Consider the following 71,799-nt stretch of genomic DNA (forward strand, 5'->3'; position numbering starts at 1 on the left):
TGATTTTTTTCTTTACTTCTCTTGAGTGTGAGTGTAGTCAGATAATTGGCTAGACAGGTTATCTATGTGATTGTAAGAATTTGTCATATATTAAATTTTTCTCTATAGATCATTGGGCAGGTTGTTGGGGATCTTTGAGACCATTTTTCCCAACACTAATAACATGTAGATTGATGCATGGTAACTTTTAGTGTAACTATATATAAGAGAAGCCAACCATCTTTAGTTTCCGAAGCTCCTTCTTAGCAACTCTTCCCCTCCATCGGGTCTGTGTGACAATTGCTGCCCGCATCAGTCTCTTATAGTATTTAAAGTCTCTATGACGATGCCAGTTAGCCTGCAGTCATTGGTTCGTTAGAGTAAAAAGAAAAAAAAAATTGAATTTAAAACGCAACATGTAAATATCCAGGTAGGTACTGTACTGACTTGTACAAGGAGTGCTGCTTTAGTTGTCTTTTTGTATCTAAATGCCTTATGAGCAGCCATGGCCCGCAACCCTGTCTGGAGGACTACACTTGAGTGCTTAAGTCTGTCGTATGACATCCAAAATAAGTGTCGCCTATAATTTTTCTGTATTTTAAGTGAAGCAGCCTGCCTTTTCATGTGATCAAATAATTTAGCAGCAAGCTTTCCTAGTAAAAACAAAAGAGAGGGTGAGCGAAATCATTTACAGATCATACATGCAAAAAAAAGGGTGAGTGTTATTTATGTGGAAAGACAAACCTCTGCAGAGAGATTGCAATGAAATGGAAGCTTTCCTCAAAGAAAGAAAACGGTTCCTAGTGATATGAGTTCTTATTTTTCTTTGAATTTTTTTGGCTGCAGTGTTGAGTTTTTGTGCTCTCCTTCCATCTAGTTCAGCCATCTGACCAGCCCTAAGGAAAACTTTTGTTTTGCCTATCTGGCAAACCATTTATACATGGAAATTTAGTAAAAATTAAGAATGCTAATCTAAGCAACATCTTATATTTACCTGAGACCCTTGGAGCCCCATCTTGTCAAGAATCTTTTTACATGCATCCTTTGCATCAAGACTGATAATATAAGCAACAAACTCGGTGTAAGAACCAATATGTTCCTCAATTTTCAGCATTGTTTGAATTAGATAAAAGAAAAGAACTTTTACTTACTTCCCTCCCAAAACCTCAGGGGCCAGAAGACTGAATCGGTTAAGGAAATCAAAAAAACTCTTGCGAGTTGGGTATCCAGCCATGCTTATACGGATCGCCTCTAGAACCCCCTTCATGATTAGTAAAAAAATCATATTATATGAGATTAAGTATTACAAAATTGAGTTAGAATATTGGTATTTATTTCAAATACACTCACCCCACAACGTAACTGTTGCATGATGTTGGCATTCTCAAAGATAGAAGGTTTAAGAAGATTATTTGGCTTCACACATCTAATATAATGGGGTTCTGTGGAATTTAGAGTCTCCATTAAAGATTGAAGTTGTAGCTGCATTAATCAAGAAAGATATTAGATCTATTTTCCCAACATCTATATTTTCTTTTATTCCTTTTGGAGGGAGGCAAATTACTGCCATGACTTATGAGTATTCCCCAGTTGGAGGCTTAAAATCAGGGTAGGCCCTATTGTCATTTTCCCTGTTTGTGATTTTCGTAGTCTCTCTACCAATGCGTGGAGGAACAACTACATACATATAACCTCCCCTTATCGTATTTCATTATGGGATTTTTGGTTTTAATATTGTTGTTTTCTTTTTAGGACTGATTTCTTTCTCTCTGTTGTGGGATTTTTTTTTAGAGAAAACTTGCCTTGAAGCGAGAACCTATTGATGAAAACTTAGCAGATTTGCTTGAAGATTTGTTTGACTCCTCAGGGAGTGGAGGGAAAAGTCCTGCTACGAAAGAGCATTTGGAAGCCATCAATAAATCTTGATGTTCAGGAACAACATAATCTTTGTTTTTGTCTAGAAATAGTTCCGATTGATAATTAACCTGAATATAAATATAAAGCAAATAGCTACTTCAGGTCTGGATAAACATTAGCAGCTCCTTAGTACATGATAGATTATAAAAAATTTCATATACCTCTCCTGCATAATGAGAAATGGTGAAATCGCTGCGAGCCAATTTGGGTTTGATAAATCTTGGGTGCTTAGTAAATGTTTGGTAAAGCTTCTGTGCAAATGTTTCATGAGTTGACTTGGGAAACATACTGTAAAACATAATAAGTGGCATAAGCTAACAAAAATCTGAGTCACCATGGTAAACTGTAAACAGACATATTATCAAACATTTTCTTCATAGTTCATACCATGCTTCATCAAGCAGAGCAATAATTCCACCAGGTTTCTGCAAAAGTAGCACAACCATTAAAACGTGATTTTCAAAGTTATTATTTGGATTTCAAGTTACACAAACCTTTTCAATAAGTTCTAGGACATCTTTATTATCTACAAACTCTATGTAGCTCCAGTCAATTTGCTCTTTGGTATATTCCTCTTGCTCCATCTTGAAAACATGCTGTAGGAAATAAAATAAAAAACAATAAACATCTATGATAAGTTCAAAAAAGGGATATGTGACCCTTTATGTCAAATCTCACCTGATTGAAATGTTGTTGCAGCTTCTCATTGGTGAAATTAATACAAAATTGTTCAAAACTGCACAAGGAAAACTCTTGGTGATCATCACGAATCACGATCAAGTCAAGAAGAAGCACTAAAACTAATGATTATTTCACAAGATCAAATTTACCTATTTTGCTTGAAGCTCTCAAAACCATAAATGTCAAGAACACCAATCAGATATTTTGAATTTGGATCTTGCCCAATAGACATATTAATTTTATCAACTAACCTGCAGATTTGAATGATCATGCAACTTTAGAACCAGTGTAGTAATTCAACTTATTTTAATTAAAAAAAGGGACAGAGAACAACATACCAATCAAATAAACGGGAATATAATGTCTTGGCCAAACCATCTCTGCTAATGGTTGCAGCATCAGGATTAAGACTTCTTTTAATTACTTCTTCAGGGGTAACCATCACACGTTTTAATAATGCGTCCTCCAGTGCAGCACGATCACACCTGCAAATCATATGAACATCAAATCAGAAAGGATAAATCCATACACACACATATATTGTTTACATAACAACCAGGAAATTCGTTTTTGATGTGGAAGATCAGACACAACTGCAACCACAGAGATACTACAAACCTCTATAATCAACACACAAAGTAACTGAGGGGCAATGTTGCAATCACATAGCATACTACAAACCACTACAAAACAAGACCTCCCTCAAACTTGGAGTTTTGATACCACTTGTTGGGAAAATGGTCTCAAAGATTTTCAAAACACACACACACATATATATACAATCAAAGATTTGATACCACTTATTGTGTGGACAGTGCTATTATGTGAGAATAACTGAGAGAATAGGTTGTTTGGCAATGTGAATACGTTCAACCTCACATAACTATTGCAATTATCACGCATTCTCACTAATTAAATTGTGTATAAGGGTAGTATGGACTTTTTTTATGATTCTCATTATGTCAGAATGTGTTCTTGATAATCGTATTTTGTAAGAATGAGAACGAATGAATAACGATACGTTTGAACAAGAATGAATGAGCATTAGTGAGAATGCATGATAATGACAATAGTTATGTGAGGTTAAACGTATGTATATATAATGATACAAGAAAGAAAGCGATGTATAAGTTGTAAACACACATGAGTAGCTCTGCACACGTCTTCAGATGAAATTTGGATTTGTCATCTTTCAGGAGCGATGAATCAACCTCTTTTCCTTTGATAAATTGAACATTACCAAGATGGAGAATTGCAGCCACAAGTCTAAAAATTGCTTCCTGGAAAATAGGAGAATATGTGATATTGTTATTGCAGTTTCATTTGAATTTACAATAAATTATGAAAATAATGAGGTTCATGTAACCTGGTCCTTGTCAGTTATTCCAACAACATCCATAGCTCTCCTAGTTGCTAGATACTCATGAGCATCACTTATACCAACAAGTTGGAAGCAACTTGATTGATTGAGATAGTGAAACGATTTAGGGTCTCCCAATTTATATTTCTCAACTTCCTGAGAAGAACTCAAAACAGCTATTATTTCATAAAATAGCTAGAATCTTAGTTACAGAATGTGCATTGCGTGTGATTCTACCTCCGGAGGTGCTGCACATAGAAGATAGAAACAGTGATAGTTACGTTCAGGATCTGAAATCTGACAAACACGAGATCTTTCTAGAAGGTATGTCCGGATGGCTGCTCCAGATATTCTATCATGTTTATCAAACTGAATCTCAACAAATTTTCCAAAACGACTGCAGCAAGATGGATAAAAAAACATCAGAAATTCACACTGAAAATGGTTTTGTAATATAATTTTACAATTACTGCACCTTGAATTATTATTCCTGACAGTTTTTGCATTTCCAAATGCTTCCAGAACTGGATTTGACTGAATTTATGACATTTAATCGAAAGAGTCGGATAAGTTACTTTATAAAAAATAGATATTTTCATTGAGAAATATAGAAGATTTTGTCAACTTACTTCTAGAACTTGTTGTTCAACTGTTCTTCCTTCAGTGCCTTTACGACCACCCAAATAGGCAAGATATCGCATAAGCATTTTAGTAGTCTCCGTCTTACCGGCCCCACTTTCACCACTAACCAAGATTGAGTTGCTTTTTCCTTCAGTAATCATTGCCCTGATTCATCTCAAGTGACAATGTTTACATAATTATATTAATATAGATATCTAGATATATAGATGTATAGATATATGTTAAGTTTTCACATTGCAATAAGAAAGGCAAATTACCTAAAAGCAACATCTGCAATTGCAAAAACGTGAGGACTGAGTTCCCCAAATGGTGCTCCTTTGTATTGTTCCATCATATGAGTCTCATACAAGTGAGACAATCTTTGAAATGGATTAATGGCAATGAGGATATTTCCGGTATAAGTCTGCCATTATATAGTCCATAGCTATAATCAACAATAATAAATAGATAAATGAATTAGACTTGAAGATCTCCTTACATAAATTTCATTTAGTTGAAATCTTGTGGATAAATTCTGCAAAACTCCTGGTTCGTGCAAATAAGAAAGCTTGGTCATGTCATCAACTCCACCAGCTGGAGCATCCACATCTTTGGGATATATTTTTGATAATTTTGCAGTAATCTGTCAACAGTTATGGAGAAAGTTCCCAAAGTGAAGAAAGTATGGAGCTAGAAACTAAATTAAAGTTCTTTACTTTTTGCCTTTAATCTTGATAACTGTGTATTTTTTTTCCACATAAACTGTGATTTCAAAAGATTAAAACCAAACTGATGCTCAGTTGAAAGAGTATAAGATCAACTTACTTTCTTTCCATCAGTTGTTTCGACCTCAACTTCCTGTTTATTAATCTTTGTAACTTGTCCATCAATCCAGCATATATTTGGGTCTTCTACCCATACATGGGTGCCTAGGATGATATTAACTGCTTCAGCCTGCATTATGATTAGATGCCAGATGTTTAGGGGAGAATATACAAACATGCAGCTCTCATAGGAGATATGGAGCATTTAATCACTTGTATGCATTTCTAATCATGTCGTGTAATTATATGCACCATTGTTCATAAACACAAAAAATACTCTTCAAATTGCAACTTTATTGCACACTATTATGTTTGTTCCTTAATGTTCCAATAAGATAGTAACTAAAGCTTTACATTCAGGGATAAACGTGTCAGATCTCGAATCAAAATTTTCAGTCAGAAGTGCAACAATTCATTCATATTTCAATAACATATACCAAATCCTTAATAACATCATGTAATAAGTTCAACTACTGTCGTAAATAAACATAAAATCACGCTTTGATATCGAATGAGAAGCAAACATACCATCTCAACACTGAAATCAGAGTTTGATTACTTCCACTCCCTTCATCTCTCGTGTCCTTCACATCATAAATCAAAATCGACCGCGCAATGCGATCGTATAGTGCCAAACGAAAACTGAGTCGGAGTGTGGAAATGAGGTTACCGTCTCCGGCGAAGTAGATACAGCACGGCGATAATGAAGAGTGAGAAATTGAAAATTCGAGAGAGTATTGGATTGGTGTGATTTGGAAAACATTGCTGTTAGAAAACCCTAGGGAATCGGAGGCGTTTGAATTCATGTAGAAATTCGCTGATTTCTGGGAGCTTCTTGTGGTTGTGGCTCTCTTCATGGTATTTTGGCGGGGGAGATACGAGTTTTGCTTCGACCATAAACACTCTGATCCTACAAAGTTGGAACAGGTCTAATCATTCTTTGTTAATTGTTTTTATAAAGACAAATCAATTCTTTTCCGTAAAAATTAAAACAAATATGACAAATTTTATTCGGAGTTTAGCTTTTGTTTTTAGAAGATATAGTTAGAGGTGTGGCTAGGCTAAAGTTTATATATATATATATATATATATATATATATATATATATATATATATATATATATATATATATATATATATTTGTTGGTGATAAAAACATGTTTAGGATTTTTGAGGAAGTTTAAATTGTGGCTTCATGAAATTTAAACTAATATGTTTATTGTTGGGAAAATGATTTAAGAGCGTAATGAAATATCGTTTTTGTTCACATTTAGTCATTTTTTTTTTTTTGTATTTCATTTACCATTGAACTTATTGTATGTGTTCAAAAAATACCCTTATTACCGGTTATTGAAGGTTTCCGGCAACTTTGTCATCTCCGGCGACTCTCCGATCATCTTCTCCGACAAGTCACCGGCGAACATTACTTTTCCGGCGATTTTAAATCTTTTCCTAAATCATTTAAACCAAAAAACACATATCATAAATCAACTAACACATCCTGAACATGTTTCTTCCATGGATAACCTTCAAACCATTTCAAAAATAAAAACGCTGCCATGTCATGGATGAACCTTCAAACACAGATTTAAAAACCCATAAGCGAAATCAAAAGCTTGGAGTGTAACGCTCGGTTCCAAGGTATTTATTATTTCGACCCTTATTAATAAATTAATTCGCAAATTTGGTCCCAAGGGGGTGAAAGTGAAACTTTTGGGAAAAAAGGAGTACGTTGGGTGTGCGTTGTCCAGGGGAAAACCCTAATTTTTAGGGTTTGGACCATGGAGCTTGAGGTTGCCCCCTCATCAGCCTCCTTACCCTAGAAGATAACCCACGAAACCCTAGCCCTCTTTTGAGTGCTCTTGAGCTTTGAAGTGATCTTGTAGCACTTTTAGGTGGTTCTTGGTGAAGAAGAAGTGGTGCATTCAAGCTTTGGATTCAGATTCTACACCTTGTTGTGCATGTTTAGAAGGTATCGAGCTCACACCTTGGAGTTCTATGTTCTAGATCTCATATTGTTCATGTTTATGCACTTTTTGTCCCAAAACCATGGTCTTATAGAGTATGGACTACTCCAGACCATTTGAGTTGTCCTTTTGGGCATTTAGGAAATCAAAGAGTCATAAAAATCGAATCTTGGAAGTGAAAGTTCATTCATGTTTGAGTTGTTGGCATTTGTGTGAAGTTTTGGACCTAGGGTTTGGTATTGGGTCCTTTTTAGCCATGCAAGTTAGTAAAGCTGTCGACTTTATGGTTTAAGACCTTATTTAGTAGTAGATCAGAGGTTTGGACGTTAAGGTCTTAAGGGATTAAGACCCTAGGTTAGCTTTTGGGACTCTGGCCAGTACATCGGGCGTACTCCTTAGTACGCTGCATGTATTAGGCCAACAACCCGCTTTTGGGTCAACGAGTGTACGCCATGTTGTGGGCCTCCCTCGATTGTGGGCCACTTTTGGGCTAGTTCCGCCATTGTGGGGTTTTGGGATTTCATATTTAGGCCTAGTAAGGGAATGGTAAAGTTGTCTTTTATCCTAAGAGTCGGGATTTAAGACTTAGACTGTAACGCTCAATATTCTCCAAGGTATTATTTATTTATATATTGGGGTAATTAATTGAATTGGTTTGGGCTTGGACCCATTTGGTCCTTATGATTAGGTTGAGGAGTGTCGTACGCGGGGCGTACCACTCTAAGTACGCGCATAGTACTCACAAGTTATGGACGCGGATGCCATGCGCGTACGCGCAGCGTACGCATGCAAACCCCAAAACCCTAAAATTTAGGGATGATCCCTGTATAAATAACATTATTCCCTAAAGTCCAGCCACCCTCTCATCCTTAAGCTACTCCTACGAAACCCTAATCCATATTTTGTGTGTTCTTGTTCTTGGAAGGCCTTTTGAGAGCATTTTGGTGTTTTGGATCCATTCTCCAAGGAAGTGAAGAGCAAAGCAAGGTGGTGGTTTAAAGGAGAAGTTGTAGATCTGGGATTGTTGCTTCATTTCAGACCTTTTCAAGGTATAAAGTCTTGAACTTGATCCTTAAGTGCTTAGATCTCTTATGTTGAGTTTTTGGACATTTTTGGTCCCAAGAATGGAGCTTTATGATTCCAAACCCGTTTCTAGGCTTAGGGTTGCCACCCTTGGTGCTATTTGAGTCCCTAAGACAGAAAGTTGCCATCTTGAGGGTCTTAATGGGTTCATGCAAGAGTTATGGCCATTTTCATGGAAGTAGATTGCTATACTTTGAGTTTGGGTTCATGTGGGTCGTATAAAGTCACCAAGTCAGTGACTTTATGGATTAAGACGTTGAAGAGGACTTGGATCTGTGATTTTAGCCTTTGGAATAGAGTATTAAGTGCTTAATGGTATAAGTGGCTTAACAGAGCAGTACGATGGGCGTACAAGCATGTACGTGCAACGTACATGCCATGCAGCCTGTACGCTTAGCGTATAGTGGAGTACGCCCCGCATACTCACTGGATTTGGGCTTTACGTTATTTGAGCCTCGGTTTGGGCCATTCCTTGGACTTTGCTATTTTGGGCCATAGTGGGCCATCAGAAATCAATTAGTTTGGGCTAAGAATATGTTGGGCTTAATAGAAAGCCTATTTGAGGAGTTGGGCCCAATTTAGAAAATTGGGCCATTGGTGGGTCACTAGTGGGCTTGGGAAGGCTATCTAGATTTGGGCCTTTCATGTTATGGTTTTGGGCCTTAGACATTGACCAAATTAGATCAGGGGTAAAATGGTCATTTTACCCTAAGAAGGATTATGGAATTTTGACTAAGTGTTATTGTGGTAATGATAGCTCGGGGAGTCGTCAGAGCAGCCGTTAGAGATTCCTTACCGTGAGATTCTGCATTCAGCTTTGCGAGGTGAGTTTCCTCCTGTAGGAACGGGTCACCAATGTCGGCCCGTATGTATGATTGTATGTTTCAGATTTCGATCCGATGTCGGGCGGTGCCCGATGAATGTTTATATGCGTTCCGAACTACGGTTCGATGTCGGGCGATGCCCGAGGAATGTTTGTATGCTTGATGTCTTCGTGATTATTCCAAGTGTTTGTATTTGTATGTTTCTGGATTACGGTCTGATGCCGGGCAATGCCCGAGGAATGTTAGTATGCTTCCGGATTTCGGTCCGATGTCGGGCGGGGCCCGAGGAATGTTTATATGTTTATGTTATGTGAATATTTTATGTGTATTTGTTGATATGTTATTATGTATACCGAGCTTTGCTCAATGCTGGGCGGGGCCCGATGCCAGATTTCGGACCGATGTCGGGCGGGGACCGATGTCGGACATTGTTCGATGTCGGGCGGGGCCCGATGAAGGGGTGGGGCCCACGATATGTTTATATGTAATTATGTGCTTATGTATATGGTATGTGGTAGTTTGGGGCGACTCACTATGCTTCGTGCTTACAGTTTTTAGTTTTGGTTTCAGGTACTTTTGGCAGCAAAGGGAAGAGCTCAGGATGACTGCATTGCACACACCATTATGTTTTAGCCTGGGAGGTTACTCTGATATATATATATATATATATATATATATCACAGATGTTTATGATGTTTTGAGATACTATGACTTATGATTTGATGAGATGATTTTGATAACTATGGTTTTATTAATAAATAAAAACGAAATTTTTTGTCATGATTTTTGGGATGTTACAAGTTGGTATCAGAGCCTTGGTTTGAGGGATTCGGGCACACTCTCGGGTGTGTCTGGACTCAAACTGAGGACTTGGTATAAATTTTTTTTAAAAGAAAACCATTTTTATAAAAAGGATTTTGAAAAGAGAAAAGGGTGTGATGCATGCAATCAGTCGAGCTCAAGTAAGTTCTCCTAAATTACCCATACATGTTTGTTATGATATGATATGATTATGAGAACTGCATGCTAGATTAGGGCTAATGATCTAGGAAGGATGCCTTGTATGCATGCTATATGACGTTCAGAACACATGAACTAAACGATTGTATGCGCAACATCAAGATGGCCCTTCGTTTTGAGGACAAGGAGCATGTCCTCGAGAGATCATTGGATGAGATGGACGAAGAGAAGGCCACTCCTGAAGAAATGGTTGCCTACAAGAAACACTATAATGATGCCACAAAAGTTGTGTGCATCATGGTGGCGACAATGAATCCAGAATTGCAAAGGCACTATGAGGATTACTGGCCGTACGAGGTGAACAAGGACCTTATAGAGAAATACCATAAGCACGCTCATCAAGAAAAGTACAAAGTGGTAAAGTCCCTCATTGCTAGAAAGATGAAGGAGGGTGAGTTTGTTAGTAGCCATGTCCAGAGAATGCAACGATATGTGGATAGGTTGATCAAGCTCAACGTGAATTTTGATTAAGAGTTGGCAATCGACATAGTGTTGAACTCTCTTCCAAGTTGTTATGATCAGTTCATATTGACCTATCATTTGAACAACAACGAAACTACTTTGTCTCAATTGCACGACCTCCTGCGAGCAGCTGAAGCAAGAATAAAGGGAAAATGTATTGCCTCTACTCCTGCTAGTGCAATTGTTCTGACCATAGGTCAAGGAAAAGGGAAGAATAGGAAAGGTCCTCCAAAGAAAAACTGGAAGGGAAAGTCCCAAGTTGGGTCGTCGAGTACAAGACCCAAAGGAAAATCTAGTTCTAATGCTCCCCCTGTTTTTGATCCCAAGGAGGCCACTTGTTTCTATTGCAATGACAAGGGGCATTGGAAACGAAGCTGCCCAAAATACTTTAATGATATCAAGGATGGCAAGGTGAAGCCAACATCGGCAGGTATTTACACTATCTTATCTAATAACTCATCATATTCTCGTTCTTGGGTCCTTGATATAGGATGTGGGTTTCACATTTGTTCTGGTTTGAAGGGGATAAAAAGAAGTGAGGATGTGAAGCATGGAAGGATGAATTTGATCATGGGGAATAGGCGATCTTCACCTATCACCAAGGTTGGAGTTTATAGCTTAGTGCTTAGTGGTGGGTTAGGGTTAGAATTAATAAATTGTTGCTACTCGTCAGAGATGACACGAAACATCATTTTATTTCATGCTTTATTTAAACAAGGTTTTAGATATACTTTTAATGAAGAAAATGGTTCTATTTCTGCTTTTAAAAATGGTTTTTTTTATTTTGAAGCTTTACCTTGTGATGGTGGGTATGAAACTGTGATGATTGTAGACAATTTAGGATAGTGTTTTTCAAATTGATTCGTCTAATGGTATAGACAAAGCGTGCTTGTTGCATTGTCATCTTGGACACGTTAATAAGAAACGTATGACCAAACTCCAAAAGGATGGAGTGTTGGAATCATTTGACCTAAGGTCAGATGATACATGTGAGTCTTGTTTATTGGGTAAGATGACAAAATCACCTTTCACTAGTTCTTGTGAAAGAGGTGAAGGATTGTTGGATCTCATACACACAGATGTGTGTGGGCCCTTCAGATCCACCACAAGGGATGCAAATCGATTCTATGTGAATTTTACTGATGATTATAACAGATATGGCTATATCTACTTAATCAATCATAAGTCAAAAACATTTGAAAAGTTAAAAGAGTTTAAACATGAAGTCGAGAATCAATTGGGTAGGAAGATAAAGATGCTTAGATCTGATAGAAGCGGTGAGTATCTTAGTATCGAGTTCCACGACTACCTCAAGGAATGTGGAATAGTTTCACAATTGACACCTCCTAGGACACCACAAATTAATGGTGTGTCCGAGAGGCGTAATCGGACCTTGTTAGACATGGTTCATTCCATGATGAGTCGAGCTTCACTTCCAATCTCATTCTGGGGCTATGCCTTAGAGACTTCCGCCCACATTCTTAATCTTGTCCTAACAAAGAAAGTTGTCAAAACACCTCACGAGATATGGACAGGGAAGGTTCCCTCGTTAGCACATATAAACGTTTGGGGTTGTGAAGCTTTCTTTAGATGAGAGACTCACGACAAGCTTGAACCTCGAAGTGAGAGATGTATTTTCATCGGCTACCTACATAAGTCCTTTGGATATTTATTCTACAGACCTAGTGAGAACATGGTCTTCGTAGCACGAAGGGGATTCTTGAGAGAGAGAGAGAGAGAGAGAGAGAGAGAGAGCTTATATGCAAAGAGGACAGTGGGAGTACCATTGATCTTGAAGATATTCAAGAGTCAAACGATGAAGGAACTTCTAAAAATGCTAGGGCTCAACCCGAGGAAGAAATTCAAGTTGAACCAATTGACGAGTCATTACCTCTTAGACGTTCCAGTAGAGTTAGAATGCCACCTGAGTTTTATGGTTTCCACATTACTACGGATGGTGATACATTTATCAGTGATAGTACACTGGTAAATTTGGATGAACCAGCTAACTATAAGGAAGCCATGGAAGGCCATGAGTCGGCTAAGTGGAAAGAGGCAATGGATAGCGAGATCAAGTCCATGTATGACAATCATGTTTGGAATTTGGTTGATAATGCACCAGGTTGCAAGACAATTGGGTGCAAATGGATCTTCAAAAAGAAGACCGACATTGATGGAAAGGTACACACCTTCAAGGCTCGACTGGTTGCGAAGGGCTTTACTCAAAACCCAGGGGTTGACTATGATGAGACCTTCTCACCAGTAGCTAAGATAAAATCTATCAGGGTAGTGCTAGCCGTAGCTGCGTTTCATGACTATGAAATTTGGCATATGGATGTCAAAACCGCTTTCCTTAATGGGAAGTTGGCTGAGGATGTTTACATGAGCCAGCCAGAGGGTTTTGTGGATGCAAAGTATCCAAATAAAGTGTGTAAGCTTGAGAAATCAATCTATGGATTAAAACAAGCTTCTTGCAGATGGAATCTTTGTTTTGACGAGAAGGTCAAAGAGTTTTGTTTCTCTATAAGTGAAGATGCATCTTGTGTATATGTCAAAGCTAGTGGGAGCATAGTAACCTTCCTAGTTTTGTATGTTGATGACATACTTCTTATAGGAAACGACATTCCAACTTTGCAAGAGGTTAAGTTTTGGCTTGGAAAGTGTTTCGCTGTGAAGGATTTAGGAGAGGATGCTTATATTCTGGGGATAAGGATTTTAAGAGACATGAGTAAAACGCTAATTGGACTTAGTCAAAGCACATACTTGGAAAAGGTACTAAAGCATTTAGTATGGAGAATTCCAAGAAAGGAGAACTGCCCATACAGAGTAATACCAAACTGAGCAAGACTCAGAGCATGAGTACTGATGCAAAGATAACAAAAATGAGTAGAGTTTTATATGCTTCTGCTGTTGGATCTATCATGTATGCTATGAAATGTACTCACCCTGATGTGGCTTTTGCTTTGAGCATGGTCAGTCGTTATCAGGGAAATCCAAGTATAGCTCACTGGATAGCAGTTAAGAATATTCTCAAGTATCTGCGAAGAATCAAGGACTGGGTCCTTGTGTTTAGTGGCAGTGATAACTTAAGAGTATCTGGGTATAGTGACGCCAACTTTCAGACAGACAAAGAGAACTTCCGTTCTCAATCTGGTTGGGTGTTTACCCTTAATGGAGGATCAGTAACATGGAAAAGTTCCAAACAGGAGACGGTGGCTGATTCTACTTGTGAGTTAGAGTACATAGAGGCAAGTGAAGCATCAAAGGAGGCTATTTGGTTGAATAACTTCATCGGAGACCTTGGAGTTGTTTCAGCCATCAAGGAGCCAATGGAGATTTTCTAGGATAATGAAGGGGCGGTTGCCTTAACAAAGGAACCAATAAATCGTGGTAGATCAAGACACATCGACAGAAAATACCATTTCATCATACATAGAGTAGAAGAAGGTCACCTCGTCGTGAAGAGGGTATCGTCAGAAGAGAATCCTGCAGATCCCTTCACAAAGGGTCTGAGTAGGTTCAAGCACATTCAACATGCCAGGAGAATTGGTCTGAAGGATGATATTAGATTTAGTAGTTAGATAGTTAGTTTTGAAATTTGTAACGAAATAAATGTAATTGACTTTTGGTGATTAAATAATGGAGATTTATTTATGAGTTGGATTACTACCTTATGTTTATTATTTATTTTGTGTTTCATTTTGTATGTTTTACTTCCCGAATAAATTAGATTGTTCGAACATCCACAGTCGATCATACTTTTGGAAGTAAGTAGTGAATCAAGAGTGTCATGAATTAGATTGTAGATTGTCTAAAGAGTTTTAGACATGGAAATAGTGTTGCTGCAATATTTATGAGTACTTTGAAATGGAGATTTAAATATTGGATTAACCCACGCTCAGAGAATTACTTCATGGAATTTATCATGAGTAATTCTGAAAAGATAATATCTTATAATCTTTAAACAGAGATATATGAGTTGTTGTTTACAAGTTGGTTGTGCATTAACGTATCAGTAACTTGATGTTATAAAATGTATTCTTGTGCATTATTTGATGAGTAAATAGTGCAAGAATATAAGTCAAAGTTTATATGTTCCTTTTTTTACCCTTAGGGGGGAAAAGCGATATCTTTGGTCCCCTCGATGATTTGGTGTTGACTTATAGTGTCGGACCCGACCATGACTAAATTGATGTGTTCGATTAGTAGTTCTTCGTCATTACAAATCAGAAATCGGGAAACAAAGTATTGGACAATGAGATTGATTATGTTCCATGTCTTATGTCTAAATGATATATTGCAGAACGAAGGATTACATGATCACTTATCTTAGGACACGTAGCTGACTAGGTCATAGTTCGACAACAACTTTTGAGAGCTACAATTTGTTGATCAATTTTAGAAGAATATACTGTCAATTATAGTTATTAGAATTATCCAAGTGGGAGACTGTTGGATTAGGTGTCTAAGCCCATAACTATAATTGGTATATACTTGATGTAACGCCTTGTTTCGAATTGTTCCCATGTTGGGGATGGTGATCAGGGATTGGGTATTAGCAGGCTTCGGATCCTTGAGGAATTGAGTTTTGGACCCAGTTGGAATTAGATAATGTAATTTGGATTTTTTGGGTATTCGGTTTGTGTTTGGAATCAAAGGGCATTTCGGTAATTTGTCAGTTAAGGCTTTTATGGAAAGTGGATGTCCGTCCGGAATATCTTATGTCTGGTATGAGTTGATAATAGTGCAGATCGTCTCGATACCTTTTTATGGATATATAGATGGTCGAAATCGGAGTTGTATCGAGAGAGTTATGGCCTTCGGAAGAATTAGGGTTTGGGAAAAAACCTAGTACACGGGGCGTACTGATGCGAAGCCGGTTATGCAAGGCGTAGTGTAGAGTACGCGTAGCGTAGTGCAATGATGGTTCGGGTGTGAGACCTCGTACGCGGGGCGTATGAGGAGGTATGCTGAGCGTACGAGGGGCAGATGGAAACCCTAATATTTAGGGATGTACCCTATATAAACACATTAAGTCTTCTTGGCTGGCCTCTATACCAGCCCCCAAGTCCCCAAAACCCTACAAATCATCCTTTAGCCTTCATGGTGGCATTTTGAGCTCATGGTGTCCATTTTTGGTGTGTTTGGTTCATTTCCAAGAAGATGGAGTTTGGTGCAAGGATGGGAATCAAGGAAGAGCTTATGGATCTTGCTTATGCGTCTCATTTCCAGCTTTTTGGAGGTATAAAGCTTTGAACTTGATCATTGATGTCTTAGATCTATCATTTATGAGTTTTGGTTCATTTTGGTCCCAAAAATGAGATCTAGTGGTCTTGATTCCACTCCAGGAACTTTGAGTTGCCCCTCTTAGTGTTTCTGAGGTTCAAGTTCCATAAAGTTGGCACCTTTAGAGTTTAAAACCATCCATGTTTGAGTTTGGGTCCTTTTCATGAAAGTAGAATGCTACACTTTGAGACTGGGTCTTCTTGGGGCATGCAAAGTCACCAAGTCAGTGACTTTATGGTTCTAGACGTTCATTTAGAAATGGATTTGTGGTTTGGACTTAAGGGATCAAGCATTAAGAGCTTAATGAAGGTTTTGGCTCAATGGAGGAGTACGTTGGACGTATAAGTCTATACGCGCAGTGTACAAGCCAAACAGCCTGTACGCTTAGCGTACAAGCCAAACAGCCTGTACGCTTAGCGTACAACTGAGTACGCCCTGCGTACTCAGTCAGGGGAAGTTTCACTGTTGGGCTTTGGTGTGGGCCATCTGTTGGGATTATGTGTCTTTGGGCCTGTTGGTCCATCAGGTTTTGGTCTGATTGTGAATTTGAGAAAGCCCACGAAGGGCATTGGGCCCAATTTGGAAAATTGGGCCATGATTTAGGCCACGAGTGGTTTTTTGTATTTTGGGCTTGAGTGTTTAACTTGTTAATGGGCCATCGGAATACAAAGTCTTTTAGACTAGAATGAATGGTTGGGCCTTAAGGTAAGGCCCATGTAAGGGGTTTGGGCCTAATTTGGAAAATTAGGCCATTGGTTGATTAATTGGCCTTTGGGCCTTTCAGATTGTAAGCTTGGGTCTTAGTTTGGACAAGGCTAGGTTAAGGGGTAAAATGGTCTTTTTACCCCAGGTATGAAGTAGTGGTTATGGATTGGAACCCAATTATTAATTAGGTGTTGTTTTGCTATTGATAGTTCGTGGATCTGCCAGCCAGCAACCAAGAGTGTTTCTGTATGATTCAGCAGTGCGAGGTGAGTCTTCTCACTACATCCATGGGTCGAAGGCACTAGTGCCGACCCATTACTTGTTATGTGATATGCTAGTTGTCTATGTGATGCTTGCATGGAAGACCCCGGGGGAGCCCATGGCATTCCATACAAAGACCATGGGGGAGCCCATGGCATTTCCGATAAAGACCATGGGGGGAGCCCATGGAAACTATTTGTATGTTGCATGATAACCTGTGGTTGTATGTTGTATGGTATTTTGGGTAACTCACTAAGCTTTGTGCTTACGGTTTTCAGTTTATGTTTCAGGTACTCCGATTTTCAATTGGAAGGGCTCGGGATGATTGTAGAGCATACACCACATGTTTCCGCTTTCTGTGAATTACTCTGATTTGTTGATGTTTTGCTAAAACTTAATTACTTTGGCTTTATAGGAAAGACATGTATTAACGATTTATTAATCTAAAAAAAATTATGTCATTATTTTTGGGGCGTTACACTTAAATTGATAGTAACACAGTCATTTTGGGTTGCCTCAAGACTAGCAACTAGACAGGATGATTTTTGGAGAGAGAAGTTAATTTATTATTTGATTAATAAATTGAAATAACTAATTTGTTAATATATTATGAGAATATTATATTAATTAGAAATAGTAATATTTAATTAATATTTAATCAAAAATTAATTGGAATTAATTTTGGGATTAAATAAATTAATTAAAAGTGCAGGGACTGAAGTGCAATTGTTCAATAGTTGAGCAGAAGGCAAACTAGAACCCTCCATAAGGCTTGGATGGTTTCTTAGAGCCTAAGAGATTCTAGAATAATCCTTGGTAGATAAACATGAAGGTAAATAATTACCCGGTTTAAGATAATCTTAGATTTGAGCTTATCTAGGGTTTCTTGACTGCGCTATAAATACAACCCCAACCCTAAGAATTTCGGCCACTCTTTCTTTTGAAGAGATAGCCAAAATTTCTAGCATCCCTCCTCTCTCTCAATCATTTTCCTTTGCTAGTGTTGGGTGTGAACCACTAGAGGCGTGACATTTGTGACGCTTGCTCTCAAGGCTTCAACAACACAAGGATTTTCATTGTTATTACTAAATAGCAATCAAGATATGATTCACCTAACCCTATTTGTATTTTCGAAAATATGCTAGTTGTTCTAGGGTTTCTATTTTGTTGTTCAAAGTTGTATGTTTAATTAGAGAAAACATAGATCAAGTATCAAGGTTGCATGCACACATAGGAATTATATGTGTTGCACATAACCCATTGAAAGTTTCCAACTTTATGGTCTTGCATGGCCAATAAGTGCTTAATATCAAAAACCTTAACCACTTAGCCCATTAAGTCCTTGTAGCACATGCATGGAAGGGAAGAAATGATCAAGACCACATTTTTATGCTTCTAAACACCACAAAATGCATGAAAGTACAACTTAAATGGATTGGAGTAGCTCGTACTCAAAATACCCAACTAATGGGACCACAAGGACACAAACTTCATGACTAACTTAGATCTATGAATAGAATCATTAAGATCAAAGCTTTTTACCTCAAAGTAATGACAAATGGTGATAAGATGCTGGATCCAAAGAGTCCTAGTCCTTCAAGATGATATTATCTTCTTCCTATCTCCTTCAAGATGACCAAAACACACACACAAAGCTCAATAGTGCTCAAAAGTGGATTAGGGTTTGCAAAAATCATATGAAGATGTTGGAGGCTGATTAGAGATGAGGTTGGAGACCATAAAGATGCTTAAATAGGGTCCAAACCCTAAATTTTAGGGTTTGAAACCCTCGCACGTACGCCCTACGTGTACGATGTACGCCGAACATACTAGCCCCGCTCATGTACGCCCAACGTACAGAACGTACGCCCAGCGTACAGAACGTACGCCCAACGTACTAACCTTCGGCCCAAAATTACAAAAATGCCACTATGGGTCATTTTGCAACCTTTCTCATGCACAAGGGCCAAAATGCAATATTTCTTCATATAAAGGATTAAAATTGAAAATACCTCATCATTGGGATGTTATAGATCTTAACTCTATTCTCTGTCCTGTTTGTTTAGAAAAACTTGAAGAGTAGGTTGTTGATATATGGTGGACGGTTTTTAAATGGGTTGACATCACCATGCCATATCGTGACTATTTGCATGACGTGTATAAATGGCTTGATAACTTGCGTTTATAGAAAATAAGAAAATTGGCCTTGGAAGCTATCATGGGAGTGGTCCTCCGGTTTATTTGGAGGTTTCATAACGATGTGGTGTTTGGAGATAAAAATCCCTTGTCGTGATGTCCTTTTTCAAAGTATAGTTGACTTTTCTATTTTATGGTTCGCCAATAGAAACAAAAATGGTCTTATTCTTTGGAGTAACTGGCTCTAAAATCCCCTAATGGCTTTATCTTTGTAATTGTTTTTTTTTTCTTTCTTGTTAATTCTAATATATTTTAGTTGCTAAAAAAAAAGCCTATAGGAGGGGTGTTTCATAATATGTTTATATAATACTCGAATAAAGTAGTAGATGGCGATTTCATGAATGTTATGTGAATTTTTTAAATTTAGGTCCATACGAAATGTACAACTATTCGGTTCGAAATGTACCTTACTATACATGTCATATTTGGTCTACCTTTATGTCAAGTCATAACAAATTTGTATAATTCGAAATGCAAAGCAGACTTTGGAGTGTCCTATTACGGACTTAGATGTCATTTTCCTAATACCCTAAAGAGTTAGTCTCTTGAGAAAACATTTGATTCATGTGATATTTTGTCAAATATCTATTAAATATATGTGCTTTTAATATGATGTTTTTGATTTTTGGTTAGAGTTTAAAAAAAACATTTGAGGTTAAAAGAACACCATTTTATTGTTTTTTGTGTCATAGTTAGAGAGTCTCCCTTAGTAAACTCAAACAAATAATATTTCATGTTAATTTTATTTAATATTTACATGTTAAATATTTATTATATTATGACTAGTTAATCTAATTATTAAATATAATAAAAGTAAATATATTTTATAGAAAATTATATTATGAATGTAAAGTAATATCCATAAAATTTATAGGACATGTTTGACATAAAGATTTTGAGAAGTTTTAGCTTTTAGATTCTAAGAAAAAACTCGAAAAGAGAAAAATTTTGTTTGACCGGATAAACTTTTAATTTTTTTTTTTAATTTTAATAAAAAATATGCGACTCAAAAAGTTACTTCAAATAGCTTGTGTGAGCTTTTAACTGATTTTACTAATTTAAAAAGATAAAAACTATTTTAATAAAATATTGAAAAAACTGCAACTTTCCACTTTCAATTAGTAGTTTTTGGATACAAGCTTCTAATTAGTTTTGTCATGTACATAATATACATTTTAAATGATCTTAATTATATGAAGATAGATAAGTGGCTTTTATAGATATAGATTTTTAAGATAGACAAGAATACTTTGTTAAAGAAAATTGAAAAAAAAAACCTTAAAAGAATTAATTATTTAGAATAGTTATAATAGGATTTTATAAAATCAAAAAGTGAAGATAAGATATAGTGAAGTTATGATCTCAATTCTCAGAGACATAAGCGGCGTCAACTTGGGAAGTTGTTGCTGATCGCGACATAACGACCTCGCCGGACGTCTTCTGAACTTTGATTTCTTTGCCGGCAAAAAGAATTCGACTTTCCAAAGCTTCACCGGAGAATTAATGTGTTTTGATTTTTAATTCTCTCACTGAAGAAGGAAACAGGGAGTATCTCAAAATCAAGGCGTCCCTCTTCCATTAATTCGAACTGAGAGTCGTCTTCAAAATTCAAAATCGTACTCCTTCCAAAGCCGACTTCTTGCGCTTTCGAAAATGAAAATCTCCCCGGACTTTGATTCTAAAAGGGGTTTCTTCCCCGACTTACAAAAAGCGTATCAACCCCAGGTATTTAGTTTTGATACACTCAGTCTGCCATAGTGCCGTACGTAATACCTATTAGATATTACCATTAACTTGGACTGTATATATTATTGTTCTATTAAATATACTCAATCGATATGTTTGAATCCTGAAAAAATGAGAATGGATGATCATGCAGACTGATTTGGAAGAAGCAAAAAGACATGAGATTCTGAATTTACACAACTCCCTGCAAGCAATACAGGCAAAAGTTGATGAAACAAATGCATTGCTTACCAAGGAACGTGAAACTGCACATATGCATTGTTTTGCTCATCTTCAACAGATACAGACTGCAAGGGAAAAGGGTGCACTCCAAGAAGCAAAGGATAAGCTTCAAGCGCAAGTGGAAGACCTCACTTTGGATTTACAGTTACAAAAGCGCTTGAAGGTAACGTGAACTAAACTTAATTTGAGTGATTAAATATCTGTGGTGTTAAATATTAGTATGATGAATATGAGAAGGGATAATGATGCAGACTGAGTTGGAAGAAGCAAAAGGACAGGAAATTCTGGAACTACAAAACTCCCTGCAAGCCATGCAGGCTAAAGTTAATGTAACAAATGCATTGCTTACCATGGATCGAGAATCTTCACAGGAAAAGATTGACAAATTAAGTGAAACAGTGGAAGAATTGAAGGTAATGTTGACAATGCACCCAACTCTATAAAAGTTAAATGGAATTCCATTGAACTAAAAGTATATATATCGTTTTTTTGTTAATCATTTTCCCATTCAACAGTTCAATGTGGTTTGGTTTAATCCACTTAACATTTAACAATGACAACTATATAGGCATTCCACGTCATTCAACCATGCATTGTGGATGCTCTTAGTTCTTGTCTCACATCTGAATTGAATCTACTAATTAATAAGCCTCACCTTACATAATTGTTGGCTTGTAGAGTTTGTTAGAATCAGAGAGAAACCTAAAAGAAGAAAAATCAAGTGAAAGTAAGCAGCAGAAGTTGGAAGAAACTGAAAAAAGGGCGAATCAACTTCAGGAATCTATGAATAGGTATGTTACAGCTAATTTCATCATAATGAGATTACTTTTTATTTGTCTTTCTTTGAATGCACAACAAGTCTAAAAGCAAATCAAGTCTTATTACTTAAATTTGATGTATCCTTGTCCTTATGCTTGCTAGGCTCGAGGAGAAGCTCACCAACATAGAATCGGAAAATAAGGTTCTTCGTCAACAGGCCTTATTAATGGCAGCACAGTTGAAGTCAATTTTGGTACTCATAAAGATGCTCCATTTTCATCTTAACTACTAAAAAAATGGAACAATGACAGAAGACCAAAAGTACAAAAACTCCTATGAGAAGTCCAAGTTTTTCAAAAATTCGATTAGGGTTTACGGTTTACTCATAATTTCAAAATTATATAGTGCTATATACATGAATTTGTAGTTGACAAAGAATGGAAGTAAATAAAACACGAAGTGTTTAAATTCACAAGGAAGAAAGTTTAGTGTAATTTCAAGATATATTATATACCTCAAAGACATATACCCATTTATTTTTATAAGGGGATCAAATTATGCCCATTTATGAATAAAAGACTGCTAAGTTCTCGATATGCTCTGCATCGATGATATTTTGAATTGAGTTAACTCATGTTCTTATGTCTCTTTTAAAATGTTACAGGATCTTCATAGCCCTTCAATGCAGTTGAAGGTCGCTGATATGGAGGAAAGACCACAGAAGTCACTTTATGAGAAACAACAGGAATATCAAGATTTACTCATCCGATGCATCACCCAACACCTTGGATTCTCAAAAGGGCGTCCAGTCACTGCTTGCATCATATACAAATGTTTGAGGCAGTGGCAATCTTTTGAAGTAGAAAAAACCAGCTTTTTTGATCGTATAATTCATACCATAGGCCAAGCAATCGAGGTATGAATTGTTAAAAAATCTATATATATTAATGAGGTACACCTACATCTCATTATTATATTTTTAACATTTGCTTCCTTTTTATTGAAGATACAAGGTAACAACAACCATGTCCTAGCCTATTGGTTATCCAATGTATCAACATTGCTCTTGTTGTTCACGTTGGAGCAAGCTGAAGCCAATTGCCCAGCTTTCCTGTTCAAGCAGAAGTTAACAGCATATGTTGAAAAACTATATGGGATGATACGTGACAACTTACAGAAAGAGATTTCCCCCTAGCTTAAAATGTGCATTCAGGTACTTTACTTTACTTTACTTACTGTCTATATAAATTAATTTTCTTTTCTGTTTTAAATTAAATCCCTTTGAAACTTCTTAACATGTTATTTGCGAATGTTCCAGGCACCAAGAGATTTTGAAACAGAGTTCCTAAATGAAACAAATGATTCTCAGGATATTCTCATTGATCACTGGCAAGGGATCCAAAACAACCTTGATAGCTTCCTAAACATATTGAAATCTTACTATGTAAGTGCACTATTCCTCACATCTTGTTTCTCATTTATCATGTTTTCTATAGTATTAGATATCCATTCAACATATAGAAGCTATATATAAGCGCATTCATTTCAATTAGGGTCAAATGCAAGAAGCTGAGAAGCAGCAAAATATTTTCATTGAATTGATTATTATAGCACACTATTTAATTCCTTTGTGTTACTTTTAAGCATTGAATTTAAAAGCATCTATATAGCATCATACTTTGAGAAAAAATTACCCAATTATAGCAATGTCTTCCAAATAGAAAGCTAATTTTGATGCTATAATCAGGTAGATTTTTCAAAGTGTAATGTCCCAATAAGAAAAAGATTGAAAGTGGAATGCTATAATTAAGTATATTTTTCAAAGTACTAAGCCTTAATAAGATTCTTTTTTGAAAGTACCATTCTTTAATAGAAATAAATAAAAGTACGTTCCTATAATACACAAATAAATGAAAATAGGTTTTGCTGTTTCTTGTATTTAGCCTTTACTATTATGCCATGAACCTGTGCCACTGTCACAACCATATTACCTTGTTAGGTCCCAATTGAAGCTATAAGAAAGTGAGAGTATTCTTCTTAGGGATATTCATGGCTTGCTTTTTTATTGATAGTAACTCAGTTTAAAATTTAAATACTGAAGAAAAGAAACAAATATTCCAAATTCTTATCCCACATTCTTCAGAAGTATCATAATAACAACTACTGCCTACTCCTAAGCAAGAAGCATGCATGCTGGTGAGTGACATTTGCACACTGGTCTTGCAAGGTTTGAACATGACAACCCCCTAACTGAAATATTTAAGATTCTATTTGGACATTCTTTGAGATGTTCATGGCTTGTCAGCACCCCCTCATTTGACTGCTCAAGATTAGTCTTGATGAACTTGTCGTGCATTTCTTGAGCGTTTTTCCATGTAGCATCATTTGATGGAAGTCTTTAACATTCAGTTAAACTTTCTTTGACAATTTCAATGAGTGTCTAATACTGTCTTTGATTCCATGGCCATATCATCATTTTCAATTAACGAATGTAACTTTGTACAAGCAACCAACTGTTTCACCTAATTTCTTCTTTAGAAGGGACTCATGAGAGACTTAGTAGATGAGAGAGCCTCGGAAGATTCAGCATGTGGGAAACTTTCCAATTTTATCCTCATCTAAAATGGCCCATTGAACTTGCTTCGCTTTTGACAAGCTCTTTTAAAAACAAATTATGTTTTACTGACTAGCTGAAAAGTTAGTCGATAAAAATGACGTTTGGTAAAAACCAGCTCATAAGCTAGTGGGAAATGTAAATGACATAAAACGGCATGTAGAGACATGATTCAATATTATAAGACAAATACGTAATACATTTCATTAAATTAAAGTGAGTACTAAATAACTTTTCTCCCGATTGTTTATGTTTAAGTGAAAGTTCTTGCATCTGATATCATATCTGTTACATTGTCATGAATTTCTCGCATCTCATGAAGTGACCCTCAATGTTATCATAACTCGATATATCTTTATGCAAAAATAAAATTTAAACAAGCATAAAAGGAATGGACACCATTTTAAAATAATGACTTTAAAATAGTTAGTTTTTTTACTACAAAGTTGTAAAATTAGTTAATGTGCCAAAGTTACGGAAAAATAGCAATAAATAAAAATCCATTATGGGTGAGGTGAGGCCGAGAGCCAAGAAATTGATAAAAAAATTACTAGATTAAAATTCCCTGTTGTTTACTGATTTATTGCTAATAACTATTATTTATTAACAAATGGTATATTTGGGAGAATTTTTTAAAAATTTCATAAGCTTGTTAGAACGCTAGTCTAAGTAGAGTTTTAGAAAGCTAGCTTATAAGTTGTTTAACACTTTGAGCATATTTTTCTTTGAGCTTTTCATTAGCTTATTTTGCTATAATATTGGTTATATATGATTTTGCTAAATTAATTGATTTACAACTTAGGTAATTCGATTGATCAACCTAGCGCTAGTCCCTAGTGGACCATCTCACTAACGACTTTTGCAACATTTATATATAAAGAAACCAAACCGAACTTTAAAAAATTCTTTTTTTTAAACGAAAACCAAATTGTCAGTTTTTTAAAACAGTTTTTTGTTATGATTTCGGTTATTTTGCACACCTCTACGTTGTTTGACCCTTAATTGTTCAACATTTAGAAACGGTTTCAATTCTTGCAAGCCAAATGCCCTTTTTTTTGAGTAATTTGATTAAAAAAAAGACATTGCCTTAATATTTCAAAAGTTTTTTTTGAAGATGATCCAATTGAGGTTATTATTCAAATTTCACCTAGCACAAATTTACAAAGGTATGAGCAAAATATCGGATTCAAATTGGCTTAGAAGGTAGAGGGAGCATTAGACTAAAGCACATAACTTAATACTCATAATGACTATTATTAGTCCAAAAAGCAGTTTTATGAATATCTCTAGGGCGTATTCATATATACTTGGTGGTATGTCGCTCGTAATTCAATTTTGATAAAAGTAAGTAGCTCCATGGAGCTCATCAAGCATATTGTTGAGATTATGACACATTAGCAATCACACGTCAACATTGTAAATAGAAACTTACTTACAGTTTGTTACAAGTAGTTAGAAATTAGCTGTTAGTTGTAATGTTATAGCAACGTACTTTGTAACTATATATGATGAGTTAGTTGGGAATAAACAGATTAAGAGATCTTATTACAACAACCTCTCTCTCTCTATCAATTCTCTCTACATTTATTAGTCTGTTCATGTGTTGTTCATGTGTTTGAATGGTATTCTATCTTAATCATTTCCGCATTTCTACTTGATTTCTTCTACAATATGAATACAAATCCTATTATCGATCGTAATTCCAATTCTTCTAGTAATTCTTTGCCCAAAAACATTAAAACTAACATGTTTTTGGTATCTACTCATCTGAATGGAAATGAAAACTATTCTTGATTCAGATAACATTAGGAGAGAATAAAAAACTTGGTGTCATTGATGGTACCATGAAGAAACCTGAATCTGAAGATAATGAGCTTGATGATTGGATTATTATTGATTGTATGGTCCGATCATGGTTGTTGAATGCAATTTCGAAAGAAATTGTTGGAGCCTTTGTCTTCTCCACAACTGCTCGTGAATTATGGCTTGAAATTGAAGAACACTTTGGAGAGAGCAATGGTCCACTGATCTATCAACTTCAACGTCAAATTGCTTCCATTAATCAAGGTGATTGCTCTCTTTCTAAATACTACACAAAATTGAAGCAATTAAGGGATCAATTAAATTGCCTTGTACATTTTACCTGGTTGCACCTGTGGATCTGCTAAAGCCATTTCTGATATTACTTCCTCTACACAACTCATGCAATTTCTCATGGGGCTTAATGATACATATGAAAGCCTAAGGAATCAGATTCTTGTTCTTGATCCTCTATTCCTCTTCCATCAGGTCATAAAGCATATTCTATGGCCCCAAATGTTGAGAAACAAAAGGAAGTTCAAATCAATTTTTCTGTTCCTACTGTACCAATTCAGCGAATAGCTCGTAACTCTTCCGAGACCGGGAACTTTAATCATGACTTCTGCTCGTTGCATACTTTGATCTACTACTGCACGAATAGCATTTCTTGCTGCGGTTTGAGCAGCAAATGGCGTCCCTCTTCTTGTACCTCGGAAGCCACAAGTACCGGCAGAGGACCAAGAAACCACTCGCCCCCGTACATCTGTAACAGTCACAATGGTATTATTGAAACTTGCTTGAATATGAATAACCCCCTTTGGCATTTTACGTGTACTCTTACGTGAACCAATACGTCCACGTGAACCTTTTTTCGGTATAGCTTTTGCCATATTTTATCATCTCATAAATTTGAGTCAGAGATATATGGATATATCCATTTCATGTCAAAACAGATCCCCTTCTTATAATTTTTATATCAGGTCGTTAACAAGGCTGATTATCCTTGTCTTTGTTTATGTCTTGGGTTGGAACAAACTACTCTAATTCGTCCCTGACGACGGATTAGTCGACATTTTTCACAAATTTTACGAACAAAAGCTCTTATTTTCATATTTCCCACTCCTTACTTTAATTTTGAATCCACTTTTGGGAAGAAAATAAGTTTCTTGAAATTTTCTATTTTGAATCGTATTCCTACGAAATAAATAGTGAAGTTGAAAAAACACCTAATCTTTCGAATCTTTGTTCATAGGTTATGTTTGTAAAGAATCCAAATCAGAGTTACAATGATAAGAGACAATCATCATATAAGTCTAAACAAGATTTCAAAAATAAAAATGAAGGAGATCGTTATTTTAATTTCTGTAAAAATCAGTGGAAACACAAGAGAAGCATGCTTCAAGTTGAATGGATATCCTAAATGGTATAAAGAGTTTAAAGATGAGAAGAAAGACAATTTCAATGCAACACATATGGTGAATCTGAATTCTCAAGATACTTGTTGTAAAATACGACGGATCCAAATTGACTTAAATAATAATAGCTCAATGCGGAATGGGATCAAAAATTATCAAAGCGTAATAATCACAACGAAATACGAATAAAATAAATAGAATAGAGACACAGGAATTTACGTGGAAACCCAAATCGGGAAAAAACCACGGGCGGAGGAAGCCGAGAAACAATTCACTATAATTTGAAGTGTTTACAGGGATTATGAAAGAGATTACAAATAGAGTGGGAGAGCTAAAATACACGGTGGTGTATCAGTATATATATGTAATACTTTTCTATATATATTTGGATAATTTTTGGTTGTTATGAAACTTCTCTGGCTCAGGCTATTTATAGCCAAAGAGAATACCAATTGCAAAATAAAATGCCGTCCAAATTGTAGACGTCCAATTGTAGGCGCCTATTAATTATATCTGCGCCTTCAAATTATTCAATTTCACATATACTATTCATAGTCAAATTTTGAATGCGCCTAACAAAAGAGTTCACCGTCCATTCTTTCATTCACATATATATTACTATTCATAATCAAGCTATGAATAGTGAAAGATAGACGTCCAATTTCATTTCAATTAACATATATATTACTATTCATAGTCAAACTATGAATAGTAAATGATAAGTTACTGAAATAACCCCTGAACTATTTGCCACTTGCTAATTTTGGAGACAACTTTTCCACAATCTCCACCTTGACATCAAAATTAAGCAAGTCATGCTTTACGATTAGTCAAAACCTATAACTCATCAAACTCTAAAACTTCCATAAGAACCTGCAAATTTTATATAGAGAAAAAATTGTTTCCGAAAAATAAATAATACTTCCTCCACCTACGAGCCTTCAGGCTCAACTGCGATCAGAAACACCCATCATGTCCAAACATAATTTGAACTTGGCTATAGGAAGACTTTTAGTGAACATATCAGCGAGATTATAATCTGTATGAATCTTGTCCACAACACAATCACCTTTTTCAATGATATCCCGCACAAAATGATAACGAATATCAATATGCTTTGTTCGGTCATGAAACATTTGATCTTTACTCAAGAAGATAGCACTCTGGTTGTCACAGAAAACTGTGGTCACCTTTATTCTATCATCGAGTTCTCCAAATAACCCCTTCAACCAGATATCTTCCTTAACTGCTTCTGTAATCGCCATGTACTCTGCCTCGGTAGAAGACAGGGCAACTGTAGACTGTAACTGGGCTTTCCAACTAATAGCACAACCATTTAGAGTAAACACATACCCTGTAATTGATCTTCGTTTATCCAAATCTTTGCCATAATCTGAATCAACATATCCGAACACCCCAGTGTTAGATTTACCAAAACGTAAACACATAGAAGACGTACCACGTAAATAACGAAAAATCCACTGTACTGCTTTCCAGTGTTCTTTCCCCGAGTTCGCCATGTATCTACTAACCATGCTAACAACATAAGCTAAATCAGGGCGCGTGCAGATCATAGCATACATCAAAGATCCAACAGCACTAGAGTATGGAACACGTGCCATGTAAGCCATATCAGTCTCATTAGTAGGACTCAAAGCGGATGATAGCTTGAAAATGAGCTGCAAAAGGTGTGTTGACAGACTTTGCTTCGTGCATACTGAAGCGTCTTAGGACTTTCTCAATATAACTTTTCTGAGAAAGATGCAAGATCCTAGACTTCCTGTCACGAATAATTTCCATACCTAAAATCTTTTTGGCAGCTCCTAAGTCCTTCATTTCAAATTCAGCTTTCAACTGGTCTTTTAACTTCTGAATCTCCTTCATATCTTTTGCTGCAATCAACATGTCATCCACGTACAAGAGTAAGTAGATCTTTGAACCATTGTCACCTTTCTTGAAATAAACGCAGCTATCATAGGTGCACCTGCTGAATTTGTGACTGGTCATGAAAGAATCGAACCTCTTGTACCATTGTCTAGGAGACTGCTTGAGGCCATAAAGAGATTTGTTCAATTTGCATACGTAGTTCTCCTTTCCAGGAACTACAAAACCTTCAGGTTGTTGCATAAAAATCTCTTCCTCAAGCTCAGCATTTAGGAAAGCTGTAGTGACATCAAGTTGTTCTAACTCAAAATCGTTAGAAGCAACCAACCCCAACAATACACGAATGGAAGTATGTTTGACAACTGGGGAATAAATGTTAGTGTAATCAATACCAGGAATCTGACTGTAGCCTTTAGCTACTAACCGAGCTTTGTATCTTGGTTTATCATTTGGGTTGACAGGTTCCTTGATCTTGTAGACCCATTTGCATTTAACTGGTCTCTTCCCTTTCGGAATAGGAACTAAATTCCAAGTATTGTTTCGCTGCAAAGATTCCATCTCATTTTGCATAGCGAGCATCCAATCATTTGAGTCTTTAGATTCGATAGCCTCGTCATAATTTGCAGGCTCCGTTGCAGACTCAATATTATCAGCAACAATAAAAGCATAGACAACCAAATTAGATTCAGCATACCTCTTCAGAGGAATAATCTGTCTTCTCGGTCTATCTCTTGCAATGCTTGGAGTAGTAGCTTGTGGTTGTGAAGGTGTTGAATCTTCACCAACAACATGCTCATCCGACGAAGAAGAATCTTGATGCTGATTTGTACTCTGATTAGTGGTAGGTGAAGTAGGAAGCTCCACCTCCATTTGAGCATTCTCTTTATTTGCTTCGGATGATACATCTGATGCATCTGTTCTTTTAGAAGAGTCAGCAACTGGTTGAAATATAGCAGACTCATCAAAAGTAACATCTCTTGAGATGATAATTTTCTTCAAATCAAAGCTCCATAACTTGTAACCCTTTACACCTTGATTGTACCCAAGAAAAACGCATTTGATTGCTCTTGGTTCTAGCTTCCCATTGTCAACTCGTGCATACGCTGGACATCCGAATGGTTTTAAATCTGAATAATTGGCAGGTTTACCGGACCATAACTCAAACGGAGTTTTCTTCTCGATTGCTCGTGACGGTGATCGGTTGATAACATAGCAAGCAGTCGAAGCAGCCTCCGCCCAAAAAAACTTTGGCAATTTGGAATTAGAAAGTATACACCGGACCTTCTCCATAATGGTGCGATTCATCCTTTCAGCTACACCATTTTGTTGAGGTGAATGGACTACTGTGCGATGTCGAGTAATGCCTTCCTTTTGACAATAGACATTAAACTCTTCTGAGCAAAACTCAAGTCCATTATCCGTACGAAGATACTTTAACACCAGACCTGATTGCTTTTCAACCTGAACTTTCCAATTTCTGAAGGTAGAGAAAACGTCTCCTTTATGTTTTAAGAAGAAAGAACACACCTTCCTGGAGAAATCATCAATAATAGTGAGCATATAAATAGCTCCACCTTTTGAAGCAACTCGAGCCGGTCCCCACAAATCCGAGTGGACATAATCAAGTGGTCCTTTCGTTGTATGGATACCACTTGCAAACCTTACTCGTTTTGCCTTGCCATATACACAGTCTTCACAGAAATCCAAATCAACAATCTTTTGTTGACCAAGTAAACCTCTTCGACTCAATTCTGACATGCCTTGAAAACTCATATGGCCGAGTCGAAGGTGCCAAAGACGGGACTGATCTGGATCAGAAAAAAACTTTGACACAACAGCAGCATCACTCGAAATTGTTTGCCCGTCAAGAAAGTAAAGATCTGAGGTTTTTCGTTCGGCTCTCAGTTTGTCGGAACCGTCTTTGAATACCCTGAGAACTCCACCTTTACCAGCAAACTCGTATCCCTTTTTGTCAAAGGAACTGAGAGATAACAAGTTTCTTCTGAGGTCAGGAACATATCTAACATTCCCCATGGTTCGAATAACTCCGTCAAACATACGGATCCTGACTGAACCATGTCCAAGAACTGGACATGTAGTATTGTTACCCATCAACACATAGCCCTGGTTAACCTTTTCAAATGTGTAAAACCAACTTTTGTTGTGACACATATGAAAAGTACAACCAGAGTCGAGTATCCAATCACCAGTGGAATCCAGTTTATCTGAATAAACTGTCAAAAGTTCTCCAATACCTTCGACCTCAGCTAGATCGGCTTCACCCGAAGTGCTAGCTTGTTTACCATTTGCTGCCGTCTTCTCTTTTTCTTTGTTCTTCAACTTGAAGCATTCTTCAAGCACATGTCCCTTCTTGTGACAATAGTTGCAAAACTTTCGTTTGCCTTTTGACTTGGATCTGGTTCTGTTGGAAGATTGAGAAGTTCTACTTCTCTCTGTTGTTCTTCCTCTGGCATTCAAACCTTCGGCTTTAGCATCACTTGAACCACCACCAGTAATATGCTTCATCTTCTCTTTTGAATCCAAAGCTGTATAGACTTCATCTAAAACTAGAGTGTCACGGCTATAGATAATAGTATCACGAAAATGGCTATAGGATTCTGGCAACGACGATAGTAAGAATAGAGCCAAGTCTTCATCTTCATACTGAACATCCATATTCTCTAAGTTATTTACTAACTCTTTAAATGTGGATATATGTTCAGTTAAAGAGCCTCCTTCAATCATCTTGAGATTGAACAACCGTTGCTTCAAATGCAACTTGTTTGGTAAGCTCTTGGTCATCAACAGTTGTTCCAACTTTAGCCATAAAGAAGCCGCTGACGTTTCTTTTAGAACATCTTGCAAAACATCGTTTGACAAGTGCAAACGAATTTGGGATAAAGCCTTCAGATCTTTCATCTCCTTTTCTTCTTCGGTCCATGTATCGGGCATCATATTGAAACCCAAGAGCGCCTTGTGTAAATCCATCTGAATGAGAATGTCTCTCATCTTTACTTGCCACAACGGAAATCGGGTGTTACGATCCAGTAGTGGAATATCGTATTTTACCGAAGACATGATTAATTACTTGATAAAATGATCCCAACGAGCTAATATCACAACCCGGATGCTCTGATACCAATGGTTGTAAAATACGACGGATCCAAATTGACTTAAATAATATTAGCTCAATGCGGAATGGGATCAAAAATTATCAAAGCGTAATAATCACAACGAAATACGAATAAAATAAATAGAATAGAGACACAGGAATTTACGTGGAAACCCAAATCGGGAAAAAACCACGGGCGGAGGAAGCCGAGAAACAATTCACTATAATTTGAAGTGTTTACAGGGATTATGAAAGAGATTACAAATAGAGTGGGAGAGCTAAAATACACGGTGGTGTATCAGTATATATATGTAATACTTTTCTATATATATTTGGATAATTTTTGGTTGTTATGAAACTTCTCTGGCTCAGGCTATTTATAGCCAAAGAGAATACCAATTGCAAAATAAAATGCCGTCCAAATTGTAGGCGTCCAATTGTAGGCGCCTATTAATTATATCTGCGCCTTCAAATTATTCAATTTCACATATACTATTCATAGTCAAATTTTGAATGCGCCTAACAAAAGAGTTCACCGTCCATTCTTTCATTCACATATATATTACTATTCATAGTCAAGCTATGAATAGTGAAAGATAGACGTCCAATTTCATTTCAATTAACATATATATTACTATTCATAGTCAAACTATGAATAGTAAATAATAAGTTACTGAAATAACCCCTGAACTATTTGTCACTTGCTAATTTTGGAGGCAACTTTTCCACAATACTAGTGATAATCTCTTGTATGAAAATCAAGAATCTGCTGTTGGGGTTGGAAAACTCTTTTATTCAACACGAAAATAGAATTACAATAGTAAGAGCAACTGTCACACTCAACTATTACAAAAAACCAACCTTCTCACTAACACTCTCACTCTAAGTTTGGGATTTCTCCAACATCACTAACACCCTCTCACAACAGGAACAACTCTCTGTGAGATTTGATATTTGTTTTGATCTTTGATAACTTCAACTCTCGTCCCTCGATTGCTTCTCTAATCCAATGATAACGGATATCAATGTGTTTTGTGCGGGAATGGTACATTGAGTTCTTGCTCAGGTCCATAGCACTCTGACTATCACAATTAATGATGTACTCTTCTTGTGGAAAGCCTAATAGGCAACATGCATGTTAATGACATCCATCAAAGTGCATCTTGAGGGGAGGATGTTGGGATTATGACACATTAGCAATCACACGTTAGCATTGTAAATAGAAAGTTACAGTTTGTTTTAAGTTAGCTGTTAGTTGTAATGTTATAGCAACTTAGTTTGTAACTATATATATAAAGAGTTAGTTGGGAATGACAATATCTCTCTCTACATTTCTTACTCTGTTCATACATTTGAACATATCCTCAGAAGTTGGATTTGGAAATCTATCATTGATCATTACAACATTAAGTTCTCTACAATAACAGAAAAACACCATGAACCATCTTTCTTTTTAACTGTAACAAAACTTGCTTTGAAAAAGGACTAGTGCTAGATCTTATAATCCCCAGTTTTAACAAGTCATGATCTTGTTTTTCAATTTTAGACTATTTTCCATAAAAAAACTAGATTCATCTCCTTCACATATTTTGTCCTTGTAGGTACCATCATTTTTGGTTCGGAAAATCTTCACACAAAATTTTTCTTACATCAATGCACGATTATTCAACAGGTTGTGAGACAAGAAGATTTCCGTGCATGCCTATTTATCTACACGAGGCAACCATTTTCATTTAATTTTTTATTTTCTAATCTATGATTGCAGTGTTCTGTTGAGACGAGAATGCACAACTTTCAGTAATGGAGAATATGTGAAGGCAGGGTTGTCTAAACTGTACCATTGGTGTTACAAAGAAACTGAAGAGGTAGCCTTTTATTTCTCTTCCTTTTTCTTTCTTTCTTTCTTTCATGTTATTTCTGTCTTCTTTATCTGATTTTTGAGAAATCAAATTTTAGTATGTGGGATCAGCTTGGGATGAACTTAAGCACATAAGACAAGCTGTTGGGTTCCTGGTATTCCAACTTATGTTCTTAATAGTTTATAGAATTATCTAATTGTTATCAATTCTTTGCTCAGTCAACCTTCGATTTTTATATATTGGGTTTAGGTTATACATCAAAAGCCAAAGAAGACACTGGATGAAATAAGTCATGTAATGTGCCCGATTCTTAACATACAACAGCTCTACAGAATTAGTACACGGTATTCGGATGACAAATATGTCACTAATAGCCTTTCTCCAGATGTAAGTTTTAATTAACAGAAATTTAATATATTTATTAATATTATTAACTACTAATCTCATCTCATTAATTTCCTGTGCAATTCAGGTAATTCAGAACATGAGAATGGTCATGGATTCAGATAATTCCGAGAGAAGCTCATTCTTGCTGGATGATGACTCAAGGTTTGACGTATCAGAACAAACTTCAAATTGTTTTCTATTTTGGCTTTTTTTTTTCTCTTAATATGAGCTTGTATATATCTAAGCAAACATTTCCATGTCTTGTGATACAGCATACCATTCTCTGTTGATGATCTCTCCAAATCAATGGATGAGATGAATATAGAAGATGTGGAGCCCCCACCACTTATTTGTGATGATTCAGGTTTCAGTTTCTTAAAGGGGCGAGATGAATCATGAATCATATGATCATTTGGATTTTGGATTTTGGTTTCATTCTTATTGCTGCTTGCTCACTAGTGCTCATTATGGTCCACTTATCTTTAAGTTGTCCCTGATGGGACTGGGTAGTGTGAATCAACATTAGATTGAAGATTTGTGGGCTTGACCTATTTAGTTAGTAATTGATAGATTAATTTCGGTAATGTTTAGTAATATGAGTTATTTTTTTTAAATATATCAAATTGATGAGATCGGAAAATTTAGTTAAAAATGAAACAAGTCAGAATGGAATAAACTGCTAGAAAGAAACTCAGACGGTGTATTTTAATGCATAATTTTTTTTTACTATTTTATTCATAGATTTATATTGTTATTATGATATTTTTTATAATATAGTCTTAATTTATAATCATATTTTACACACTATAAATTTTTTTTTTTTTTTTTGAAAAAATGACAAGAAAATATTTACAAGTTAAGTTAACGTGTTGACCTATGGTTTTTCCACTCCAATGATGTCTGGAATATTTTGTTTACCTGATAAACCAAATCGAATAACCCAAAACCAATTAAATCGAACTTTATTAGATTTGGTTACTATCAGTTTAAAAGTTATAAAATCGATTAAACCAAACCGAATAAAAATAACACCCATCCCCCTATTTGTTTTGGAGATTCATTATGTACGTGTACCTGATTAAAGTTAAATAAGAAGATCCTAGTTGTGGCTGTTTTTTTTCTTAAGTCTAACTTTTGATTTAGAACATCTCTAACGTTAAACCTATATTATAGGTCAAAAATATTGTCATGTCATTATTTTAGTAATATTGACATCTAATTAAACTGTTTTGCCAATGGTTCAACTCTTTTATGATTTTTTTTATTAACTTTACTACTTTACTCTTATCTATCTAAACGATATATAAAACCCCTGCATTTAACTAATCATTTTTAAACACTTCACTCACGTACAAACGATTCACATATTACTATAGTATATATTTTTATATATTATATATTTGTTTATCTATAAACTTTAGATAGACAATAAATACTTAAAACTAAATCAAGGGGATAAAATAAGATATTATTAAAGAGAAAGGGGTTGAGTGTCCCGCTATTGGAGCTCCGACGAACACCATTTTCTCCGCCTATCCGCCCCTCATCTACCACCAACCATGTCCTTTCTATTGCCGACTACCACCTTATATTTGCCGCCCTACGTCTCTCCATTACATGTGACCACCTCCTCTGTCTCAAATCGGATATGTGCCTCATAAGATCTACTCACCCGCCTCTGTACATCAATTTGTTTTGATCTTTTAGGTTTTGATTTTGATTTAAAATTTTAGCTTTTGGATTTTGATTTAATTTTTTTAGAACTTTGAAAACAAAATAATGTGATTACCATTGAGGGTGGGTCAAAGTAAAAGTGATTTTGTGTGTATGAGAGAGGGGCCCACCGGTTAACAATTAAATAAAAGAGGAGCAATGTGGTCTTTTCATATTATATTTAACAAAAAAGTAACGATGTTAGTTATAAGGACCATTTTTGTGCAATGTTTTGCTCCATAGGGACCGTTCATACAAAAAAATTATAAGGACTATTTTAAGGACAAGATGAAAACCATAAGGACCATTTGTGAAATTTTGTCTTTATAGAAATTATAATAATAGTTCTAAAATCCAAAAACTAAAAAATAGATTAAGACAAAAACATGGACAATTTGGTCTTTTTCATGTGTACTTAACGGACTTATACATACAGTAACACACAATGAGGGACCATTGTTAATAGATTTGCCAACCAGTTGATGTCAGATTTCAAAACTAGGGCAAAACCTGCAGAAAGATGTATACGACCAAAACTGTAATTTACTCTATAAAATATTTTATATGTTTTTTTTTCTAAACGGCAAATATAGTAAACTACACCTAAATTATTTCACCTATGTCCACTGCGAGATTTGAACCCTCAACATCAACAAGGGAGAGCAACACCGGATACCGCTGCCTTTGGTTCTATAAAATATGTAATATAAGTTTTTTTTTTCTTTCCTTCGACTTTTATTTGAAGTTTTTAAACCTACAAACTTGGAGTTTTTCATTCGGTTGGCGGGTTGGGTTCAATGTGAACATGAAATTAAAAAATAAATAGACCGGTAAACCGTAACTGATACCGCAAACCTTTGATTTGATCATGATTCAATAGCACAATAACCTAACTATCGGAAACGGCAATAGATTCACCAAAATGATAGGAATCAAAGTCGGACATTTTATGTAATAATACATCTTCTCGGGAAGCGGTTGCTGATGCGACTTTTTTTTACAGAACTAGTCGGAGAATGCGTTTTGATTTTTATTTCCTTTGCTGGAAAACAATTGTGGCTTTTCAAAGCTTCGCCTTTTGATTTTTAATTGTCCACACTTAGACCGGCTGACATTTTGGTCTTTGGATGGATAGGAGGGAAGCATGCGTGCATGGATCTTATCTTACTGGGGTCTCTCCTCTCGTTGGTTTGGGGAGCGGGGGTTTCACAGCTAAGCATGCCGCTTTGAAAGCCGTTGCGTGCAAAGTGGTAAAGCACGAGAATGCATGTATAGAAAATCAACATGTGTTTGTACCTTTTGCATTCGATACATTTGGTTTTCTCGCACCAGAGGCGGTGGATCTCCTCAATAGAGTCCAACGGGTCATGCATTCTAATGTTATATCTCCTAGATCCACAAATGTTGTTTTCAAAAGAATTGATTTTGCCATCCAGAAAGGACTAGCGGCGCAGCTTGTTGCCCGTTTGCGATATGTATCGAACTGCTTTGAATTTTTTTTCATACATACATGCTTCTCACCAAAAAAAAAAAAAAAAAAAAGTTTAGTAGAGAACCGTTCCTCTTCCATCAATTCCAACTGAGATTCATCTTCAAAGTCATCCGACTTCTTCAACTTTCCAAAATGAAAGTCTCATCGGACTTCTGTGATCCTAATAGCGATTTCTTCCCCAATGCCTATCAGCTCCAGGTAATTACTTTCGATGCACTCTGCCATACATAATTTTATTTGCTATTGGAATAACATGGTCCGAAATCACCACTTTCCTCACTTGCAATCTTAGTATACGAGTCCGAACACCACCATTTTTTTTACTGAACCAAGCGTTTAGCCCTTTCTCCCACATTACTCTGCTCGTATCTTCTGAATGCATCCACTTGCGTATGAGATGCGTTTGAACTTTGCAACATCTACTTATAAGTTTGTAGGAATCAATCCATATTATGTATTGAGCTTGATTTGCGAACAAAATCATTGCAATCGGGAACCTTGATGAATTGATCAAAGCCAGATGTTTTCCCCTTTTAGTTCAATTTTCTTGCTACCTACACATCAACCATGGGCTAACACACAGGCTGATTACATAACTATTCTGAATTGACAACACGTCATGAACTCATAATACTTATTAGATATTACCATTAACTTGGACAGTATTTACTTTTGTTCTCACGAAAGCTATAGGTTTGAATCCTGACGATTGAGAATCACTAATCATGCAGACTGATTTGGAAGAAGCAAAAGGACATGAAATCCTGAAGTTACAAAACTCCCTGCAATCTATACATGCTATTGTTCATGAAACATATGCATTGCTTACCAAGGATAAGGAACGTGAATCTGCACAGAAAGCAGTCGAAGAAGCATCTGATATTGTTCAAGAAACAACCCCAATCCATGTAGAAGATACTGAAAAGATTGACAAATTAAGTGCAGAAGTGGAAAAATTGAAGGTAATGTTGGTTTTCTAGATATTCTCTCTCCGCCTCCCTCTCCCCTTTTTATACACTTTCTGTGTATTCTGCTAGAGATTAAATAGTTGAATTCTATCATTACCTATCAAATCAAAAATATTGAGATTTCTTGTGCCCTAAAACCCGTTGAATTTTTCTTTGATTTAGTGAATGTATCGACCCGTTAGATTTCCTTTGGTTTTTCTTAGGTGTGGTGCTAATGTGATTTTTTGGAAATCTAGTTCCTCTATATTTTTTCACCATATAGTTACATGAAAAGTTCCCATGCGTCAATGTACATGTTATTAGCTGCTCATTTTCAACATATACATACAGGCTGCAAGGGAAACAGGTGCACTACAAGAAGCAAATGATAGGCTTCAAAAGCAAGTCGAGGGCCTCACTTGGCGTTTACAGTTAGCAAAACATGTGAAGGTAATGTTAGCCTGAGACACAACGATAGTTGTGTCATTCTTTTTTGAGCATAAGGTTTAAGGAAAACAGTGCAAACTAAACACCTATAAATAGCTATATTTACTAATTCCTACTGTAATAGAAATAAATGAAATTAGAAGGCAGTAATACACAAATAAATGAAAGTAGTCTTGCATTTAGCCCTTATTATTATGCCGTTAAGCTGTGCCACAGCTCTATTCACTTTCTACTAATTCCTTTTATGAACTACCATGTTATTCATTGTATGCTTTTGGAAACTTGCATAACATTAAACCAATTTTGTCTCATAAATTTATATTCATATAAAATCATGGTTAATATCAATGCAAAAAAACTATACTCGCCTCATTCACATAATTTGTCCTTGTAGGTGCCACCGTTTTTTGTTTGCAAAATCTTCACACAAATATTTTCTTTCATCAATGTACAATTATTCAACAGGTTCTTACACAATAATCTTTCACTACATCACATGCCTATTTGAAAATTGAAATACTTACATGAGCCAAAGCTTATTCATTTAATCTTTTTTTATTTTTTTAATCTATACTTGCAGCCTTCTGTTGAGACGAGAATGCTGCTGTTTCAGTAATGGAGAATATGTAAAGGCAGGGTTGTCTGAATTGGAACATTGGTGCTACAAAGTAACTGAAGAGGTAACTTTTTTTTTTCTTTTTTTCTTTGTACTCTTTCATGTTGTAGGTGTTGCTACTTCTTCATCTGACTTCTGAAGAAAAAAAAAAATCAAATTCCAGTATGTGGGATCAGCTCAAGCACACAAGAGTAGCTATCGGGTTCATGGTATTGCATTTTTTTTTATACAATCATCTAATTTGTTTATCAATTAGTCAACTTTTGGTTTTTCGTTTCTTGAATTTAGGTTATGCATCAAAAGCCCAAAAAGACACTGGATGAAATAAGTCATGATCTGTGCCCTGTTCTTAGCATACAACAGCTATACAGAATCAGTACTATGTATTGGGATGACAAATATGGCACACATAGCCTTTCTCCAGATGTATGTTTTATATTTTAATTATTATTATCTATTTGACAGTTTATTTCCAACATGTGGTTCACTTATCTTCATGAGATTGGGTAGTGTGACTCACAGTTAAATAGAAGATGCATGTGTGGGTTTGACCTATTTAGTTATCAATAGATATTAGAAATTTTTTTTGGTATTGTTTAGTAATATGAATGATTTTTTATTTATGTTTAACAAATCAAATTGATGAAATCAGGAATTTAGTTAAAAATGAAACTAAGTCGGATGGATTACTATACTCAAAAGTTCTTGCATATTATGTACTTCTTCAATAAGTCCTATGATTCCCTTCTTAGAATATTTAATTTACAGCATAAATTAACCCACCCATGTTACTACTTTCGTAATTGGCACTACTCAAGTCAAGACACACATTATATTGAAGCCATTGAACATTTATCATAGTTTAACTCGCTCCACAAAAAAAAAAACAATGCTCGGTCCATTATAACAATCATGTAACTTTCAAAACCTTTATAAAAACCATTTAATTTCATTAGCGCGTTACAACTTTTTTGGATTCAAAATAATCGATTTTAAAAGATAAGATGGTTATAGTTTAAAAAAATTAAAACAATTTACCAATGTTTTGTTAAATTAAATGATCAAACTAAAAATGAAATAAAAAGTACCCTATATTTCTATTTTCATCAATGATAGCTCGGTTTCTTAACCCTTCATAAATAGAATATACATACATATATGTCTACACACATATGGCATATATACATAAATACATTGATATATACACATACATATAATACTCGAATCCGTGTTACTAACGTCGTTGTTAATTCCAACCTTGGTCCTTCCACGAAACTAAGATCAATGAAAGTTATTTAAAATATATCTTCCAAAACACGTCGTGTCTGAACAGTCATTAGTCATTAGTCCTTGTGATTAGTGGTCGTCTAAACACGACAATCGTATTCCATATAAATCCAAGCACGAAAGACAAATTATACGCATATAATTCCACACGACGCACAAGTGTCGCGAAACAGGTAAGCATAGGACAATGCACTAGTGACCATTAAAGATATATTAAAAAACAGCCGGCTAAAGAATTGAACAAGTCTTGTTAATCAAAGGACTAACCCCACTCCCATCCTTTCCCTTTTTAATCACATAAAACTTGTGCTTTCTTTAATGGATTCCATAATATTAGATCACAAAGAAGTTGATGAACAGATGGATTTACAAAATGGCCGATCCTATGAGTGCATGTATTGCAAGCATGGGTTCACTACAGCTCAAGCGTTGGGTGGACATATGAATGTCCACAGGAAAGATAGAGCCAAGAGCGGATCTAATCCTTCAAAGAGCAACACTAGACTCCACCAGCCATGCTTGATCACTCGTGAGTTCATGTCAAGATCTAGTCCTATAATCTATGATAACAATCATGGAAAACATAAAAACCCTAATGGATTGATCATCACGAGTCCAATTAGAGAGGAGATGAGATTAAGCTTAAGTTTAAGCTTACAGTTTGGTTTGTCGCATGAAGGAGAAAGTATTCAAGAGGGAAATGAAGCTGATGATGAACTGGATTTGGAGCTTCGTCTTGGCTATGATCCATGAAAGCGTTCGGAGAATATTTGTGCCTACTTGCATTGTATAAGTTGTTAAGGTAGTATATACGCATATACATATACATTTAATTATACATAAACACACACAAGTTTTTTGATGCAAAAACACCCAAAAGATTGTTACCTTTTGCATAATTCATCCGAAAGATGTAGGGAAAATGCTATTAGAAATTGAGGAAACTTTAATTTGAAAATAAATGTTAGATATGAGAGGTTATCATTTGATGTTATTTTTTATATCCTCAATTAAATAAAGAACTAATTCGTATATTATCTTGAGTTGGCATAGATGCATCAAGAAATAGCTGATAATCGTTTCACATCTTAATTTGTGATTTTTAATAAGAGTTCAATCAATTATTTCTTGACGTATTCCCTTGTTTCTATTGATGGTCTTACTTTGACTTTATGAGTCCTACTGATTAGTTTTATTTTCAGAACTGATATAAATATACATAATTTTTTTGAATAACTAAGTTTATTTTCAGAACTGATATAACTAATTTTTTTGAATAACTAAGTTTATATCAACCTTGTGATTTTTCCACATTTCATTAATTAACCTTAACTAATCTACCAAAAAAACAAGGAAAATCGTGAGCAAAGTCTTTATATTTTAGGGTTATTAATTGTAAAACCGTAATTTATATATATATATTTTTTAAACATAAATGACAAAAACACCGACAATTGTTACAAAAAAGAACTAGAAAAGGGACAAAATATAATGGTTTTTGTCATTGTTTACAATTTAAAAAATGGTTGTAGATAAACTTTCTCATAATAACATAGAAGATGTCATCGCCTTTCAAATTTATTGTAGCGGCTGAAAATATTTCAAAATAACACAGTATGTAGATACTATTTTAAAGTTAAACAAATAAACAATGATATTATATAACTGATTATCTCAAATCCTAAAACAAAAGCACCAGTGGTCTAGTGGTAGAATAGTACCCTGCCACGGTACAGACCCGGGTTCGATTCCCGGCTGGTGCAAACACAATTTTTGTTTTGTTTTTTGCAGTCATTTATAATGGGTATGCCTCTTCTTTGTACACGCCTACAGCCCTACACCACTCAAAAGGAATTTGTCAAATTGGAATTACATTGTTAATTTGTTTGTGATTTGGGGCAATTATACAGCAACACATACCCCCATTGATTTTTTTTTTTTTTTTTTTTTTTGTCAAATTGTTATTGCTAATTTGTATTTGTCATTGTTTCAAGTTTTCGCTTTATATCAAACTGTAAACTTGTCAAAAATGAAATTTTCATATGTAAGACTAAGACAATGACTTTGAATGAGAGATTGGGCTACATTAGGCTCATTTTTCAGCCGATATATTTTCGTCTTGATCTTAGACTAGATGTCTACACTTTACATAGATCTAGGGGAAGTGTATTGGTGTATGTTTTTCGTCGATGACATTGTCTTGGTAGTTGAGTCTGGGGTTGAACTGAATGCTCATGCTCAGTTGAACACCTAGAGGGTGACATTAGAAGATAAAGGGCTACAAATCAACATTGTTAAAACATGTATCTTTGGTGTGATTTTAGCAAGGAGACAAATGAAGAATGAGTAGATGTTAGTATAGGAGAGCAACCTCTTTCATCGAAGAGAGCTTCAAATATCTAAGGCTTGTAATTCATAAAGGAGGGTGTAGAGATCACGTTCTAGTATAGAGATTGTAAAAAACACAGATAAATATATCAAAATATCTCTTTGATTTATAATTGGAAATATCACTCAAAAACCAATTGGTTTACAATGTGTTTTGTGTTGCTCTGCATATTCATAACTCGATATATGCTATATATATATATATATATATATATATATATATATATATATATATATATATATATATATATAAGCTGGAGTAAGCTTATAATATTAAACAAGTAAAGAGACCCAACCACTCTTTGATGATGTCCCCTACTTTGTTCCAGAAATTGTGTTAGCTTTTAGGAGTGGAAGACAGGAGTGGAGGGATTAAGGAATTAAGATTCCAACAATCACCCCCGAATCTCTAAGTCCTTCTAGAGATGTCTTCAATCCCGATCAAGTCCCGCATTGTCTTGACCTTGGTTCGAGCCAACGGTTTTGTGAGAATGTCTGCCTTTTGTTCTTCACCTGGAATGTACTTCACCTCCACTTGTTCTTTTTCAACACACTTACGAATGAAGTGAAACCTCGTGTGAATGTGTTTGCTTCTTCCGTGAAAAACATGATTCTTCGTGAGTTCGATAGCCGACTTGTTATCAACTCTTAGGACCACCTTCTCTTGTGCTTTGTTCATGATTTCGCCTAGCAAATCTTGAAGCCATATTGCTTGACATGCAGCCGCAGTGGCTGCCATGAACTCTGCCTCACAAGATGATAAAGCAACAGTATCTTGCTTTTGTGAACACCATGTTATTGGAGACAACCCATAGTAGAAAATATGACCAGTTGTGCTTCTTCCGTTATCTGGATCAACATTATGACTACTATCACTGTAACCAATTATTCGATTTTGTCCCATCCTCTTGTACTTGATTCCGTATCTTGTTGTTCCTCGTAAATACCTTAGGATGTGTTTGATTGCAACACCATGTGATTCTCTTGGATCTTGCATGTATCGACTAACAACTCCAACCGCATATGCCATATCGGGTCTTGTCTGCAAGAGATATCTAAGGCATCCTACCAACTTTCGGTATTGTGTCGGGTCGATTTCGGGTTCATCTTCGGCCTTCGACATTTTGGTTCCTGGATCCATGGGAATGTGGGTAGGATTGCAATCATGTAAACCGGCTTCCTTCAGAATGCGTTGTGCATACGCTTCTTGGTTTATTGTAATCCCCGATTCATCCTGTTTGACTTCAATGCCCAGGTAGTAAGTTAATCTTCCAAGATCAGACATCTCGAAGTTCTTGGACATTTCAAATTTGAACCTTTTGATCATGCTCAAATTTGTACCTGTGACAAACAAATCATCAACATAGATTGCTAAAATTAGCAAGTTGGATCCTTCGTTCTTCCGGTACACCGATGGTTCTTTCATGCACTTGTGAAATTTCATTCCTTTCAAAATCCCATCAAGTTTTGTATTCCATGCTCTTGGTGCTTGTCTAAGACCATATAGTGCTTTTGAAAGACGGTACACCTTGTGCTCGTCGCCTTTCCTTATGTAGCCTTCTGGTTGATACACATAGACGGTTTCTCTCAACTCTCCATGTAAGAAAGCCGTCTTGACATCCAAGTGGTGAAGCTCCCATCCATTGGTAGCGGCTAAGGCAATGAGAAACCGTATGGTTTCGATGCGAGCTACCGAAGCAAATACTTCTTGAAAGTCAATACCAGGTTGTTGTACGTACCCTTTAGCAACCAATCTTGCCTTGTGTTTGTTTATGGTGCCATCTGCATTTTTCTTCAGCTTGAACACCCATTTGAGTCCAATGGGCTTCACCCCCATAGGCTTGTTTACGAGAGACCAAGTATTGTTCTTATTGATCGAATTGATCTTTGTATTCATGGCTTTGACCCACTCTGGTTCTTTCTTCGCCTCTTCAACCGATACCGGCTCGTCATTGGTTGCTAGGAGAAGTTCTTCAATGTCATCAACATAAAGTACATAATCTCGTAATCGAATTGGAAGCACCTTTGGTCTTGTGGGCCTTTGGTTTTGAACATTGTTTACGTTGTTGTTGACCGGACTTGGTTGCTCATTTTCTTGTACCTCCACTTCGTCTTCAATCTCGTGATCCGATTCGTTTGGTTCAATTGGTTCGTTGTTTACATCGTTTCCTTGGTTGTTGTTCGCCTTATCTTCCGGTAAATCCCATGGTACTATGAATGATCCTGGTTCTTCATTGTCAGGTGTAGCTTCGTTAACCCAATTCCATCCTTTGGTTTCATTAAAAATAACGTCTCGACTTATGATTATTTTTTGTGTAACCGGGTTAAATAACCGATAGGCTTTTGTACCCGGTTCAGAACCAAGATGAACTAATGGTCTTGATCTTGCATCCAATTTTTTCACGTTTACCGGTTCAACTTTTGCATACGCTAAACACCCAAAGATGCGTACGTTCTCCAAATTAGGTTTTCTTTTATACAACTTCTCGTACGGAGTTGTATCACCAAGTACTCTTGTGTAAACACGGTTGATCAGGTTTGTGGAATGTTTTACCGCTTCTCCCCATAGGTAGTTTGGAACATGCATCGCCTTCATGATACTTCGTGTCATGTCCATAAGTGTTCTGTTTCTTCGTTCCACAATACCGTTTTGTTGTGGTGAATATGGGGCGGTAAGATGGCGTTTGATTCCATTTATATCACAAAAGGAATTAAACTCGAGCGAAGTAAACTCACCTCCTCGATCACTTCGAAACACCTTTAAAGACTTTCCGAGCTCATTCTCCGCCAAAGCTTTAAATTTTTTGAAGTGTAAAAACGCCTCATTTTTCTCTTTTAAGAGAAAAATCCACATATACCGTGAAAAATCGTCAATTAGTGTGAAAATGTATCGATTTTGACCCTTCGTTGACGGTGTTATCGGACCACATAAATCACCGTGAACTAGCTCCAATGGTCGTGTTGCTTTGTACGTCGTCATTAATGGAAATGACTTTCTTGTTTGCTTGCCCACCAAGCAAGATTCACACAATTGATTCTCACTGTCAAAATAGGGTAACCCTTTGACTAGACCTTTCTTGGACATCTTTTTCATTGACTCGAAATTGATGTGTCCAAGTCTTGCATGCCAGCGCCACGTGTCTTCACTTAGTCTTGAATGAAGGCAAATAAGTACTCCAATGGGCAACTGTATTTTATAAAGGCGGTTTGGAGTTCTTTGTACCTTCATTAATAAGCAGTTGTCGGCATCATGCATTGTCAAATAGTTGTCTTTCATCCGAATATCGCACCCGGTTTCGGTTGCTTGTCCGAGACTGAAAATATTATTTTTCAAATCCGGAATGAAATAAATCTCCGTTATCAATCGTTGTTGCCCCGATTTTCCTTGGAAAACAATTGAGCCTTTCCCTTTTATTTCGACACACGAATTATCACCGAATTTGACCTTTCCGGTTATTCCTTCGTCGAGTTCGGAGAAAAATGAACGATTTCCCGTCATGTGATTACTTGCCCCGTTGTCCAAATACCACACATCGTTTTCTTGTGAGTTGTATCGAGACGGTATCACCTTCTCTTCGTTCAAAAATACGGACTCGTGTAGAAATACTGTTTCATCGGCATCGTCGTGTTCAGTAAAATTACTTTCTTGGAATTTTTGGCTTCGGTCCGGACATTTGGATGCGTAATGGCCCGATTTATCGCATCTGTAACAAATAATTTTTGACAGATCTTTTTTCGGGTTACGGTTCGAGTCCGAATTAGAATTGGGCCGGTTGTTGTATTGTTTGGGCTTATTATTGGGTTGGGTTAATTTTGACCCAGATCCGTTTGAAGACCCGGCTCCACCGGATCCACCTGACCCGGTTCGATTAAAACCCCCCGAACCCCCTTTTCTTCCCTTATTCGACTCCTTCTTCCCCGATGATCCTCCAGAACCGCCACCACCTTCGTTTCTCCATCCACCACCACCACTCGTTGTAGCCATCAACACCCTTTGTTGCCCGTCTCCGCCTTCATCTGCTTTGATTCTTTCTTCATACGCTTTCAGACGCCCTACGACGTCATCGAAGGATACTGTCTTCAAGTCAAGCACTTGCTCGAGGGAGGCAATGATTTGAATGAACCGATGAGGTACCACCGTCAAGAGTTTCTTCACGAGTTTCGTTTCTCCGATGGGTTCTCCCAGTGACGCTGACTTCGAGGCGATTCCAGCGAGCTTTCCGGCGAAAGCGTCTATCGTCTCTGTCTCCTGCATCTTCAGTCGGTCTAGATCGGCGGTGAGAGTTTGAAGTCGAGCCTCTTTTACTCTGTCGGCTCCAACATGTCGAGCCCTAATCGACTCCCAGAGGACCTTCGCTTCATCGACGTCCCCTATCTGCATTATCAAGCTCTCAGGGATTGCTTGATACAGCAATCCCATGGCAAGGTAATTCTTTTCATCATTCTTCTCTTCTCCTGGATCGATTATGGTCCAGGCTTTATGAATTCGAAGTACAACTTTCATACACAGGGACCATACAGTGTAATTTGTGGAATTCAACATCGGGCAAGCCACTGTGGTTGATCCTATCTCTTTGAGTTTCACCGGAGCCGGACCAGCATCACCACCATCTCCTTCTTTGTCTGACATCTTTACTGGTGTCCTTCTTGATCACCAGGTAATTCAAAGCTTTCACAGCTCCCCTTGACTGGTTTCGAAAGCTCTGATACCAATTCTAGTATAGAGATTGTAAAAAACACAGATAAATATATCAAAATATCTCTTTGATTTATAATTGGAAATATCACTCAAAAACCAATTGGTTTACAATGTGTTTTGTGTTGCTCTGCATATTCATAACTCGATATATGCTATATATATATATATATATATATATATATATATATATAAGCTGGAGTAAGCTTATAATATTAAACAAGTAAAGAGACCCAACCACTCTTTGATGATGTCCCCTACTTTGTTCCAGAAATTGTGTTAGCTTTTAGGAGTGGAAGACAGGAGTGGAGGGATTAAGGAATTAAGATTCCAACACACGTCACATATCGCATAAAGACATGTTGGTTAAAATGGAGGACGACCTCAAGAGTCTTGTGTGTGAGAGGAAGGTTACGTTGAAATTGAAGGGAAAATTTTACAAGGTGGCTATTAGGCATGCCATGATGTATGGATTAAATGTTGGTCATCCAAAAAAGTTCACGGGTGGAAGATGGAAGTAGCATAAATGAGGATGTTAAGGTGAACTTACGATCGAACTTTGTTGGGTATTATATCAATGCGGCTATAAAAAGAACTCCTTAGGAGTGGCACAGAACATCGAGAAATTGAGGGAATGAAGTTTGAGCCTTTGAGGTGGTATGGACATGCCATAAGGAGGCTATCATCATCAACAGTAAGGAGTGTAGAATCAAAGATGATTGATGATAAGAGCAAGAAAGGATGTCCTAGAATAATGTGAGACTTGATGTGGAAGAGTTTTCTCTTGCAAAAGACAGGCCTCAAATAGGGGCTTGTGGAAGCATAACATTAGGATTGACGGGTCGTCTCCTCCCTTTTATATCTTTGTTTTTTGTTTGTTATTGTCGATGCGTGTTTCTTGTGCATATGCTTGTATTATAATCATTCATTTATCTCTTGTTTCTCTTATGGGCTTACATATACTTGTTTGCCACTTTTTGCAGGTTATCAAGTCCATATGGTTCTTTATGTTGTACCTTTGTTATAGGATTATCGGTTTGCACATGTTGGAGGTCATCCATTGTGACGGAGTCACTCCTCCCATTATGGATGCATGACTCTTGACATTCTCCCCCTACCCCATTCTAATGGGATTCCAGGGGTTTATTGTTGTTGTTGTTTATACTTTTATGGAATCGAATACAATTTATTCCGATTAGTAATGAGTTCTAATTTATTGTTTATTCAATGTTACAATAAACTTCGAAGGATAAATGAAAAAATCGGAAAAAAAAAAAGTGATATCAACTTGGAGGGTCCAAACTTCGATCTTAAGGTGTTTTTGTAACTTTACTACTTACTAGTTACTTTATTATCATAATTGCTATTATTGTTGCAATGTTTCGTAAAAAAAACATTGTTAAAGTTACAAATCACTTTGCCTAATAAGATAACAACTTATGATGAAACTTTGGAGTTAGTTAGAGTTGTATATTGCTATCTTAATGTTTTCAACTATCTTATACAATATATTTATATCTTTTATATAAAAGATATGTTGAACAATATTGATATTGATATCATCATTCATTAGTGATTGGCATCTTAACACACTAGAAGAAGATTTTTTTTGCAAGTAGTTTTTATAACATGTGCTGTCTTTGGAGGCTTTTGCCTATTTTATAATATAGTATAGATAAAATGCATTTTCAATTACTATAAGTTCAAATTACCACCTACATAAGTTCAAATTCTATCTACTATATTATCTGACTTACTTTGGTAGTTTGGTTATACTCTTTCCCAAAATTTTATAAACGACTTTTGAAACTTCTCTAGTAATGGATAATGAGTATATGACATCTATTGTAATCAATATAAAATCTTAACAATACTAAATTTGATTCCAACAGATGAAATTTGTGTTATATTTAAGAGGAATTTGGATATCTAACTGATTGTTAACTACTTTGGTTAAATTTGTGTCCATTGTCCAACTCAAACATCAAATTAGTTCCAACACTAATTTAATAATAGTCACTAGTCAATATCAGAATGGCAATCCGTTTTCAATTACTTTGTTAATTTGATCAACAAAAAAAAAAAAAAAAAAAAAAAGAAAAACTTAAACTTGTAAAAAATAAATTAATAACATGGCACAAGTTAGTTGTCACTATCTACTTCAATCATATTACTTGAAATAAAACCTTTTTTGTACTACAAGATACAGATATTTTCAAGTGATGAAAGTCGAAAACCGTAAAATGTATTTGACAAAGGATGGATGATTTCATGTGATTTTGATAAGAAAAACCACCATGAAAAAGATACATGTCATTAGAAGCATCAAAAGGATGTTGAAGCATGTAGTCTTGGAAGCCTCCGAGTATATAGCCATTGCCTGTGTATTGGCTTTCCCTGTGCTTGCTAAGCTATGTTCCACTGCTTCCTCTGTCGAATCAAGAATCTGCACTCCAATTACACCAAACTTGTCAGTCAGTCACAGTCACAGTCACAGACAAAGTGATAAAGACAAACATACTTTTTCGGTGTTTTTTATGGATTGATTCATCATGAGAGTACTCTCTTTGAGTTGGCGTGCAAGGACAACCATTTCATCAGTCAAGTCTTCTTGAAGCTTCCTGTTTAGGTAGGTCCACACAATGAATTCCATTCCTTTTTTTTTTGGATCTTTATAACCGAAAATTACTTATTTACCAAATAACATCACTGACAGAATTATTAGCATTGATTAGGACAAAAAGTACCTGTGTTTTGAAATATGAGCCTGTGCTCCAGCATCCAATTTGATAGGAGCTGAATCAGTTGCATCAATAGTAGTATTTTGGCCTCTGTCTTCAACACTTGATGTGGGCCTGTTGAATCACGATGATAAATATGAACTCATAAGAAAAACAAAATTCATGTTTCTTTTTTCCCATTAAGTCAAAAAGAAACAACATAAAAAGATAACATAGGCAAGACCTCTACTCACACAATTCTTCTTCTCAACCCTTGAGAAGTGCCAGTGGAGATACTTTCCGCTTCAGTTTTTGTTGTATTTTCACTGACAGAAGTGTCGGCAGTGGGCAGCTCTGGAGATTCTATGGTGTTCAACTAACAAATAGAAGGGGAAATCGCATGTTAGAATGTACATAAGTGAGAGATAATTGCTTCAAACTTTCTCCTAATAACTTGCTTCAACAGCATTCAACTGAAAAATGATGCTCTATCTAACATGAACATGCCCAAGATAAGGAATGGAAATATACGCACCACTTGAGAAGCCAAGTTAGCTGCAATAGCTTCAATTTTCTCAGAGTAATCACTCACTGTAGCTTTTGAAACTCTACAGGAACCAAAAGAAAATCATGATTTTATCAAGATGCCTCAATTACTGTTACAGAAATCCAGTCACATAAAAATTCCTACAGAGAAAAGTGGAAATCGGATTCAGACCTTGGTAATCCTTCTGAAGTTTTTTCTGCAGCGAGTTGCTCCAACTGCTCTCTTAAAGTGCCAACATACTGCAAAATCAGCATGATCAAGCATCATTTACACAAAAGTTGAACTGATTGGTGGTGGGATTCAGATCTATATGAACCTGATTTACAACAATAACTATCAAATCCGAAGAAGATTCATATAAATGTAAGTGACAATTGGATAGGAAAAAAAAAACTAATTACCAATGTATAGATGACGTACATGAATAAGTTTGGCTTGATGTTGTTGCTGAGGGGCAGTTGCAAGCAATCGCCTCAAATTGATTTCAGTTTTACTCAATCCCATCGTCAAAAAAAACCCTAGAAAACATAATCAATTTCTCTCATTACGATCATGCGTAGAAATCGAAATGTTAGCGTATGACATAAAAAAAATTACACACACACAAAGGATATGACTGAAAGACTGAAAATGTTGAATCATAGATGAGGAAATTCATAAAAATTGGGATATATTTTGATCCACCCACCTATCGGGTTTGGATGTAATTGGTTGATGCTCAAGTGAAATCAGTATGCCGTGTGCTTCTTGATGTCAAATGGTAATCTGATCGGCAAAGACGATTATTGGTATTTAGGGGTAGAGAGGAGTGAGGACTGTGGAGGGGCCAGCAGACGGTGGCGCGGTGAGCTCTAGATCGAAACCAATGGTAAAAATGATTAAAATTGTGATCTATTTTTAGACAAAATTGCAAAAATAATCTATCGTTGTCAAAATTATGGAGTGTTGGTTCAAAAAGGTTTGATAATGAGCCATTGGTTCAATTTTGGATACCTTGTGCGGATTTGATACTTATGTCGTTAACAATTTGACTGTTAATTTTTTTTAAATGATTATTTTATCCTCAGGGACCATTTCTGTAATTGAGTTTTTTTACCAAACCATAGGGACCATTTTTGTATATATTATTTTTAACTTTATTGAAATATTATATATTAGTTTTTTTTAATTAATTTTTTTAGTTTCTTTTTATTAGATTAATTCTTTTTTATTGGATTATTATATATTAATAAATATTATTTTTAATATATAATATTTAATATATTAATAATATTATTTTATTGGAGTATTGATTTCTTTTAATTAATTCTTTTTTAATTTCTTTTTTATTGGATTAATTCTTTTTATTGGATTATTATATATTAATAAATATTATTTTTAATATTTTATATATATATATATATATATATATTAATGAATATTAGTTATTTTTTTTAATTTCTATTATATTGATTCTTTTTTTGTTGGACCGGGTTTGAGACATATTTTGGACAAAACCATAATTTTCGGACCAAGTGATAGTGGTGGTGTTGTCTAAAATATTTTATCGTCCGGAATGCCCATTCCGGACGAAGTGGTTATTTTTGCTAAGAAATTTGTTATTTTCTTCAAATACACATTAAAATGTTGTTAGATTAGTTAATTTCCCGTTTATTAATGTACAATAATTCAAATAAATATTAAAAAAATAATTATAAATATCAGTAGTCCGATAAAATAATATTCATTATTATATTAATATTATAACAATTCAAAAAAATATAATAAAAAAGTTTCAAAAAATAAATTAACTAAAAGAAATTAATCCAACAAAATTTCAAGAACAAGACCCAAAAACTCACATCCTCTAATTTATTTTAAATATATGAGAGATAACATATTTTGGACAACATCACCACTATCACTCGGTCCGAAAATGGTGATTTTGTCTAAAATATGTCTCAAAACTCAGTCCGACAAAAAAGAATTAATACAATAGAAATTAAAAAAATAACTAAAAGAAGTTAATAATCCCATAAAGTAACATTTATTAATATATATAAATATTTAATATTAAAAATAATATTTATTAATATATAATAATCCAATAAAAAAGAATTATCCAATAAAAAAGAAATTAAAAAAATTACTTAAAAGAAATCAATACTCCAATAAAATAATATTATTAGTATATTAAATATTATATATTAAAAATAATATTTATTAATATATAATGATCCAATAAAAAGAATTAATCCAATAAAAAGAAATTAAAAAAATTAATTAAAAAAAAACGAATATATAATACTTCAATAAAGTTAAAAAGAATATATGCAGAAATGGTCCCTATGGTTTGGTAAAAAAATTCAATTGCAGAAATGGTCTCTGAGGGTAAAATAGTCATTTTAAAAAAGTTAATACTCAACCTGTTAAAGTTAATGACACAGGGATCAAATCCGCACAAGGTATCTAAAATTGAACCACTGGTGCACCACCAAACCTTTTTTTTGACCAAAACCGCATAATTTTTGACAACCACAGGAACCATTTTTGCGAATTTGTCTCATTTTAAATGGTCTCTGTGGTTAGCTGAAAATTGCCACTTTGGTCCAAAAATGGTTCCTGTTGTTGTCAAAAATTATGCGGTTTTCCTTTAATAAAAAAACAATTAAATAATAATTTTTTTGCAAAAGAACAAAAAATAAGGGCAAAATCGTCATTAAGAAAAAGTTCATAGCAATTTGGACCATACTCGCAATAAAATGAAAAGTTTGGACCTCTGGTGCTAATCCATATCTTTTTGGACCAAAGTGGCAATTTTCAGCTAACCACAGAGACCATTTGTGCAGTTTTGTCAATTAATTATTTTTTGACTTTTTAAATATAGAGAAAAAAAATTAAAAATGCAAAAATGGTCAGGCGAAAATTAATATTTTAGTCCAAAACTTTGATTATGTTGCAAGTTTTGTCTAATTTATTTTGAATTTTTTTAAAATGATGAATATTCCCTTTAATTATGTATTTTAATTATGTTTTTATTTACTTTACTAATTTTATAATAATAAAAAAAAAAATACTCACCTACTCCTACTAACCCACCCAACCCCACCCGTTACCACACCAACTCCATCATTATCTCTCTCTCTCTCTCTCTCTCTATATATATATATATATATATATATATATATATATATATATATATATATATATATATATCTTCTATCCTAATAAAACGGTACAAATATGCCAAGTCTCAATTGTTCAGCCCACCCTCCAACATTTTTCCCGCTCATTTCACAATAAGTTTATTTACTTAAATACCCTTATATGCTTTGAAATCAGATTTCCCTCTTATCTCAGTTGTTTATACGTGATCCTTAAATCTCGCTAATTTATAAGGCCTGCTCGTCAAATGCGTTCAATTTAAGGAAGCTGATTGTATTTCCAAATGAAATTAGGGTTACTTTTTCTGTTGTATATCAATCATTCATACTCCCTAAATCGTAGACGTGAAATTTGTATATCATTTTTTAAATCCCTCTCTCTTCTATTTCTCTCTTGCCTACACATATCTAGATCTTTTACTTGCGATGGAGGGACAGATACGAGTGAATAAAGATGTGGAATCAAGAACATCACATCGACGCTAATGAGGGTGGTGGTTTTAGGAGGGGTGGTGTTGTCGTTGCCGAAAACTATGCTGGCCAAAATTGTCAGGGTGCTTGGAAGTTCTAATTTACAGCTTCAATCTTCTTTATTCTCCAGTCGCATCAGATTTTATCCTAAACAACATTTATCAAATGTTAGTCTACTATTCTTAAGATCAAATCAATGAACGGTCTTCTTACACTGTGCTTCAAGGAGACATGTTTTCTTAAACGTGTTTCTTTCTCCTTTCTATATCTATATCAGAGCTTTTTCATTTTTTCTCTAAAGCCCCTCATGATTAACGACTCCCCTGCCACCTCCTCTTTTACCTCCATCGGAAACCCTAGGAACCCTTAAAATTATCTCCCCAATTACCCAATTTTGGAATACGTATCTTTAGAAACCTATCAGTGTTGCCGTAATTGATGGAGGGTTGAATGATATGGTGCCGAGCTTAATGAACTACACTGGAGTGCCAAGTTTCTCCTTAATTCTACTCATCTTATTCATTAGTTATAAATAACCTCATCCGATTATATTGACACTTGAATGCATATTCACACGAGCAAGCTCCATGAACTGATTTCTTTCATTGTATTTTATCATTATTTGCTCTCTACTTTTAGGTTTTAGTATATTTGAGAGCTTAGTTAAAAATATGTAGGAAGAACAAAACAGTTTCTGGTGTGTTTTAGTATTGAACCCAAACTCTTACATCCTAGGCACACAAGAGAAGGAAATATGTGTTACTGATCTCCTTATGTTTACTATTTTATATATACTGTGACGGAAGACGATCATACAAAGATACATGAAGTAATTTTTCTTGTGATCATTTGCTTCTGTAGAATTACAGTAATCTTATTCAATGATCATGAATATGAAGTTAACTCACATGGTTTTTTATTACCATTCATCTTCTTAGAAGAGCAACTGTATTGTAGCCTATGAAAATGAAGCTATAAGTTCCCTCATTCTCTCTGTTACAGTCAACACCATTTGGTGGTATTGTTTAAAATCTTCAAGATCAGGATGGTTTGGTTGAATATTCTTAAAATGACATGAATATAGATTTTATTTCGGTAATCAGATAGTGAATGGTTCTATGTTTTATGCAGAACTCTCCTTACAGGTAAGAATCTTTTGTATGCATTATTTAGTTTTATTAGTGTATGCTATTGAATTTATGCATCTTTAATGGTTATTTATGTTGTGTTCTTGTAGAAAACTGTAAATTACTATAGAGGTATATGGCATGCTTTATGTACAATCATCAGTAGGGAAGCGGGCATCTTTGGGCAGTTATAGAGGTAGCTATTAGATTTAAACATTGTTTTAAGACGATTGTATAGTTTACTTCAAACATCGGTGCATATTATAAACAATAGCTAAAAAGCTAAGTTGGCAAAAAAAGTTGTTTTTTTAACATTATGAATTTTGATATCTTGGAAAAAATGCATTAGATTTAAACATTGTTTTAAGACGATTGTAGTTTACTTCAAACATCGGTTCATGTTGCTTTTGGTACTAATTGTGAGCAATTTCCAAAGTACACTGCTATATGTAGAATGTCAAAAAAATGCATTGCTATAAATGATATACGTGTGGATATGTTCCTTTGATTGTACTTCCTTGAAGACAACAACCATTTGATTACGAATATTATGGAAAAAGAAACGTTATGCTATGTTTATGTTTGAGTTAAAATATTTCTTTCAAATGCAAAAAATGGCAATGTAAATTCATTTATTTTTTTAGTTATCCATCTTATTTTCATGTCTTCCTGTTGTAGCATTGTAATTTGAAACACCTACCAGTTGTAATGAAATATTAATATTATAATTTCGGTTTTAGATTTTTTTAGTTTTATATTTTCACTTTGATTTAATTTGTAAATTTCAAATTCATAAAAGGTGAAATAGCCAATAATACCGATGGAAGTGGATTAGCCATAGTTTATTATTGGCTGAATCTGTTTTGAAACTTTCAGAGTCTGCAAAATTATGGCAACAGAAGGGTTTATTAGAGAGACTGATAAAATGAATTATGAGTGTCTACAGAGGAAAAGACATGCCAACATGGAGGAAATGCTTTTAATTTTTGTATGAAAAATGTTGTACCAAAAGTGCAAATCATTATAAAAACTGACTGTTGGTAGTCTTTATCGGAAGACAAATATACATCCATTAATTGTGTTGATGACTCCCTATGGAAGAGGTAACCAGGCTAATTTCAAGACATCTGCTAATTTTGACCGGTTAGAAATATTGTTTTCAAGACATCTGTTGATTTCTAGCCGTTAAAAAAATGCATTTCTTATACAGGTATCATCCATTTCACCTAATTCCTTTAACAACCCACATGATTGTAATATTTATTTTATTAGATAATCAATTTTTTAGTTCTATTTAAAATTAACACTCGTGGATTCCACGGGTTTTAACCTAGTATATATATATATATATATATATATATATATATATATATATATATATATATATATATATATATATATATATCTTCATTGATGATAGAAGCTTTGAATAGTCGCGGAGTAGCCCATTTTCACCGGAGACCATCGTCCTCTGTCGTCCAATCAACGTGGTTTAAGGTTTGAAAACTCCTAGCTGTTTTTTCATATCTGAAACTCTAGCCTCCTCCGACGACAATGATGTTTGGGGTATTTAGACATGAAGATGTCAGCGACACTAGGTTTGTTGTGACGAAGATGGCGACGATAGGGTTTGCTGCAGCGAATCTAACATTTGTGGGTTTGAAAAAACAGCGGCTCCGATGAAAGGTTTTCATCAACGTCTTTCCAGATCTGAATAGCGGCTCTTCGCTAATAGTTAAGCTTTGTTTTTCCAGATCTTCGATAGGGTTTGCTGCAGCGAATCTAACATTTGCTGAATAGCGGCTCTTCGCTAATAGTTAAGCTTTGTCTTTCCAGATCTGAATAGCGACGTTAGGGTTTGATGAAATGAAGGGTTTGATATCACCGGCGGCTCCGATGAAAGGTTTTCAGCAACGTCAAAGGGCCCAAACCATATATTGTTGCTAGAGCTACATATATGTCCGTTGTAGGAGCTCAGACCTCTCTTCTTCGTAGGGGTGAGCATAGACGGGTACCCGCCCTGTTTGTTTGGAACCGGAACCGACGGTTCTTGGGATGTAGGAACCAGAACTGGAACCGCCGGAACCGGTTCCGGTACCGGATACCCGGTTGTTTTAAGCTTTTTTACTAATTTTTTTCATTAAACATCAACCATTACAAACCGTTAACTATTAGCGATACAATAAATCACAAAAGCTATGTTAGAAATTTTAGCTATTGTGTTTTTGGATTATTACATGTAACATACACGTTTTGAAATTGTGTTTTAAGTAAATAATATTATGAAATATTATGTGATATTGAGTATTGAGTTCTAACAGATAGTTTTTACTAGATATAAGGTAAAACTATGTTTAGAATCACTCGGAAAATATTGGAAGTCTTATGAGATTCCAATTAAAAGTTAAAATATCGAAATTTAACGAAAATATAAAATTTGAAATAAGTAAAATTTTATTATTGAAAGTTGAATATAATCTCGTTAGAAACATTTAGGCGAAAACCTCATCGAAATCCGAGTTATAACGAAGAAGTTATGACCAATCGAAGATCCGCGACAAAACCGACACGGTGCCGAATGACGTAAAAAGTGAGTTTTTGATAAACTACTTTTTAGCCTTAGTGATCTAAATGAAAGTCGTAGTATTCGTTAAACCGAGAATTTTGATAAAAAGAACGCCAAAATCTGACTTCGTATGAGGAAGTTATGATTTTTCTAAGTTTCAGCTTAGCAGTAGACAACTAAAAACTCGAATTTTAGATCGAGTGATTTTTAGCCGACACAACCTAAACGATAATCGAAGGTATCGTCAATAGTAGTACAACGGTAAAAAGTCTGACGAAAACGGACGTCGGATGAAGAAGTTGTGAATTTTTAACGGATTCTCCTGTCCCGGTCTGTTAAAAATAATAATATTAAAAATAAAATCAAAATTAGCCAACGAAGTCTAAACGAAAGTCGTAGAGCATAATTTTCTCTACGTGTGCATATAAAGAACGTCAAAAATGGAGCCCATATGTGAAAGTTATGGATTTTAGAAGGATTGGGTGCAATTTTCGAGAAAATTCGCATGGAATGGAGCTGGTCACGTGATCCTCGCATGCTTACCTCGTGCCCGACTCGCGTGTCGCATGCTGATTCGACCGAGGGTGCGGTCCATTGATCTTCCGACGCGCATCGCTGCTGACTACCCCGTGTCCGAAGTGCTGGACCAATCCGAAGCCGGCACGCAGCCTTCTCGCATCCGAGCCTCGCCCAAGCAGCCACCTGTTCCGAGCCTCGCAGACACCTACCCTCTTCCCTTCGCTTCGGATCCGGACCTCCCTACTATATATAGTAGCTGCGAACCCTCCCGAGAAAAGATTAGAAAATTGGCAAATTTCACCCCTTAGCCTATATTTCTTACATTTCGACTTCCCCCGAAGCCCCGGTATTAATTCCAACGCCCGAAACACGCCCCAAAATTCCCGAGAAGCCCGAAAAATTTATCTTTTCGGTTTCGAAGCAATACCTTCACAGAGCCCGGTTTTCAACGAAGGAAGTCATATTTAGAGCCGAAGTGCTGCCCAAATTACTATTTTAACCCCCGGTTATTTCACGGTGAGTTTAATATATAGGAACAATTGTATGTTATGTGTTATATGTGCTACGTGCTTTTCAGTGTTATTATTCCGGTTTATTTCCCGTGTTATTTTTATTCGTTATTTTTAATAGCAAAAGAAATACCTTTAACCATGTGATCAGTGAAAGGACTTAGATTCATATTGGTGCTGGTATGTAGCCTCTGGCCATGTAGAACATGTCTCCGTAAGAGAATGATTTCTATTCTATGGTATTGGCAGAAGGTTAGACAGGGCTATAAGCCTGAAATCTACCAAAAGGTTAATCTGAAGTTGTATGTCTTCTGTGCCATTTGGGCTAAAGCTTTATTGATGTATATCAAGTATGGAAATTGTTATGTCTCATTGATTGTATATCTTTGAATCAAATCAATGATTGATATGGAAAGTTTGTCACATGATTCACATATGCCTTTGTTGTTCCTTGATCCTCTTTGCCTCTGCCATATTGAAGTATATATATGACATAACGTTATATTGTATCTATTATTGAACTCACTAAGCGTCACCGCTTACCCCTCTCAATGTTTAACTAATTTGCAGGAGATAAGCATCCAGTATAGTTATATACTGATAGAAGATTTTCGAATAGTTTGAAACTATTGTATTTTGCACTCCCATATGTATAAAACTATAGAATCCTGGGAAGTTATGTAATATATATAACACTTTGAAATAGTTGGTTTGTATCCAGTAGTTTGTAATCACTTTATCAATATAAAATATTGTTTTTATGAATATGCATGTAGCATGTTTCGGAGTGACAATTGTCATGTATGAAAGTGTGGGTCTTTCAATCATGGTATCAGAGCAGTGGTTAAGTGAACCAAATTCCACGGATTGGTATTTAGACTTAAACTATTGGAAGTTCAATATATGAACTGAATCATTGTAAGTATATGGATACAAACTTTAGGAAAGACTTAAGTAAAAGTATTAGGTAAGGATAAACCCTAATATATTCTAAAATACAATGTTACTCCATATTGCAGAGCAATGGATGAACAGGTTAGTAGCCATACCCCTGAGGTTGGTGGAGGTCCTCAACCTGAGGAAGTGAATACTCCAGTATCTCCTCGTGAGGAGCGACTCTTGGGTAGACTTACCGGTGTTATTCGACAGACTCTCGAAGAACACAAAAAGAATGGTGATAAAGGAAAAGAGAAAGCCACTGGAGAATCTTCAAAAGGGGAGGTGAAGCGTCCCTCGTTCAAAGATTTCAAGAGTAGTGGTGCTACAGAGTTTTCTGGTGTTCTTAATCCCATTGTTGTTCTTACCTGGATCCAGAACACAGAGAAAGTGTTTTGTATTTCTCATGTGGATAATGAAGACAAGGCTAATTATGCTTCCGCAATGCTCATCGGAGAAGCCTTGGTCTGGTGGGAAGCAACATATGAAGCTCTAAACGGGTTTGACCAGGAGAATTTAGCCTGGGAAATGTTCAAAACTCGTTTGCTAGAGAAGTATTGTCCTCTAGACATGAGGAGGAGATTGGAGAAGGAATTCCTCGAACTTAAACAGGGAGGAATGACTGTGAATGAGTATGAAACTCAGTTTAATCAAAGAGCAAGGTTTGCTACAAAGTATATTCCAACTGAAGACGAGAAGATTCAGTTATTCATGGAGGGACTACGGCACGAAATTCACGATTTCGTTGCCAATCGGGAAGTACTGTCATTCGATAAAGCCGTTGAGTATGCTCGAAGACGTGAGCATGACTTAGAGCTACGTGGTGCCACTCTTACTGTACCGAAGCATCCACGTACTGAAAGAACTGTTCCTGTTCCTTCTTTTTTACCAGCTCAATCCGTTCGGACTGAGCCTGGTAATCAAGTGCAAACTCAAAATGCCTCTCGTGGACGCGGTAGATGACAATCTTTTTCTATTCAATCGCCTTCATGTCGTGTTTGTGGAAGGAATCATCCGGGCCAATGCAAAATAAACAAGGAATCCATTGTCTGTTATGGATGTGGAGAAAAGGGTCATATAAAGCCATCTTGCCCAAGAAAGGATGTTACTTGTTTTGCATGTGGTATTACTGGCCACAAGAAGCGTTTTTGCCCTACTCTTACTAGTCAGATGACGGGAAGTCAAGCTTCTGTTCAACAACCGGCGAGAAGTCAAGCCCCTGTTCAACAATCAAAGGGTGCTCCAACTAAAAAGGAGGAGGTGCCAAAAGCTAAGGGTCGTGCATTCCAGATTACCTCAGAGGAGGCACGCGAGGACCCGAATGTTGTGACGGGTACATTTCTTGTTAACTCTAGACCTGCTCACATCTTATTTGATTCTGGCGCCTCAGATTCTTTTGTGTCTTATGAAATTGTGCATTCCTTTCAAATTGCTTGCTATGTACTCGCGCAACCATTTCACGTAGATATTGCGGGAAGTATATCATTACTTGCTGATAAAGTCTATAGGGATTGTATTATAGAAATTGAAAACTATAATTTTCTTGCTAACCTGATCCCTATCTCCTTGCCTAACTTTGATATTATTCTCGGCATGGATTGGTTGTCAAAGAACCACGCGGAACTCTTGTGCTATGAAAAGATAGTACGTATTCCCATTGAAGGGGAGAATCCTATCTATGTCTATGGTGAATAAGGAACCTTAAGAATAATATCTTTCCTCAAAGCTCGTAAATTCATATCGAAAGGGTGTTCTATCTATCTGGCCTACACAGTCGATGTCTCAAAAGAGGAGAAGAAAACGGTGAATGATGTTCCCATTGCTAAAGAATATCCAGATGTTTTTCCCGAAGAATTGCCTGGACTTCCTCCGGACAGGCAAGTAGAATTCCGAATTGACCTTGTGCCTGGTGCTGCTCCGATTGCAAAGACTCCTTATCGTCTTGCGCCAGCTGAGATGAAAGAAATGATGATCCAACTGCAGGAACTACTTGACAAAGGTTTCATTCGACCGAGTACCTTTCCCTAGGGTGCTCCGGTACTGTTTGTCAAGAAGAAAGATGGATCGATGGGGATGTGCATTGATTATCGTGAGCTGAATAAGGTGACTATCAAGAACAAGTACCCACTACCTCGCATCGACGATTTGTTCGATCAACTTCAGGGTGTTAGCTATTTCTCAAAGATTGATCTAAGATCTGGCTATCATCAGTTGAAAGTTCACGAGCAGGATGTACCGAAGACTGCTTTTCGTACTCGATATGGGCATTATGAATTCCTTGTCATGCCGTTTGGTTTAACAAATGCTCCTGCTGTATTCATGGATATGATGAATCGGGTATGCCGCCTAATGCTCGATAAATCTGTCATCGTATTCATTGGCGATATTCTAATCTATTCCAAGTCTGAAGCTGATCATGCCATTCATATTCGTGCGGTATTAGAACTTCTTCGAAAGGAGAAACTATATGCTAAATTCTCAAAATGTGAATTTTGGCTTCGTCAAGTTCAATTTCTCGGCCATGTGATTTCTAGTGACGGTGTATTCGTAGATCCTACCAAAATCGAAGCCATTCAAAATTGGGAAGTGCCCCGTAATGCTTCCGAAATTCGTAGTTTCTTAGGTCTCATGGGATATTACCGGAGATTCATTAAAGACTTTTCTCGTATAGCCGTACCTCTCACGAGTCTTACACGAAAGCCAAGTCAGTTTTTATATGTGTCATGTGGCATATATATATATATATATATATATATATATATATATATATATATATATATATATATATACGAACTGGTTCCAACGAGTACCCAGTGGTTAGGGGTTCTGAAAAAATGAGAATCGGAACCGGAACCACTTAAGGCAGTTCTGGTTCCAGAACCATCGATTCCGAGGTAGTTCCGGTTTCGAAAGCGGGTACGATGTTCTGATGCTCATCCCTACTTCTTCATCTTTCCAAACCCAGAATCAAACTCGCTAGAGAGAGAGAGAGAGAGAGAGAGAAAGAGATGTTCTGGTTTAGTTAGGGTTTGAACTCGCCGAGACCATCTATTTCTTTCTTGTACTTTTACAAATTTGTTTGTTCTTATGGCTTTCAAATCTACTAATGTATTATTGTTACAAATCTGATTGTTCTTGTGGGTTTAAAATTTTGGTTGTTCTTGATTTTAAGGTTACAGAGCAGGAAAAATGGAATGTTTTATTTATCAAATCTGGAAAAAGAATATGTTTGAATTCATCATATGGTGGTTGTAGTTCTTGACTGTTTTTTTGAAATTGTAAATCTGGAAATATCTGAGTGTTTTGTTACTCAGATATGGAAAATTTGTCTTGTGGTGGTGTTGGTGGTGATCAAAGGTGGCAGTGGCAGTGGCGGCGGTGACCGACAGTGGTGGTGGTGTTGTTGATATTGATCGGTAGTGGTATGAGAGAGGGGGGGGTAGTATTTTATTTTGTTTTTTGTAATTGTTGTAATAAAAACAAAATGGGAAAATGACACATATGACCTATGAACTTTCTAGGGTTTACCATTTTAGTCACTTAACTTTTTTAGTGGCTTTATGAGGGAACGAACTCATTTTTGTCAGGTCAATTTCGTCCTTTTGGCTAAAACGAAGGGGTTATCCGGTTACCCCTTTGCCACATGGATATTTGTTGACCAATTTTTTTATATTGACTTTGACTTTTTTTTTCTTTTTGTACCCATCCACCACAAATCTGTTGATCGGAGAAAAAACCACGAGCATCAACACCTCCTCTGTTGATCGGAGAAAATGTAAAAATCTGCCTTCCTCCGGTCTTAGTGTCGAACCACCGTTGTGGAGCCACCGACCACCGCAGCCCCACCAAAAACCACCATGTTTAGTCTTGGTTGAGCCCCACCATCATTCATTTCCTGATTCTATCGAGCTAGCCACGCGGCACCTCCATACGCCACTCTCCCTCGTCTCCTTACTTCACCAGCGAAGAGGACCACCACAATCGACGTTGGCAGACTCTCTATCTCCTCTTTTCATAACCCACCACCGCAAATGCTCTATCGCCGCCACTATTTTCCCTTGGTACCTCTTCGATCAGCCAACTGGAAGCGAAGCAGTAAATCTGCCATTGTCATCGCAACCCTCCGTCATCGCCAATCGTTGTCTCCATCGTCGTTTCCAACACCACCTACCGTCGCCTTTGCCCTTCTACCGTCGCTGCAATTTCAGCCCCACCACCGCCCGTTCCTGTTGTTGTTGGTAAGACCACCATTGTCGTTTCTTTGGAGCTATTTGGACATTTCTCTACAAATCAATTTACTGGATGTCATTGTTAATGAAGTCTTGAAGGTTTTTGCAAATCACATGGTTAATGTTTTTCCATATTTAAGACAAATCAACGATTGTGTTTTTCCAGATTTTGTACTCAAATTCCGATTGAATTTCTCAATTGATTGTGTGAAACGCTGAACGAGACAAGATGGGGAAGTTTGGCTTACTTGACTTTTAATTTTGACAATTTGGCTGACTTGGCTTTTGAAATTAGTAAAATTAGTTTTTATATGTGCCATGTGGCATATCTACCTGCTAGTTTAGGTAACAAGACTAAAAAGACAGGTTGCTCACAACTTTGTTCCCTTATAAAGCCACAAAAAAAGTTAAGCGACTAAAAGGGTAAACCCTAGAGAGTTCATAGGTCGTATGTGACATTTTCCCAAACAAAATTAAAAAAATTAAAGGGCAAACTCGCCATTTAAAAAAATAAAACAAATTGGACCAAACTCGTAACAAATCAAAGTTTTGGACTGGTGGTGGTAGTCCAAAACTTTTTGAACCAAAGTCCTAATTTTCGACATACCATAGGGACCATTTTTGCAATTTTGTCAAATAAAAAACAAATACACCAAAGTACTTGTAACATCCCAAAAATTCAAGGTAAAAAATTCATTTTTAATATAATTAAAACACTATTGTAACTTTGTTTAAGACATTGGAAATCATTTCAAATAAAACAAATATCAGAGTCTAATCCCAAATATCACATATTGCGGAAAACACAGTTGTATGCGTTGCGATCGCCCCGAGCTCTTTCATTGGAAAAACCAGAGTACATGAAACAAAAACTGAAAGTCGTAAACACGAAGCTTAGTGATTTTCCCAAATACCACATACCATACATATCAACTGAACCATACATGCCATACATATTCGTGAGCCATACATATCATTCATATATCATAATCAAATAAGGTGTTATGTGTCGCACATAGTCTTGCCATTATGCCACGAGCCACCTCGTGGTCTTACTTCACAGGCCGGGGGCCACAACCCTGGGTCTTACAGACAAGTGCCAAGAGCCACCTCTTGGTCTTCCATGCAAGCATCACAAAGACAACTAGCATACAAACTATACTACTTAACCAATTACATGCCAGAGTTCTGACTTTGGTCTTGCATACAGTGTGCCAGGAGCCACCTCCTAGTCTTTCATACATAATGCCAAGGGCTAACCCCTGAGTCTTCCTACCATACATAAATCAAATGGGCCGGCATTGGTGCCTTCGACCCATACAAACAGTGAGGAGATCACCTCGCGCTGTTGACGTACCGCGGATAAAACTATGGTTGTTGGCTGACAGATCCCCGAACTGTCAATATCAAAACAACACCCAATTAATAATTGGGCTCCAATACATAACCATAACTCTGTACTTGGGGTAAAGAGACTATTTTTCCCCTAACCTATCTTGGTCCAAAGCCAAGGCCCAAACTCAAACTTTGGAGGCCCAAAAACCAAATAATAAATCAAGGCCCAATATATGGCCCAATTTTCCAAATTGGGCCCAAACCCTTTACATGGGCCTTACCCTAAAGCCCATCCACATATCTTATCCATACAACTGTTATCAGATGGCCCAACAAGAACCCAACCACCTAAGCCCAAAAGGAAGGCCCAACTCAAAACCCAGACAAAATTAGGGTTTTCACATAAAAGGACGATTAGGGTTAAGTAAGAACACTTAACCCATTAAGGACTTAATCCATTAATTCCAATATTGCATTAAGTTAATTGCAAAGGATTATTAATTAATATTTTAAGTCTAGTAAATAGTTTCAGTGTGGGTCCCGATCAATTCCAAAATTAGGGTTTCATGACATTAGGGTTTTCTAAACCCTAATTAGGGTTTCCAACCCAAATACTAGCCAATTAGGTTAATTTGAGTTTAATGAGCTGGGGACCACCCACTAACACCCCGGTCGGTGGTGTTCAACGGTGGTTCACGGCGGCAGCCACCACCTCACGGTGGTGGTGGTGGTTATGATTTTAGGGCAAAACAGTGAAAAGGCATTTCAAACATTCGACCAAACACACACACACACACCCAAAGTGGCGGCAGAACGGCGGCATGTGGTGGTGGTGGTTTTTCTTCAGTTTCCGGTCAAGTAACACCCAAAAACAACTTCAAATGAAATAAACACACACATAAACACCATTTCACACACACAGCCACCTCTTACGGTGGTTGGTGGCGGTAGAAGAAGTAACATGGGCGACAGCCACCATTGTTGGCTGCCATGGTGGTTATCATGTTATCCAGCCACCTAAACACACCCATCATCCGAACACACACTCCCTCGTCGACCTAAACTGTACATGCCTCCATACACACGATATAGCACACACAACACTGCCACCCACGCGGTGACAGGCGGTGTTCGTAAGATCGATGTCAAATGTGACAACCGATGGAACCGCGGTGGCAACAGCGGAGTAAAGAAACGAAAGAGCGAAATTAGTGGGTAAGGATGGCACCATTATCGAAGAGGATGAGGTAACAATGGCCACTCTCTCCGTTGATCTTCTTTTATCGCCGACAACAGCAAATGGTGGTTGGCTTCGGCGGTTCGGTGCAGCAATGAACGTGGCGGCAGCGGTCGTTCACAGTAGCAGGGCGGTGACGGCTGGGGATGCTCGAGATTAAGGTGGTGGCGGCTGAAAGATTGCTAGGGTTAGGGTTAACATGGATGAGTAGGGTGACGAGTTTTAACTCGTCTCAATTGAAACTTCATATCGTTTTGACACTTCCGGCCCCTCCCCCCTCAATTATTTTCAATCCAAGTCCATATTTTACTCTTTAGCCCCTACTTCCAAAAATTTATTCAATTTAAATCCAATAATTACTAAACAACCCTTGCTTCACTAAATTCTTTACATTTCAAGTCTTACTGTTACAATATAGACCCCAAATTCTAGAATTTATATCATTTAACTCTTTATCGCTAACACTGATAAATTACTACGGATTTAGGGTTAAAATAAAATAAAATATAAAATACATCTCGGGGTTTTAGGGCTTATTATTTATTTATTTATTTATTATTATTATTATCCTTATTTATTTCATTTTTAAACGGAATGTTACAGTACTCTTTTTTAGATTTAAACAAAAATTAAATAGAGTATAACAAAAAATATGAAGGATCTGTTTGATATGTAGTTGACTGGGTCCGGTCAGCTGTTTTGGTTGTCTCGGTCCAGTCAGCCCGTTTGATAAAGAGCTAATCGTGTTTGACCTGGTCCAATGATCTGAGTCGGTCATGTAAAATCGTTTGATTCGATCATGTGTAAAAAAGAGAGTGACTGGGAAATTTCCCCACTTTGCGATGAAGCTCTGAATGCCAAATCATGAATGACATCACAAACGCTCTCTTCCTCCATCAGCCTTTCCTAGCCTGCAACCTCCTTCCTTCGACATCGCCTTCCTCCACCATGTCGTCGTCTTCCTCATACGAGGACTTTCTTCTTCAACCCTTGATTTCAATCACGGAGCCATGAAGTCCTAACCTCCCTATGATGTTAATTAATTGTTTCCTTTAACTTTTGCAAGTGAGGGATTTCTTCTTCAACCTTCGATTTTAGGTATCCATCTAGCAAAATAATCCCACCATCTTTTTGATTTGTTTCATCTAGAAAATTTGTTTTCCAAATTAAACTCCATCTCCATCTATTCAATCGAACGCATGTCCTAGTATGTATCATGGTTAAAGAGAATAAGCAATTGGATAGTACAAGCAACAAGAATGATGATCCTCCAAGCTTAGATGATATCAGATACATTGAACCGACTGAGCTCGTTCTATTTCAAGTCCCTAGATCTTACGTTTATCTGGCAATATCTCCCTCTCCTTATCTGTTTCATTCCATGTTTTACATTTCCACGATTGAACCATGCATCATAATCATATTTTGATGAAAACAATACTAATTTGTGAGGCTTTCTTTTCTAACAAACCTAGATTTCAAGGGATTTTATGGTAATAACAAATCATCTATTGTAACAGTAATCATAAATCTTGATACCAATGCCTTCTATGTGTTTAATATATTGCTTCATAAAGAATTTTCTAATTGAAAAATATGAAATCGGAGCTTTTGATCTTTCTTTCAATTCGTTTTGCAGTACATGATGCAGTGCTTGTAGTATCTTGGTTATAAATTCATTTCGAATAGGTGTGGAATCTTTGTAGCATTTTAACCACATCAAGAAACATTTAAATTTATTAATCAAAAGATAATCTCAATCAAATGTATATTTAACACTCATTTTCTATAATGGATCAGTTGGTGGCCTAAAGGAGGCAAAGATATGATTTTTGAGGAAAATCATATGTCGCAATGTGGTGCATGGAATGCCACGACGTGGCATGGCTTGTTTTGTGCACGTGTTCTGATGGACACCACGACGTGGCAAGAAGTGTGTCATGACGTGGCAAGTAGTGTACCACAACGTGGTGGCGGTCACAACCCAAGCCCATGCTTTTTAGAGTTTCTTCCATATTTAAGCATCTCAATTTATTGATCGGGTCTTCTCCATTAGCCTCCATCTCTTCATTTAAAAACCCTAGCCTCCATGCATAATCAAGAGCTTATTTGCTTGATTGAAGAGCTTTTTCTAGACTTTGGTGAAGCTGGAGGAATGGGGAAGTTCATATTCGTGCAATTAAGCAAGGAGCTAGCTTGCATCCATCATCCTCTTCTGATTTTCCGAGTTATTGTAGGGAAAATGTTCATACCTTGACCTTTGATCTTCTTGTTTCAAGTTTGAGTTCATTTTGGATTATTTTGGTCCCTTCCATGGATGCTCTTGGAGTTTGAGGAACTCCAAAGCTTGTTGTGACTCTCAAATGGTCATTAGGTTTCTAAAATTGAGAAAAGAGTCATGTTTGAGTCTATCTTGTGTTATTGAGCAAGCCTTGGACATATTAAGGATTTAATGGACTTAGGGTTGTATATCTTTCCTTAGAGTGAGGTCCTAATGGATAAAGTTGGAAAATTTATGCATTAAGTCAATAAGAAGGATTAGATCTGAAGTTTTGAGCCTTGATTTGTAAGAAATAAGCTCTTAATGAAGAATTATAGAATCTGCCAGTAACCACGACGTGGATAAGGAATGACCACGACATGGTGGAGTCCAACTTCATAATTGTTTTGTCCAGACATGCCCGCAATGTGGACATGGAGGGTCCATGACGTGGCGATGTCCTTCATGTCGTCTATTTTGTCATGTCATCCCCACGACGTTGCCAACAGGTCTCCACGCGGTGGTGGTTCTTGACTTGGTTGGTTGTTGACTTTTGGCCAATTTAACTTGGGTCAAACTTGGAGGATTTGGGTTGTTGTTTGAGGAATTATCTCTTTTGGTGTTAGTCGGTTCGCAGGATTGAGCAGTGCAAGGCATGAAAGTGTTTTTGTGCTTCTTCGGTTCAAGTGATTTTCCACTATGCCACGTATACCATTGTATATCCTTTGTATGGTAGGATAGATGTACTGTTAAAGTACAAGTACGCTAGGTTACTAGGTTAACTCCTTGTTATGCTTATGCAGTATAGGACACTTGGTGTCATGGTATGCTAGACTGATAGAATCTTCTCTGATGTTTATATGATATTGATTGGTGTTATGATTGGTTAGGGTGATGATTGTATTGATTGTTTGTTGATTTTTTATCGTAAGGGATTGTATGCAGTCAAGTTGGATATCCTGAGAACTTTTGGTCTAATGCTCGACTACATGGTTCATGTTTGATTTATTGCTTCCGGGTGTATCATCTGTTCGAATGTCTGTTTGATTCTGACTATGTATGGCTTTAGAATTTTATGGAAGACTAGGATTTGGTCCCTGGAAATAGCACGAAAGACCATGATGTGGCTCTTGGCAATGGATTTTGGGTTGGGCCTGTTTACTCCTTGGGTGGGGTCTATTATGTATGTTTGGGCGAGGCCCAATATGTATGTTTGGGTGGGGCCTATTATATGAGTTGGGTTGGGATCGTGAACTCTTGGGTTGGGCTCGTTGCATATGATATATGTATGTGGAAATGAGTTTTGGTTGCTTGACGGTAAAGTTGAGGATTGTATGTAGATGCACTGTGTGTATAGAGGAATGTATGGTATACTAGGGGGCTCATTAAGCTTTATGGTTACAGTCGTGGATTAAACATTTTGTGGTTTGGTCGTGAGAAGAGCTCGGAGGGACTATACACATGCATCGAAGATATTCGTTTCTGCATTTTTGTAAACTTAACACTAATAATGTATGCTTGTATGGTTTTCAATCAATCAAATGTTATTCAATGGTTTTTGAAAGAAATGTTTAATTGGTTAATATGTTTATTAACAAAAATCTCTTTGAAATTTTGGTGTGTTACAAGT

The 71,799-nt window shown here is 36.2% G+C and overlaps 4 protein-coding genes, 1 non-coding gene and 1 pseudogene across 8 annotated transcripts in view; 4 read left to right on the top strand and 2 right to left on the bottom strand.

Annotated features, from left to right (window-relative positions):
- The window catches only part of LOC145129969 (myosin-9-like), a 9,573-nt gene extending 4,055 nt beyond the window's left edge, over positions 1–5,518 (bottom strand). Inside the window, exons 1-21 of the mRNA XM_079064810.1 lie at positions 5,384–5,518; positions 5,058–5,201; positions 4,837–4,982; positions 4,567–4,723; positions 4,413–4,471; positions 4,175–4,334; positions 3,944–4,093; positions 3,721–3,857; positions 2,916–3,062; positions 2,727–2,828; positions 2,575–2,632; positions 2,391–2,492; positions 2,284–2,321; positions 2,058–2,184; positions 1,782–1,964; positions 1,330–1,461; positions 1,131–1,240; positions 974–1,034; positions 724–901; positions 427–632; positions 218–337 (exon numbers count right to left, since the gene is read on the bottom strand). Coding sequence (XP_078920936.1) covers positions 218–337; positions 427–632; positions 724–901; positions 974–1,034; positions 1,131–1,240; positions 1,330–1,461; positions 1,782–1,964; positions 2,058–2,184; positions 2,284–2,321; positions 2,391–2,492; positions 2,575–2,632; positions 2,727–2,828; positions 2,916–3,062; positions 3,721–3,857; positions 3,944–4,093; positions 4,175–4,334; positions 4,413–4,471; positions 4,567–4,723; positions 4,837–4,982; positions 5,058–5,201; positions 5,384–5,518 — 2,652 coding nt within the window. The remainder of the gene's footprint in view (positions 1–217; positions 338–426; positions 633–723; positions 902–973; positions 1,035–1,130; positions 1,241–1,329; positions 1,462–1,781; positions 1,965–2,057; positions 2,185–2,283; positions 2,322–2,390; positions 2,493–2,574; positions 2,633–2,726; positions 2,829–2,915; positions 3,063–3,720; positions 3,858–3,943; positions 4,094–4,174; positions 4,335–4,412; positions 4,472–4,566; positions 4,724–4,836; positions 4,983–5,057; positions 5,202–5,383) is intronic.
- Positions 5,519–20,545: 15,027 nt separating this feature from the next.
- Positions 20,546–35,568, top strand: LOC145133913 (myosin-11-like; annotated as a pseudogene). The gene is made up of 14 exons (XR_013718818.1): positions 20,546–20,911; positions 21,066–21,317; positions 21,406–21,567; positions 21,833–21,945; positions 22,076–22,166; positions 22,578–22,829; positions 22,920–23,126; positions 23,232–23,357; positions 34,340–34,410; positions 34,504–34,603; positions 34,695–34,751; positions 34,847–34,984; positions 35,070–35,146; positions 35,257–35,568. The product of XR_013718818.1 is annotated as a myosin-11-like (transcript).
- A 2,709-nt stretch (positions 35,569–38,277) lies between these two features.
- LOC145129275 (myosin-5-like) lies at positions 38,278–40,619 on the top strand. Its single transcript, XM_079063970.1, has 5 exons — positions 38,278–38,387; positions 38,921–39,151; positions 39,488–39,586; positions 40,164–40,408; positions 40,488–40,619. The coding sequence occupies exons 1-4, from the start codon at positions 38,322–38,324 to the stop codon at positions 40,197–40,199; spliced, it is 432 nt and encodes a 143-aa protein (XP_078920096.1). The 5' UTR covers positions 38,278–38,321; the 3' UTR covers positions 40,200–40,408; positions 40,488–40,619.
- A 1,185-nt stretch (positions 40,620–41,804) lies between these two features.
- Positions 41,805–42,239, top strand: LOC145130668 (putative transcriptional regulator RABBIT EARS). Its single transcript, XM_079065440.1, has one exon. The coding sequence runs from the start codon at positions 41,805–41,807 to the stop codon at positions 42,237–42,239; it is 435 nt and encodes a 144-aa protein (XP_078921566.1).
- Positions 42,240–43,178: 939 nt separating this feature from the next.
- On the top strand, positions 43,179–43,249 carry TRNAG-GCC (transfer RNA glycine (anticodon GCC)). Its single transcript has one exon. It is a non-coding gene; the product is annotated as a tRNA-Gly (tRNA).
- Positions 43,250–50,660: 7,411 nt separating this feature from the next.
- LOC145132685 (uncharacterized) lies at positions 50,661–52,716 on the bottom strand. Of its 3 annotated transcripts, XM_079067572.1 has the most exons (8): positions 52,526–52,716; positions 52,258–52,355; positions 52,009–52,076; positions 51,826–51,898; positions 51,545–51,666; positions 51,318–51,425; positions 51,092–51,191; positions 50,661–51,016 (listed from the first exon to the last, which is right to left on the bottom strand). In XM_079067572.1, exons 2-8 carry the CDS (start codon positions 52,339–52,341, stop codon positions 50,840–50,842), a joined length of 732 nt encoding a protein of 243 aa, XP_078923698.1. In that variant the 5' UTR covers positions 52,342–52,355; positions 52,526–52,716; the 3' UTR covers positions 50,661–50,839. The 3 variants fall into 3 exon arrangements, with proteins under 3 accessions (XP_078923698.1, XP_078923699.1, XP_078923700.1); XM_079067573.1 differs by lacking the exon at positions 52,526–52,716 and having other exon boundaries at positions 52,239–52,358; XM_079067574.1 differs by lacking the exon at positions 52,526–52,716 and having other exon boundaries at positions 52,009–52,153.
- Positions 52,717–71,799: the final 19,083 nt, after the last annotated feature.

Source organism: Lactuca virosa, chromosome 8 (assembly GCF_052849685.1).
Source record: "Lactuca virosa cultivar CGN04683 chromosome 8, Lactuca_virosa_CGN04683_v6, whole genome shotgun sequence".
In the NCBI taxonomy this organism is placed as follows: domain Eukaryota; kingdom Viridiplantae; phylum Streptophyta; class Magnoliopsida; order Asterales; family Asteraceae; genus Lactuca; species Lactuca virosa.

Excerpts from the sequence above, each read along its gene's own strand:
- LOC145130668 (XM_079065440.1), top strand. The coding sequence starts at position 41,805 with ATGGATTCCATAATATTAGATCACAAAGAAGTTGATGAACAGATGGAT.
- LOC145129275 (XM_079063970.1), top strand. The coding sequence starts at position 38,322 with ATGAAAGTCTCATCGGACTTCTGTGATCCTAATAGCGATTTCTTCCCC. Across the intron at positions 39,152-39,487 it reads CAGAAGTGGAAAAATTGAAG|GCTGCAAGGGAAACAGGTGC; the intron begins GTAATGTTGGTT and ends ATATACATACAG. Across the intron at positions 39,587-40,163 it reads AGTTAGCAAAACATGTGAAG|CCTTCTGTTGAGACGAGAAT; the intron begins GTAATGTTAGCC and ends CTATACTTGCAG.
- LOC145132685 (XM_079067572.1), bottom strand. The coding sequence starts at position 52,341 with ATGGGATTGAGTAAAACTGAAATCAATTTGAGGCGATTGCTTGCAACT. Across the intron at positions 51,426-51,544 it reads GGGTTGAGAAGAAGAATTGT|GCCCACATCAAGTGTTGAAG; the intron begins GTGAGTAGAGGT and ends GTGATTCAACAG. Across the intron at positions 51,192-51,317 it reads GCTCATATTTCAAAACACAG|GAAGCTTCAAGAAGACTTGA; the intron begins GTACTTTTTGTC and ends CTACCTAAACAG.